The 72089-nt window shown below is 33.8% G+C and overlaps 5 protein-coding genes across 5 annotated transcripts in view; 3 read left to right on the top strand and 2 right to left on the bottom strand.

The window, feature by feature from the left end:
- LOC133194194 (sphingosine-1-phosphate phosphatase 2-like) overlaps positions 1 to 5077 on the bottom strand; it is a 9059-nt gene extending 3982 nt beyond the window's left edge. The window contains exons 1-2 of the mRNA XM_061330199.1: positions 4491 to 5077; positions 2396 to 2485 (exon numbers count right to left, since the gene is read on the bottom strand). Of these exons, the coding sequence (XP_061186183.1) occupies positions 2396 to 2485; positions 4491 to 4988 (588 nt within the window). The 5' untranslated portion in view covers positions 4989 to 5077. The remainder of the gene's footprint in view (positions 1 to 2395; positions 2486 to 4490) is intronic.
- Positions 5078 to 6989: 1912 nt separating this feature from the next.
- Positions 6990 to 26478, bottom strand: LOC133194191 (serine/threonine-protein kinase Nek10-like). Its single transcript, XM_061330195.1, has 26 exons — positions 26360 to 26478; positions 22300 to 22360; positions 20830 to 20951; positions 20191 to 20289; positions 19492 to 19618; positions 19027 to 19105; positions 18723 to 18879; positions 18503 to 18589; positions 18152 to 18373; positions 17678 to 17765; positions 16853 to 16892; positions 16385 to 16704; positions 15805 to 15978; positions 15328 to 15469; positions 14962 to 15083; positions 14465 to 14567; positions 13938 to 14016; positions 13005 to 13134; positions 12734 to 12804; positions 12178 to 12327; positions 11624 to 11820; positions 11168 to 11374; positions 10790 to 10981; positions 10304 to 10524; positions 9709 to 9820; positions 6990 to 9576 (listed from the first exon to the last, which is right to left on the bottom strand). Exons 1-26 carry the CDS (start codon positions 26398 to 26400, stop codon positions 9419 to 9421), a joined length of 3501 nt encoding a protein of 1166 aa, XP_061186179.1. The 5' UTR covers positions 26401 to 26478; the 3' UTR covers positions 6990 to 9418.
- A 6171-nt stretch (positions 26479 to 32649) lies between these two features.
- Positions 32650 to 39278, top strand: LOC133193578 (short-chain collagen C4-like). Its single transcript, XM_061329538.1, has 3 exons — positions 32650 to 32713; positions 33155 to 33223; positions 38887 to 39278. The coding sequence occupies exons 1-3, from the start codon at positions 32650 to 32652 to the stop codon at positions 39276 to 39278; spliced, it is 525 nt and encodes a 174-aa protein (XP_061185522.1).
- Positions 39279 to 57276: 17998 nt separating this feature from the next.
- LOC133193832 (collagen alpha-2(VIII) chain-like) lies at positions 57277 to 63131 on the top strand. The gene is made up of 4 exons (XM_061329762.1): positions 57277 to 57295; positions 61495 to 61578; positions 61914 to 61995; positions 62660 to 63131. The coding sequence occupies exons 2-4, from the start codon at positions 61507 to 61509 to the stop codon at positions 63052 to 63054; spliced, it is 549 nt and encodes a 182-aa protein (XP_061185746.1). The 5' UTR covers positions 57277 to 57295; positions 61495 to 61506; the 3' UTR covers positions 63055 to 63131.
- A 3916-nt stretch (positions 63132 to 67047) lies between these two features.
- LOC133193576 (atrial natriuretic peptide receptor 2-like) overlaps positions 67048 to 72089 on the top strand; it is a 25237-nt gene continuing 20195 nt past the window's right edge. The window contains exons 1-2 of the mRNA XM_061329537.1: positions 67048 to 67345; positions 71516 to 71676. Of these exons, the coding sequence (XP_061185521.1) occupies positions 67048 to 67345; positions 71516 to 71676 (459 nt within the window). The remainder of the gene's footprint in view (positions 67346 to 71515; positions 71677 to 72089) is intronic.

The following is a 72089-nucleotide window of genomic DNA, read 5'->3' as shown; positions in this document are numbered from 1 at the left end:
TCGTTCATCGTTTTTCTTACACACTTGTACATGTATGTATTTTATTTAAACATACGTCGATATCACAGTTGTGTAAATAATTTATTGAGATAATGTCTGAGGAGGCTTGACTGACTTTAAAGAAGCTGGAGAACCGTATACATACTTTCTGACTCAGTCTCCGATATGGGTCGATTATGTCTGTCTGTCTGTCATGTTTATTAAGGTCTTCCGTCTCCACGGAAGACCTTATAGTGATTCTATTGTTTCTTATTATTATTATTATTATTATTATTCTTTTTTTTTTAGACAAAATTTTGTGCACGCGATTTCTCGAAAACTATTCAATGAATTTCCTTGAAATTTTTAGGGATAAAAGGTCTTTATATGAATTTTATATAAAATTCCGTTTTTTGGTAAATTCGGTTCCAGTGCCAAGTTATGGACAATTTTCTGATTTTAAAATGAAATTTTGTCCGCGAGTGTTCTCAAGAATGGCTTAAGATATTAACTGGAGACTTGTTAGAGATGATAGAACATGATTTTTAGATTGGAGAGGGCACCTTTTCGTTCGTCGTCGGCACTTCCGGTCGCTTACGGAAGTGATCAAAGAAATCGTTAAATTTCAACTTTCCTTTTTTAAATCAATTCTTACATCACATTATTGCATCTCTTTTGTAGTTTTGAAATATGTTGGTCCCACCGGAAACAGAAACGCCAACTTCCGGTTATAAGAGAAAAACTACATAATTTGAGTATTTTTCTTTCCCATTAATATATTTTGTAGATAAAGTATTTGGAATGATTTTAAAATATGTTATTCAGACAGCAAATGTCTAGAGTAACCTTAAATATCTTTCAAAAATTCACTTCCGGTCGCCCGTTTTTCTGTCCTCAAAATGAAAAGTTGTCTGAGCAAGATCTCGGAAATGGTAAGAGATTAAGACACCAGACTTATATGAGCAACAGACCTTAAGATGTAGCCAAAATCACTTGGGTTCAGAGCGTCAGCCGTCACTTCCGGTTGTCACAGGAAGTGATCAAAGAAATCGAAAATTTCAACTTTTCTTTTTTTATTTAAAAATTGCATCACTTTATTGCATCTTTTTCGCAGATTCGAAAGATGTTAGTCCCACCGGAAACAAAAACGACAACTTCCGGTTATAAGAGAAAAACTACAAAATTTGAGAATTTTACTTTCCTATAAGTATTCTTTATAGATAACGTATTTGAAATGAATTTTAAATATGTTATTCAGACTGCAAAGGTCTAAAGTAACTTCAAATATCTTTCAAAAATTCACTTCCGGTCACGTGTTTTTCTGTCCTCAAAATGAATAATTGTCTGAACGAGATCTCAAAAACAGGTAAAAGATTAAAACACCAAATTTTTATGAGTAGCAGACCTTGAGGAGTAGGCAAAACCATTTTGGTTAAAAGCGTCCGTCGTAACTTCCGGTCGTCACAGGAAGTGATCAAAGAAATCAGAAAATTTAACTTTTCTTTTTTAAATTAAAGTTTGCATCACTTTATTGCATCTCTTTGCTGTTTTGAAATATGTTAGATTCCACCGGAATCAAAAACGTCAACTTCCGGTTTTAGGTGATAAACTACGTTATTTCGATATTTAACTTTCTCATAAATTTTGTTTATCGATAAAGTACTTGAAATGTTTTTATGCATTTTGTAGATACTGCAAATGTATAGAGAAACGCCAGAGATTTTTTTTTTTTATAAAATTAACTTCCAGTCACGTGTTTACCTGTCCTTAGAATTAGAATTTGTTCTCACAATATTCCTAGGCAACAGTAAATGACTGAAGTCTAAAGCTTTCAGAACTGATAGTCAGTCATCAGTGTATTTGAATCGCGAGGAAATCTTGTATCGCCGTTACATCCGGTCGTGACAGGAAGTGATGCAAAAAAGTGAATGGTTAATGGTTAGCACGTTGGATTTTCACGCTGACAACCAGGGTTAAATCTCCAGAGTGTCTGAATTTCTTTTATCACCTTTTCAGCTTGAATTTACGTTTTTATTTTCAAATTCGGACGGAAGACCTCTCATTGCTCGCAATGAGTTTCTAGTTATGTGTGTTTTTTTATTATAGGAAGATAACATAGTATATATAACTGCTTATTTCCAAACATTTTATTAATTATATAAATTCTTAGCTCTATACATTTCCTAAAACATCTTTTTTTTCCCTAATAGCACCCTGGATATTCTTTAACTTTCACCTTCCCTTAATTCTCATCTTCACCTTCTGGACCCCACTCCCCCCTCCCCCTTACTACATACCAGGACTGTATGAACTCTTCTGGACCCCCCTCCTCCCCCTGTCCCCCTTACTACATACCAGGACTGTATGAACTCCTCTGGACCCCCCTCCTGCCCCCCGTCCCCCTTACTATACATACCAGGACTGTATGAACTCCGAGATACAGACGGCTAAGACAAACCAGGGTACACCACAGAAAGGCAACGGGGAGGACTAAATATGGCGACATCTGAAAGAAATTACAAAACAATTTGTAAATTTACCGAAACTAAAAAAGACAGTTTAGAAGGTACATATTGTACAGAACTAGTCAACGGGAAAAGGGAATAAACAAGTTGCAAAAAAACCAAAAAAAAAAAAAAAAAAAAAAACCAAAAACAAAAAAAAAAAAAGCAAAACAAAACAAACAAACACAAAAAATTGTCAACATTTAACTCTTCTGCAATTCATCATGTGTAACTACAATTGCAACAGCACTGCAATGCATGGTGGATCGGATGGGGAGGGGGGTAGCCACTCCAAAAAATTCTGACTCAAGATTTTAAAAAAAAAGTGATAAACAGATCAACAAAGTACGTGTCAAACATGATAATTTTATTTTATTGGGGTGGGGGATTCACAAATCCCATGCTTTCCTGCACATTTATGACTATTTAGACCAGCATACTTGTGGCACGTTTTCAGTTGGGGGGGGTTCTTTCTTTGGTTAATTTGTTATAGAAATATAATACATGGAACTCTGAAAATCCAACAGGGCAGGAGGGCCCGAACCTTCCTGCGTGCCCCAACTAAATCCGCCTTTGCATCTGCATTTGTCGAATTCGCGGGCTTCTTCGACCGACGTATGCGAAATTTCCCCTGGCTGCTGGAAAAGCCCGAGAAATACCCAACCCCCCTTAAAAACTGAAAGGTAAACAGCTAAGAAATGGGTTATTAAATGCTAATTACTAATATTTTCGTTATACCCAGGTTTGCATGCGCAGATCTAGAGGTGAGGGCGGGGGGGGGGGGGGGCTTGGAATTTGCAGAGGTATTAAAAGTACATACTGAAGCAGATAAAAAAATGACTTTGGACCCCCCCCCCCCAGAAAACGTGGACCCCATCAACACCACCATGAAATAGGGGTTTTTCACGTTTGGAAAATGGATTTTACGTTGTTTTGTATGTGTGTGTGTGTGAGGGTGTGTGTGTGTGTGTTTTGTTTTGTTTTTGTTTTTGTTTTGTTTTGTTCTGTTCTGTTCTGTTTTGGTTTTTTTTTTCGTTTTTGTTTTTGTTTTTTTTTTTTTTGCTTGTCAAGAAATTTTCGGGTGTAGTACGTTTGGGAAGGGAATTAATTTTTTTTTTTTTTTTTTTTTTTTTTTTTTTTTTTTTTGCTTTCTGGATCCGCGTCTGGGTTTGTGATTTCTTTCATAAAATTTTGTTTTATTTTATTAATTTTTTTGAAAAACTTTTTGTTTGTGAAATAGATTGTGAAGAAGATGGATTACAGGTTTATACAATGTGATAATTAATCGACTACCATTAGGTATGCCACGTTCTATATCATGCAATCTTTGTGTAAGATTTGTCGAAAATTAAATATACATATCGAGATAATCTACAGAAATATATCCTAAATACCGACATAGCGTTTCTATTCAGTTTATTGATTGGTCTATACATTCTATTAAATTTTCATTATTCTATGACTGGGTTTTGAAGTTGTGTAGATTCTATATGTATACCAACTAATGAATAGTTCATTGTTAAAAATGATTTGAAGCAAGGTATTTAAATTCGGTTTAATTCTTCACTTCTCCATACAGAAGATCTACTAGCGATTGGAGAGATTTAAGATTTTAGTCAGGTACAGGGTTCATCAAGCGAGATATATCCGATACGACCAAAAAAAAAAAAAGGACTTCAAATTGGCTGTTCTTTCCAATGCAAAATTCAAAGTTTTAACACATTCATAAAAAATTGTTTACTTCAAATTTGTTTTAATGCTTAATGAATTATTCATAACTCGTTTAAAGCACGCTACAAATATGACAAATGCAGAAAATAACGTTTTCGCCCAAAAAAGGTACAGCTAGAGGGCTAATGAATTCGGGGGTGGGGATGGGTATATCGATTGTGGTTACTTGAGGATGAAGGTTATAGGGAGGGACGATGGGTATTGAGGGAGGGAGGGGGTGCTCATAGATGTTTCTTGAGATGTGAAAATTATATTTCTGGAAAAAAAAATACAAACCTCATATCTGGTTAGAAGATAATAAGCAAGCATAAAAGGGATGGCGGTGGCGGACGCAGCATGGGTGGACGGCATGGAGGATTCCTGGAGGAAATCAGTCTCTAGGCGGATCACAGGAGGAGAGGAGGGGCGTGGCCACCAGAAATAATCCTTGCCAGCCTGTCCGACATACATACACAAGCTCCACACGAGGGCAGTTCTTCGGATAAGAATGCTGTCCACATTCCACACACAATAAGGGTAAAAAAGCAAGTAAAATACCTCATTCCCGAGGGAGGAAGAGAACGAAAAGAGATAAAACAGTAGGGCGGATCCAAACTTTTCAGGCACCTTCACCCGGCATTTTGAACACCTGCTTGATTTTTGTAATTCCTGATTGTTATTTTCGTGATGTTTTCGGCATTCATCACAGTTTTGCACATTTCGGTAGGAAACTCCACAAAATTTTTGAAATCTGGCTGTTAAATTCGGGTTGTTTAATTTTTTCAGGACTTCCATGTTTGAAAATGCCTTAGCTGCTTAGTGCAAGGGTACGGATCGGCGTATTTGGCAATTTCCGACTTTATAAATATCGATGCTAATGTAAACAAAATCCACAACGTACGGCACGCTACGCTTGTATCACAGGTAAAACTTTAAATACCTGGTTTCCATTGAGAAAATAGAAATAAACAAACCGACAAATTGACGCATTTTCCACTCTACGATTATTTTAAATCCGCTCTCTCTCTCTCTCTCTCTCTCTCTCTGCCCCCAAAAAAGGTTTTTCAAAAAAATGAATCTGAAAAAGACATATGGAAAATTTTCCTTATGGGTCACATTTTTAACATGTACTCTTAGATATATAGAATGTGCATAGAAGTAATTCAGCAATAATCTATGGCATGAACTGTTTTAAGTTTTAAGAGCTTTTGTTAACAAATTACGTTTTACAATATGTTACATGTACAAAACATAAAGTAACCAAATTTGGAAACACGTAGATACATTCTGATTCATAAGGTTTCTGCATATGATAGCAGTTAGTAGTTATAGTTTTATTGACGGATCAATTTACAGGAGTCATTTTTCAAAGCATAAAATTCAAGTATGCAAATGTAAATTTTATGTCATATTGTCTCCTTTAAAATCACAAAGAACTTGGAGCCCCCAAACAAAGTTTGGGGAGGGGGTGGCTTTTTGCCTCTTTCCACTCATAAATAAATGGAAATTAAACGACCCATGAAATTTAAATGAAGTAAAAAAACAAGATTATTTTCTCTTCCTCTAAAAGAATCCCACGGCTTACAGGGCTCAAATCCGGACAGATCCCATTTGGAGGGGAAAAAGGGGGGTTCAGAACTTCAGAGTGTCTTCATTTCAATTTTGAGCGGAGCCCCCTTGTACTAAGATGTTCATTCAATTCGAAACATCGAAAATAGGCCATGGCAGTATTAATTTTTTTCAAAACAAACGAAGAGAATCCTGTTTTGGCATCTCAAGCTTTTACTTGGATCTGATTTGGGCCGTAAATTTTCTGGATCCGCCCCCGAGTTTAACCTGAGGAAACGAAGAGAGTCGGGTACATTAGATGTTATTACATTAAATTCCCTTTTTAATGAATTGTTGAAAATTATTCCCTTTGAATAACCTTTGAATAAATTTGTGTATGTCTTGGGGGAATGCGTTCTCTATGATTTAAATATTGTATAAAAAGAAACCAACACTAAAGTCCATATTAGGTTTAAAACAAATATAAAGACGTGTTACATGAAGCTTGATTAATAAACCTAGATTCTTAATCATTTGTACTTCCTTTTTGTGTGTGTTTTGTTATGTTTTTTTCTGCAGTAAAGTAAATAGTCAAATATACTGGCAGCTCCAGCTGTTCTGCATGTCATTGACATGTTCTCCGGAACCGAAGTAAGAAACATATTTCTAAATTTTCAGTAAATCACTTCTAACTGTTAAAAAAAATTAAAAGAATACGTGGTTTACTGAAGGTATACATCTTGTTTAACATACATGTATGTTCATTGTGAAAGTTAAGGCTGAAGGTCAAGGGCCCTTGAGTGAAGATCACAGACTTCGAGTGAAGGTCACAGACCCTCGAGTCATCTGAAAGGACACTGTGAGGGTTTATGCGTGTCAGATGAAAACAGGCATCCTAACTTAGTACCTTGTTCAAGGTATTCTGGCTGATACCCCCCCCCCCCCCACACACACACACATAAACATACACCTTCCTAGCAGATGACCAAGCACATCATCATGAAATCTATAAGAAAAAAGAAATGAAATCAGTAAGTTTGTATAATTTATTGACAAATGAAACTGTCATGTTTTCAAGATAAATATTCATGGACTCGTCAACAAAACATAGTATCAGTGGGAAAGCGATCTATTACATGCATAAATCATTTGCTTATACAACGTAAAATATAGAATATCTATGTTTATATTTATAAACATATGTAATAATTAAGTACATTCATCATCTTATGTAAATCTGTTCATAAATGACTGTGAAATTTGGGATTAAAATTGGACGGAAAAAATAAAAACACACAAAACAAGGGGTATAACTCATGTATGAATGAATTAACTATTAATGAATGAGACAATACTTAATAAATGATTTTTTTGAGAGAGAGAAATGAATGAATGAATGACAAAGAAAACAGAAATGACTTACCACTATACAATATGATTATGAAATTCATGAAAAGTTTTATAGATATTTTAAATGGAAAAAGAATGCACAATATCTTAATCTGACTTGAGTATGGAATCCCATGATAAAATATTTAGCACCCCCTCTTTTTCTCTGACACCATTTTCTTGTAAGTTTTATAGTTACTAATGGCAAATAATAAATAAATAAATTGCAACCTCAAATACTTGCATAAATTCAGAATATTACATAAAAAACCTCAACATAAATGCATGAAGTGTCATCACACATGCAGATCACTAACATAAAGAAATCTATATTATTTTGTCATAAGATAAAAACAATCAACAAAAATCAGTGAGAACTAAACCTGAACAGCAATATCAGTACATTATTTCATAATTAATAATTTTATTTTATATATATTAAACATATTAAATAATTTATTAATTTATCATAACATTATCAACAATAATTAAATTTCACAACATGCAACCTAGAAATAAAAATGGACGGTATATAAACCACAACAAAATAGGCAGGGAAAAATCCCAGGAACCAACACTGTTTACACCACACCGAGATTATAATTGTATACATAATAATAATTGTATACATAATCATTTAACAATGACCATTATATTATAAATACTAGGTATCTGCTGTGCATAAATATTTCTCTTTGAGAATCATTTGAATAAAACTAGGCAAATAGCCACCTCTACCTAAACTGCATCAATTTTTATTTTATAGAAATGGATACTTCACACTTCACACTAAATAATAGCTGGTCAATGTATATCCTATAGCACTTTTATGTGTGGGATTAAATTAGTCATGATAAACAATGTACACAATTAAAATAAATAATTTCAAACAAAAAGGTCTAAAATAAATTACCCTTCCCCTCCCCTCTTTCCCAATCCATGAATATTTCATGTGAATTTTTTTTTCTACTGAATTGTACAGAGACCCCTTGGTGAATTTTCAGTCAATTTAACACTAAACATACTTCCACAATTTCTTCTTGCTTGCCTAAAACTTAAATTATTTTTTATACTCATAATCAAAGTGGAAACAATTATGAAATCTCTTAATAGTACTGAAGAGATGAGATAAATACATGTAGATACTGGCAAACTCCAAACAAAATAAATACATCAAACATAGGGTGACCATGGACGGCTTACATGTAAAAATATAAATTTTGTGGAAAATAAATGAAATACAGATTTGGTTCAAAAATAAAAATGAATAAACATAAATAAGTGCCAATTTTTGGAGGGAATCATATAAAACGTAATGGAAAAAATATCAAAAACGATTTTTCATGAGGTGATTTTTTTCAAAATAAGGTGATGAAGCAATTGAATCCATTGATGGTGTACTATAAGATCTCAGCTCTGTTTGTGCCCTTCCAATAGCTACACCTGATATCTACGCAGAACTGAATGGAATGTGATTTTATAGGGAATAAAAATGTTCCCTGGAAATGCATGCTTTAACAAATCACCTTTGAGAAAAAAAATGGATGTAAATCACTAAATTCATAAAACATCAACAACATGTACATCGTCTTAAAAATGAAGACGTAAATTATTTCAACATAACTCCATAACAAATCTTAAACTTCTCTTTATAACTCAACAACTTCTGGAGGTTAAAATACCAACTATTTTGATTTGGTAATTATGAGAAAAACATTAATGCTGGTCAAAAGTTTTTTTTAAAAAAAACATTTTTGTTAATACAATCAAACATTTAAATCCAGAAGCTTGTGTTCCCCAGCAAATGATTACTGAAATGTATCCTTTACAATTGGTATACAGTTTATGTTAAATAATGTAAATTCTGTTCACCACTTCAGAAGGAAAAGATACAGATTACTGGTGTCTGGATTATTCAGGTTTGACTGTATATTGTTAATTTCACATTAAGTAGGAATTGGGGCAACATCTGTCCCTTTAGAACGACAAAATTCTCTTCTTTTTTTGTTTAATATGGCAGAATATGGAAGGAACTTCACTTGTATTAAACAATGGGTTGGAATGATCATGTAAATTCAAGGAATTCTTTAAAGGAATGATTTCTGAGGACTGATTCCTTGAGAAAGGAATAAAACAATGTAAAACATAACAACTCAATCCTCTCTGTTGATCTTCTAAGTAACAAAGGTCTAGGTATATTCCAACAATAACACAAAGATGAACTCCCACAGACAAAAGCTAAAACTAGCAGAATTTCTGATGCTCTCTCTGGCAACTTGATGAAAAGTTTATTTAGGTAATATTGGGCCCAAGGGTGGTGTTCTGCCCCGGGCACTGGGCAAACTGCTATAGTAGCCACAGTCACTAAGAATGCCTTCTATGTAGGTCTGCATTTGTTCATAAGTAATTCCTGCTTCTTTAAAATCAGGATCAAACTGATGGTTCACTGGGGAAAAAAAGGTGAAATAATTTTACTAAAAAACTAATTTACAACACAATTAACTTTAATGAAATTTGTTCAGGAATATGAGTGATAAAAGTAATTTTACAGTTATCTTTTAAAGAAATAAATATGTACCTGTATTATCGTCTGGAGTGGTCTCCCCTTCTACAGAGCTTGCAGAGCTAACTTGCTTACTCTCTACTGGCCCTAGGTTCATGTCAATTATCTCCCTTGATCCAGACATCAACTGTGAAAACATTTAAATATATCACAAGTTTGTTCATATTCCTGTAATTATCAATAATACATGTATGTCTTAAGAATATATCAGCTGCACTTGCATTTTAACATTTCCACAAATAATTCTATACATATATAAGTTAGATAATGAGTAGATTTTTCATAAATCTGACAGAAAAAAAACTCCCTATTTTTTAACATTTCAGAATACTGTAAAAATATATATTTTTGTGAGGTCAAAATTTTGAGGTTTGAGCAGAAATTATTGGTTTGTGGAAATTTGATTTTGTGGTTCCAGAAATGTTGTGTAGTTATGCATATGAAATTTTACATTTTGTGGTGGACATAAATTCATGGGTCTCTTCATACTCAAAACAATGAAAATTACCCCCCCCCCCCCCCCCAAAAAAAAAAAATGTGTTTTCATTGTAAGCAAAAAGATTAATGAAAATTTTACATTAAATTTGTTAATTATCCCCTGAACCATTACCTTTTTGACCTCTGTCTTCAGATTGAGGCTGTTGCTATCCGTAGCAAACAGTGCCCTTTTGAACTTCTCCACCAGTCTGCGTTTAGGGTGTGGATCCAGTGTGGGTGGAAGCTGACAGATATACAGGATTTTGTGGAGCTGATTCATCATCTGCTGAATCGGGTCGCTGATCTGACGGACTTTACGCTGGGATATTGTCACAGTCGGGGTGTTAGCACTGTCTGCAAAACACAAAATAAATTATAAAATAACATTGCTATATATTAATATATGCAATATGTATATTCTTTCTCTTTTGACAAATGAAGGTTTTTTTTTTTTGTAAATACATAAGATTCCCATTACTATCAACTTCCTTCTTCAATATACCACTCCCAGTTATTACTTGCTTCTACCCTATTTTCAAAAATCAGTTATGTTCTGAGACAAAGACTTCATTTCCAAAAGGCTGGCAATAGTATAAATTACTGTTATTAAAATACTTACTGGGTCTCTTGGTTTTCTTCTTGTTTCTGACCACAGATTGAGGGGCAGGCAGGCTGTTAGAGCGATGGTAGTCCCGAGCTGTCAAACTCTGCTCGTGGCCGTTGATGAGCAGATCAGAGGAACTCGAAGCCGATGTCAGATTACTAGGGGATGGATCTCCTGAACTGTATCCTGAGTCACGAATCGTCCGAGCTATAGAAAGAGAACAAAGAAGTCAAAAAAAATTCCTCAATGTAAAGTGTACATGTATCTTTATTAGTACTACTATGATTCAATGGATTTAAACTCAAACTGATATATTTTTTCAATGCAATATTTATTAGAAGATTTACATATACTTGAACATAAAAGATTAGATAAATCTGCTTCTGAACTCACAGTGGCCATTAGGAATGTCAAGACTGAGAGGTGACAGTGTGAACGTTGACCGCTTGGGTCTGCGCTCGGCCCGTCTTGTCTTCGGGGTGTGGGGAGGTCGAGGGATGGAGGGGAGGCGTCTGGTCCCCCGGGTACTGCCAGCACTGCTCTCCCTGCTCTCACACTCACTACTGGGGCAGCTTTCATCCTCCTCATCAGAAGACAGACCTGTAATACATGTATACACATTGTCAGTAAGGCTTTAAATGGCAGAGTGAAGTGAATAGAGCAAAAATTAAAGTTTGACAGCACTTAAGAAATTTCAGCAGCTTAACAGACCAAGTCCTGTAAAATTTCATTAGGACTCTCCCATGCAAAACTGGTTATTAAGAAAACTTCTTTTATTACAAGAATACACAGAATGGAATTCAGACAACAACATAAATTTTAGAAGTTTCCTTTTATAATTTTTCCTACCTCCTGAAGAGAGGGACTCAGACTGTAAGGCTCGTGTGAACTCAACCTCCACTAGACTGGGGTCAATAATGTCCCCGTCTTTCAAGGCCACCGCCCCGCCACTACCAGCCAGGTTGGCCAAGCGGTCATACTTCTCCTGGGAAATCTGGAAGAGCTGATGGTACTTCTGCATGTTTTGGTTGGCCTCAAAGTAATGTCTGGAAATCAGAGAGTTTGATCATGATTATAGTAAGTGGTACACGTATTTGGGCCAGTGTGTCTGAATTTACAGTAGTCAATTTGAAAGGCACACATTTTCATAATCAACATTTATATCATTATAGTTCTCTATTTTTCATCTACTACATTTTGAATTCCCTGTTCACCTGCTTAATTTCTCGAACCCTTGATGCAAAAATATAAAACGAAAATAAAAATTCTGTGAACTAGACTGAATTTAGTGTCATATGAATGAGCAGATAAATATATGGTTCCTGTAAACAGTATTTTAAGCTATGTGAATATTGCGAGCTATATGCTACGTGTATATTGGTCAGACTTAGTCTATATTTTACCTTTGTGATTTCTTTTGTTCCTTCTCTAGCTTTTTCTCAAGTGTGATCTGATTAATCCTGAGGTTGTCCACATGCACCAGGAGTTTGTCAGCGATCTGCGACGCCAGCTGAACTGTATCTGGACGATCATCCACAGATTTGCATATACAGCTGAAAAACACAGGACAGTAGGATGTAAAATAAAAATCAGCTTTCCTGTTTATATCGTTCTAATACAATGCACTTATTTTAGTGGTAATCATAGTTTTGCACCTTTCTCGTTGCTTGTTTTTGGCTAATTTAAGAATATGCTTATATATTATTAAATAATATACATGTACATAAAGAAAAATATACAAAAGAAGCTTGGCTCCAAATGCGTTCATCTATGATTGTATCGATCAATTGATAAGGAAGATTTGCCAAGCTTGAGTGCCCTAATTTATATACGATTACAGAATTGGGTTCCATAACTTTAAAACATGTATATTTTGTTAATACTGTATCTGTAATGCTGTACAATACTTTAGAACTACTTGACATATTTTTTTTTTGATTATTGATCTCTGATGTATACCTCCTGACAGTCTGGATGATTCTGTCTGAGTAAGCACCCTCTGGAATAGCTGTATATTCCGCATTCACAATCTGTAACACAAACATTTCTATTTCAATCTCCCCATAATACTTCTAACTTCATGATAATTTTTGACAATAATTTTGCACAGCATTACATAATGATTGTGTAGTAATTACTTGATACATCTTTAATTGCAGAATTGATGTGTTTTTTTATGCCTTTCTCTAAATGAAATCATATGGATATATTTCCTAAAGATGTCCCTCACCTTGTTAACAAGCACCAACATATTGTCACTGAAGAATGGGGGCTGTAGTGTACACATCTGATACAGAATACAGCCCAGGGCCCAGACGTCAGCCTTCTCTCCGTACGGGAAATTCTGTACTATCTCTGGACTGTGTCAATAGAAAAAAAAAAACAACTTTGTAATATAAGGGGCCATCAGAGCTCTCAGACAATCAAGTTTTAAATAGTTCTTGAAAGTTTAGGAGTCGAATCTTTCTCTAGGCCAAAAGTTTCCTATCTCTTACTAATAAATGTATCCATGCAGAACAAAAATATATCTACTAGATCATAAGTAAAACAGTTTTAATTACACCTATCCTGTATATTTGTAATAATTCTCATTTTACGGAATCTAAAATAATGTGAAGTCAGCAAAGGACAGTCCTTACCATCAATAGAGAATAATGCCTACTTCTTACCACCAATGAAAAATAGTGCTAAGTATTTACAACCAATAGAGAATGGTACTCAATATTTATCACCAATAGAGAATGGTGCCCACTACTTATGACTTATAGAGAATATGGTGCCTACTACTTACCACCAATAGAGAATGGTGCCCACTACTTATGACTAATAGAGAATATGGTGCCTACTACTTACCACCTATAGAGAATGGTGCCCACTACTTATGACTTATAGAGAATATGGTGCCTACTACTTACCACCAATAGAGAATGGTGCCCACTACTTATGACTTATAGAGAATATGGTGCCTACTACTTACCACCAATAGAGAATGGTGCCCACTACTTATGACTTATAGAGAATATGGTGCCTACTACTTACCACCAATAGAGAATGGTGCCCACTACTTATGACTTATAGAGAATATGGTGCCTACTACTTACCACCAATAGAGAATGGTGCCCACTACTTATGACTAATAGAGAATATGGTGCCCACTACTTACCACCAATAGAGAATGGTGCCCACTACTGACGTCATCTTACTGCAGTCACTTCTCTTCTGTTTGGCTAGGCCAAAATCAGCTGGAAATATAAAGTCCATTATTGGTACATTGTATCTCAACATTCACTAAAGCATTGCAAGATAATTCCTTATTGACTGTGATTTCTGTTTCTATGAAAAAGTTTTAAATGATTTAAATTTTCAGCTTTCAAGGTCAAAAAAAAAAAAACGATTAAGATTAAGAGTAATAAACCCCAGAGCAGGAGGAGATAACTCTGAATAAAGCCTAAACCAGATGGAGATAAAATTAAGTTGGATGAAATGTGAATAAAGCCTAGATCAGGAGGAGGTAACTCCTGACTTACTAGCTATCAGGAGGATGTAACTCCTGACTTACTATATACATCAGGAGGAGATATCTCCTGACTTACTATATATGAGGAGGAGGTAATGCCCCGACTCACTATTCATCAGGAGGATATAACTCCTGACTTACTATATATCAGGAGGAGATAACCGCTGACTTACTGATAGTGACTTTGTCATCCTCTCCTAACATGATGTTGTTAGGGGTCAGGTCTCTATGAAGGATCCCCTTCTCTTTATGTAGGTATCTCAGTGCCAGCACCAACTATCAAAAGTAGAACAAATAAAGATTGAAATTTAACCACCTGCCCTCATCTTTTAAAATTATTATACAATAGCATTTAATTTGTAGAGAAAGAAAATATTGATGGTTTTAGTCTTTGCTTTTAGATCTGAAAAAAATATTTATGGCTTCTTTTCAATAAAAAGAGCATATAATGCCATGGAGTTATTGTTTTGTGATTTTGTATTTTTTATAGTACTGGGAAACAACAAAATTTTGAGTACATGCATTACCAGAATTCTGCAATACTGCACTGTATTGAGACAAGCATGGTATTATTAGTTAATTTGTTAAAGTGAAAAATACAAAAAGACCCCCCCCCCCCCCCCCTTGTACATCTATATGAAATATATGTATCTTGTATTCAAACACTAACCTGCATAAAAATGTTCCATATCCTATCCTCTGGAAACTTCATGTTCTTTTCCTTCAGTGAATTGAAGTGTTCCCCTAATGGGGCCCCTTCTATCAGTTCCATCACAATATACAATTTTTCTTCTAAAAGAGGGAGAAAAAATATATAGAATAATAATAAATATATATTATATATATATATACCAATTAACAATATTTGGGATTTTTCTAGCATAAACCATTTATTTGTACAAGAAAACTGTACTTAAATATATCTGGTTTATTACTTCAAAAATTTATCCACCCCAAGATTGTATGTACAAGTTGTTTTTGTCAACTAAAGCTATGGTTACATATATATATATATATTATTTCAAATTTTTTTTACCTTGTACAAATGTTTTATAGTAACGGACGATATTAGGGTGTTTCATCTGTTTCCGAATTATGGCGATTTCATTGATTATCTCCCCTACACTTTGATTTCGTTCCTGTGAATTCCGACCAAAGGCAGGCGACTCATAATTTATCTGTAAAAACAATTTTACAAATTAAGCAGTCTTAAATTGTTACTTTTAAAAGTCAGCATAGCAGCTTAGATCCCTTCAACATACTTTAATTTGGAAACATTCAGCTTTTAGATTTTCTCCAATATTTTGGACATTAAATTAAGGTGTTTCAATTTGACAAATTAGCCAATATTGAAAATAGAAATGCTGCATTCACTGATTAAACCTAGAAATTGACCTTACTTAAGCTAAATGTACAGAATATACACGTATCATTTTTCTTCATTTGTAGTGAGATGATTTTCTTGGAGGTTGACTTGACCTACTTTAAGGTTACCCTAACTTTAAGTACTCACCTCTTTCATGGCTAAGAAGGTCTGACCAGCAGTCCCCTTACACACTTTATATACAGATCCAAAAGCACCTTTCCCTAACAATTCGAACACAGAGTAGTCTCCAATATGGCGAGTTGGAGATCGGTTTAGATTTGTTTCCTGGATGTTAACCAGAATTTCCTCCACCACCTCAGCCTGTCAATATTATCACATTTTTAAATAAAAATTAAACCATCAATGTAAAACATTGTCAAATGTAAGTAGAAGTTCACTTTTCTTCATTTTCTTGTAATTCATGAACAAGTCAAAGCAAATTTTATTACATGATCTTATGCTTGAAGGGTAAATTTATGTAAGCAATTGCGTTAAAGCTAACACTCATTTTGGGGACAAATTTTTGTGGTTTACATGGTTGATTATTTCTTGGGGATTTGATTTCATGGTTGAAGTGTTCATTTATAACAAAGCTGGAATTTTACATTTCAAATGAATTAGTGTGTTTCTGCATAACACAAAAACATCAAAAATTAAACCCCACACGAAATTTCGTGATTTCAAAGTACATTTTTACCAGTGAAAAATTTACAATCAAGAAACTTACAGTCAAGCCATTAATTTTTTCCACCAGTGGCTTGTATTCATTCAAATCTTGTTTATAGTGACCAATGTTAATAAACATTTCAAATAAATCCACAGGAAATAATCGCTTAAACAGACGTCGATTTCTCTCCATACTGAACAAAAAACGAAGAGCACGAAAACTGTATTTCTGCAGACTTTTACAAAGTTTTGTTTCTTCAGGTGAGCACTTTTCACACGGGGGTAAAATTAAACATCCCAGGGTATAAATCCCGTTTGACTGAACAATTTGTTGTGCATTAGCATCGTTCATGACAAGTTCTGTTAACGCCGTACAGCATGCTGTAAAAGAGGAAATTTCTCAAAATATACACTCTGTATGAGTCCCAGGTCAAACCAATTTATACAGTAGTAAAACAATGCCTGCGAAATTTTGACACTTGGTTTTTATACTTAGAGAAGAGATATTACACATAAGTATATCACATACCACATTTCACTTGATATTTTTGATCCATGAGTTCCTCAGCCTATTAAAAGAGAAAAAATTGTAAAATATTTTTGTCTGTGATTGAAATCAAAATTTGTCTATAATAATTAGGCTTGAAAGCGGCAGAATTATTATTATAATTACCTACATCCCTAAATTTAGAGGAAAATATATACATGTATTATAGAATGCTGAAAAAAATTACTTTTTTTCAACATTAATTCCAACAAGTTATAGGGAATACAATGTAACACCTTTCATTAAGTATAATAGTAATGATAGGTGAAAAACATAATTGCAGAGAAATGCAAACTGTCTGCAGAATCAATGAGATGGCTTGGTTATAAATGGTACCACCACAATTTCTCTTGAAACAGAGCCAGTGTACTGATCATTCAAAACCATGCAACACTCTAGAGGAGTTACAAATGTCATTGCTATGGAGATGCATGAAAGTGTTAGGAATGCAGAACAAAGAACTTTTATGAAGACATCACCATGAATGAGCTTTATTTTAATGGACTGAATGAATGGAAAGCAAAGTGATTAATGTTCGCTGGCAAAGTGTCATGCATGATTTTGATCACTGCAAAGCAGGCAAAAGGTCAAGGCTAAATTCACCTGTCTGCCTGATGATTTCTCATTGGCTGCCATAACATGATCGAATACTATCTGTCAGATTTCAGAAAAAAGATAACATGATATTTTTCTTCACTTACACAGCAAAGGGAGTTTTTTTTGTTTATTAATTTGTATTCAAGTAAATATTGAGTATTATCATTTCTTTTCAAATTGGTATAAAATATACTGGAGATAAATTCTTACATCTTCCATGGCTGATCTGCCATGTGGTCCAGCACTCGCTGCTCCACAACCATTCTCACTTCGCTCCGTCATGAAATTTCTGTCATTCCTATAATCAATGCAAATTTCCTTGATTTAAATCATAGAGATTTTCTACAGACTTTAAGAGTTATTTCCCTTATTCCTATAATGAATCAACATTTGCCATAATTCCTTTACATTTTCAAAATTCATACTACCATGCTTATAATCTAAAGGCAACTTCTTTTTTTCAATAAGCATGCAATCCCACTAAGATCTCTAATCTTATTTACAATCTGGATATCTTATGGATATTTTTGTAGTAAAATACCCACTTTCTGAATAGAGACTTTATCGTAGAAATCCCAATGAAATCTCTAACTTTATCTACAATATGGATATTCTTTTTAACCTCATCAACAGTATGGATATTAAATCCTAACCCCATTCACATATTTCCAGTATATGACTGACCTCAGTAGAGATAGAATTGTGGGTATCCCTCCCATTTGCCGAATCTCTTTATTGGCCTCGGGGTAAGTACACATGTGGATTAAACACTGGATAACAGGGAGGAGAAGATTCACATTATCAAAGTGTAACTGACTCAGAAGAATGGGGATGCCTTGGTGCTCCTGCACCAATTCCTGACACGAGCGTTCATGACAAAGTCTCTGAAGAAGCTTGGCCGCCAGTCTACAAAGTCAAACACATACTCTTGATGTATTTAGAAAATGTGAATTCTCAACTCAAATCATTTCGGAAAATCTTGAAATCAGAATCAAAAGATATATTACTGCTTTAAAACAAAATTTTGTGACCTACTTTTTGGACAAACTGTCATAGTCCTTTATAATTTCCAGCAAATCTTCAGCACAATTTCTCTCTGCAATCAGCTTCCTGGCTTCTGGGCTGTGAAACAACATCAAATTATTCCTTAAAGTCTGAATACCAGCTTTTCTTAAAGTTTAATGTTATTTCATAAACTTATGCTCCTTTGAAACATTCACACTGTGATTTTGATTTTTAAATCATGTAAAATTACCATTGAGCTAAGGCAAGAAGAGCATGTAGAGCACAGTGGAGTGCAATAAGGTCATCGCCATGGCCGCGTAGCAAAAGAAGGAGTCCCTCATGAACTTTACACTCAATCAGCCATTCTCTCTGTGTCTCATTCACAGCAGCAAACTTCTGGAAAATGTCTAAAAGCAGACAAGACCATAACTCAAGAGAAGTCAGCCAAATAAGAAAATGTTATGATTTGGTGTTGGGAGCATTGTATAAATATTTTGTAATTGGGAATTACATGTACCACAGATTATGAAGGACTTTTGAAATTGAGAACTTACTTGACATTTCCTTCAGTATATCCACTAGATAAGGTGAGTCTCCATAGAGTAGGTAGCTCTTGGTTGCTTTGGTGAACAGCTGAAACACGGAAATAAATAAAGTTAGTGAAACAAGCTACAGTTGTGCTAATATTACATCAAAGTCTGTAGCATAGTAAAAATTCCCAAGCAGAGGAAATTAAATGGCAATTGAAACCTCTAAGCAAAGAAAAAATGAAAAGGGAAATACTCAGGTCTAAGTATTAGTAAAATAATAATACTAAAAAACTTCAAATTGAAACAAAAAAAGATAAGACCGCAAATCATAAATGTAGTTTGGAAGATTGTAAGATTAGAAAGACAGAATTTCAAATAGGCCATTTTGGCTTTTAATGCCTTAAATTAAATAAGAAACTAATGGTGAAGACATACGTATGTTTATATACCTCTGTGGGAACTTGTAAAGTTTGTTTTATTTTTATATACCTCTGTGAGGACTTGAAGTCCACTTAGAGAGTAGAAGACCTTCTGGTATTCCGGATCTCTCATCAGGATCCGGAGGCAGGTCACCAATCGAAGGACATTCTCTGGAGGAGCAGAGGTGATCCAGTCCCTGAGAATTATAGAGATTAAATGTAATCCAGGTACAGTCATAAGGGTACCAAAAGTCTATTTATAAAGGTAATCCAGGTGCAGTCATAAAAGTACCACGAATCTATCTACATAGGTAATCCAGGTACAACAAATATACATTTCTAAAGGTGATCCACATACAGTCATATGGTACAACAAATCTATTCATACAGTTGAACCTCGCTATCTCGAATACTATGGATATGTGGGAGTGATTTTGAAGTCCTAAGTGCTTAATTCTTACGTGTTTTACCCTTGATATCTCAAAATTCTCAGATATCTCAAAGTATTTTCTTGATCCCGTAAAGTTCGAGATAACGAGATTTGACTGTATTTATGTACTCCACATACAGATATAAACACAATTTATCTATTATAAAAGTAATCCAGGTAAGGATATAATGGTACAACAGACATATTTAAATAGGTAATCCATGTACACATGTATACATGTACAACAGATCTACATATTTACCAGCACAGTTAATCTGTATGCTTAGCTTTTAGACTTGAGTACAATTTTCTTTTAAATGCAGGTATATGTGTACTTACACACAACATACTCTCTGTTTGATCAGTGCTGAGAAAACTTCTGAAAATTTTTCATGAAGGGGATGATTCACAAACTGTCTTTGGGACTGGTACTTTAAGCTAAAATAGAATTGTCATTGTTTTAAAAGGCCATTTTATAAAAGATAAAAAAAATTACTATAATTCAGCTCATGTTAAATTCAACTTAGATTTGAAGATTTTGCAGTATTTTTAAAAAGTTTTTCACTCACTGAAAGAATTTACACTCCAATAAAGTAGAATAGTACTTAACACGCACTGCAGATATAAGATTATTGTTTTGATTTTTTTTTGTTTCTGTTGACTTACTTGAACTTTTCTAGGACTAGACTTTCGGTTGACTGCTGTTGCTTAACTTAATCCTTGATCTTTTCTAGGACTAGACTCTCAGTTGAATGACGTTGTTCAACTTACTTGAACTTTTCTAAGACTAGACTTTCGGTTGACTGCTGTTGCTTAACTTACTTGAACTTTTCTAGGACTAGACTTTCGGTTGACTGCTGTTTCTTAACTTAATCCTTGATCTTTTCTAGGACTAGACTCTCAGTTGAATGACGTTGTTTAACTTACTTGAACTTTTCTAAGACTAGACTTTCGGTTGACTGCTGTTGCTTAACTTACTTGAACTTTTCTAGGACTAGACTTTCGGTTGACTGCTGCTGGTGTTGGACGCTCCTGCCCTGGGGACACGGCCATTGTTGATGGCCGACATTTACAGTTTTCTTTGAGGATATGGATGGAAGCTAAATAAATGAAACAAATAGCATGTTGAATAGCATGAAATATTAAGAAAAAAAATTCACATTGTTTTTTGTTTTTTTTATTCTCACATCTCATATACTTGCTCAAATAAATCAAAAAAAAAAAATTAAACACAATTAACTGCTTTTGTTGAAAAATATGAATGAACAAGTAGCTCTGGGTTTATGTGCATGAGTAAAATTTAAATAGGAACATGCACTGATGAACTGTAAATTTGTAGATATTGGGTTTTTTTCCCATTGTGTTTATTTTTTTATAAGCAGTAAATTGAGAGAAATTGTGAATTTAATATCTAAACTCTTTGTGGTGTAATGCTTGCACTTTTTGAACTAAAAAAAAATCAAATTGGTCAATCAACTTTAAATTCTGGGCCATAAAACTCATTCATCCCTTTTTCCATTGCAATGTCATTCTGACAAGTTAAGTCTTGAAAAGAAAAACTTGAAAAAGTTGTGCAATACTTAAAGCATTCAACCCATTTAGGAAATTCCCAGGTATACAAAAACTATTGAAAAAAAGTTTTGACAGTGAGATTGGCCCTAAGAAAAACAGACCTATGTTCACCTCGACACTTCAATTAAAGGGTTTAATCTCTCAGAGTACATACAGACACTGCTTTAACACTATCAGTCATAAAATCCTTCAGGGTCTTAGACATATACATTGTAAATACTTCCCACCTTGATTTATGATGTGGATATATCGATGACAAGACAGAAATATTGGGGTATCATATACAGAATATCAATACATGTATTGATCATCTTAGCTTCTTTAATGCACACACTGTGTTCAAATGAGAATTTAAGACTGGCAATTGAACATACATGTATTAATCTAGAAAAATTTGTATATTTTTTCACCCTTTCTTTGGTTAATAATAGAAAAAGGTTTGATAACTTATTCCCTAACTAGTACGTAGATACTCTTAAGCCTCCAGCTGTATATTTCAATCATCAGTCTGTCACATCCAGGGTATGCTTGGATAAGAGGTCCATTTATATACTGACAATTTAATGTAACTCACTAAAGCCTATATAAGTCATATGACAATTACTTCCACCTCTACACACTACTAATCTGTTTTTTTTTGTTTTTTTTTTTTTGGTAAAATGGAGCACTGAGAAGTGAAACACTGAGAGAATTAAGCATTAAAGCATTGAGGAGTTAGAATATTGAGTGGAGATTTAAGAAATTATGATACCGAGTGGATCGAGTACTGAGGAGATAGAATACTGAGGAAGCATTGAGGAGAATAAGTTAGAATACTGATGAAGCATTGAGGAGAATATGAAGCATTGAGGAGATTAAGTTAAATATCGTACTAACCTGTTGTTTGTTAAGTGGAGCATTTAGGAGTTGGAGAAGCTGTCTAAGTCTTTTGCAGTCACTGAAAAATATAATATATCCCAGTCATTTCTGGTCAATCATGGTTTAGAATTAAGTATGTAAATAATAATTATATATGTATAAGCTTAATAAAACCTCAACTCATCAACTTGTTTGAGGTATAGTAATTCAATCTGTATATGTATAATGCTTGAATATTTAAGGGGGAAGGGTATTATTGATATAGATATTTGGAATGCTACTAATTCATACTTTACATGAATTTCTGTTCAGGGTTTGTGTATTCCAAAGTGAAATACTGAGTTCAATAAATATATTCAACTGAAAATTTTGTTTCTATAATACTTCTTTCATAAACAGCTTGATATGACAAAAACTGGCTCTTTTTCAGCTCTCTCTACATCACAAACATAATTATATACACATTTTAAAAAAATATTGATCTATACCAGTTTTTTTTCTTCTGATGCCTAAAAGCAAGCTGTACATAAAAATTAAGCATCTCCCATTCAGAGAGTCAATTAATCACTTTGTAATCAGAGCCCCCCTGGTGAGAAATTCAACCGGATCTAAAAAAATCCCCACAATTAGCCATTGACACAGTCTACTTAAAGGGTATGTATATATACCACCCCCATATTGTGGGAGGGAGTAATTCTTTTATCTATTCAATTATGCCTCATTGTGCAAACAGGATTTTATCAAAATATTTAAATCCTCTATATAATATCTCACATACAAGTTCCAAATAAAAGTTTTAGGTTACAGCTGTTCCATCTACTTTTAATACAAAGTTATAAATAAGAAATAAAGCTATCTTTATGTCATTTGAATGCAAGTTCTTAGCTTGTGGAGAACTTTAAGGTCATTGAAATCTATTATTCTGAATATAATCATGAAAGTAAACGTAATTCTGTAGAGTGTATATATATAAGATCTAAACTTAAAAAAAAAGTTGAATTTATAATTAAAATAGACATCCATCATGATATTTTTAAAAAGTAAAATTCAAGGAAATTTTTTTCCGGACCAAGTTGTCTACAAAAACATTCATGCAGTCCCTTATTTCCTTTCCCGTTTTTCATTTAATTATCAGTATACACCTAACGATGGGAATGACCTCAGTTTACAACACCAAATCAGGCCGAACCTTTTTTTAATTAATCATTCACTCTCAACTCCTAATGAAAAGCTATCACACGGTTTCTAAATTCCAATCTTTACCAGCCTCAGCCAATTCCATGATAAATCAATTACCAACAATGGACTTCTCATTCAAAGAAAAAAACCTATAAATGGCTAACACATCCAGCATACAATATATACCCGTAACTGCATTAGTGGTTAGTCAATTAGTGATATTTCCCTTAATTGATTATTGATAAATGTCTGTCAGGACATATTTATAGGTAAAAACCTTAATGACTTTTGTATATCACTCCCATGCCTGGCTGCTAATCCAATCTCCTATATTGGTCAAGCCTGCATTTATAATTCATTGTGCCTACCTTGCCATAATATTAGCAGGTAATCAGAATGTGTGTACAAATATACCTGGTTTGTAAGCGCTGTAAGAAGATTACCAAAATTAGCTGTGAGCCTTTTCTGAACTGTTGTAAGAATGGTTCATAATTAAAGTTGCCTAATTCATAGCTTTATTAGCAGGTGTTTATATTCCAGTACATGTCGAAAATACAACACACGAGATTATATCTACATGTTTAATATATTAGAAGTATAAATTACCTACAACAATAGAGGGATTTTATATATGTAACTATAAGTTTATCTATTTATAAAATATTCCACCATCACTTTAATGAATGTACTGCATATTAAATAAATTAACACATGCAATGTGTTTAATCTCAATAGTTAATTCAAATTCTAGCAGAGAATTTGATTAAAAAAAAAATCTATTTGATCAGTTTTTTTTTATCATTTTATCAGCTTAAATTGTACAATATCAATAATCATGCAGTTTGTAAAGACAGCAGTTCATGTGTTTCATTTAATATTTATTACATTTCAAGATAATTAAGTTAAAATTATTGGTTACTAAAACATGCAATTTGTAAAAAGCACACAGAACAATACCTGCATGTATGTCATATATATGTTTCGAGATAAAAAAGCACACCAAGATTAGGTGTATACAGTGCACGATTCCAAATATACTGTACATACATGGACTGTCAACATGTGACAGTAAGCTCATAATCATTTTTTTTTTTGCATAGTAAAGAGAGAGGACTGACCAAGTTTGTAAATGCATAAAAAAATATAATTAATTTGTATGATTCTGAATTTAAATATGATTCTTACTTTAATCATACTTTAGTTAACCTTTACAATAAATTATGTTATAGGGCTAGTCTACATTTAGATGACATTTAGTCTTTTTAAAATTTACTCATTTGTAGCAATCAACAATCCTTTCATTTCATCAGATTACATAAATGCTAATTTGTAAATTAATGTAAAATTTATTTAAATACAATACTATTTTCAAAACATATTTGAGACGTCTATCTCTTGCTGTTAACGTTGAGTTTTATCTGAAATATTTTAATCCTATTTCGACATTTGACAATGTTTGAATTGGGCTCTGTACAAATACACTGAAACATACGATTCTAATCAGCTGTTCGGCCTATTGAATTTCAGTTCATGACCTTCTTGAAATGACTGTGTAAGTAAGTAACACAATATTTAAAAGAATTGATAATTAAGCACAATTGTTTGCACTCTGTTCATGCAGGGTGCAATGTATACTTCAAATGATCTGATATTTCTGCGCTACTCAATAGCTTTTCCAATTAAATTGATCAAAAAGGAGAAGTGTTCGTGACCAAAACTGTTTTAACTGTCCTCTTTGACTGGAACATTATACCAGGCTGATAAGAAAGTAAAGTCTATTTTAGGAAAAAATACATAAATGCAGTACTATTGAAAATATATTTGTGGTTACTACAAACGGATATATTGTACACAACACTATTTTCAGTTCAGGAAGTATTCCAAAAATAGTTCAGAATATAGAACTTCCATTTGTAGAGGATATTCTCTGTTGTTCATGCAGGGTCAAGATTGTTAGAATAATCTAACTGTGTCTCTTGAGTCGACAAGCCCTCACCAATGGGTCTGAAGGACAATATAATTTTAATGACAGAACATTCTATCTAGGGTCATGGATATAGGCAGGACTTAAACAATTCCTTTTAGTTGTAAATGACAATATTCAAAAAATTCACCAAACCAATGCTGACCAGGAAAAAAAAAATAAATGAATACTTTTACCTATTAAAGTTCTACCCTTTGACCTGTTATATTGACAAAGGTCATGACACACCACAAAATGATCAAGGTTTCATTTTTTTTTTATACCCTGATACAAAAGACCTGTAATTTCTAAAAATAAAACATGTTTGGAAATATCAACTGATCAAAGAGTTAAGTTTTGTCTGCCTACTTTAAACTTATCGATCTTCAAGCCTAAATTCCTTACCAAACTCTTACATATCCATATACAGTAAAAACTGTATAATCTGTCACCTGTGTAATCTAGATACAGTAAAAACTGTATAATCTGTCACCTGTGTAATTTAGATACAGTAAAAACTGTATAATCTGTCATCTGTGTAATCTAGATACAGTAAAAACTGTATAATCTGTCACCTGTGTAATCCGTTTTACTGTGAATTTTTACCTTCATTTTCATTCCATCTTAATTAACTATTTTCCGTGCAAGTTCTGCACACTTAGCTGTGCAGTCCTATACCCTGTCTATTCTGACCAAGTTTTGTCTCAGTGCATGTTGGATGATACAGGTTTCACTGTATTACACATTCCATGGGAGAAACTTATAGCTTTATTCAAACAGTTCAGACGACATTTAAAGAGTAGATTACAAGAAATTAAAATGCAAATCACACATAAATAAAATTTTGGAAGGCATTATGCAATTTATCAGGTGAGCACCCTAAAATTCTAAAAAAAAAAAAAAAAAGACGATATGAAGCTTCAAGTATTTACTCACTCATTAGAGGGTGGAGATCTCTTTCTTTCCTGGGTGGGCATGTTCTAATGGACGGATTAGAGTGATAAGGACCCACAACGGACCTCTCCTTTACATGGTGGAGTCTTCTTTGTCTAGCTACATCTAAAATGTACATTAACATGATAAATAATAGGCATGTATTCAAGTAATCTACCCTAAACATCTAGTACTCTGTGAACCTGTTTGAACTTTAAAATGCTGCATAAACAATATCATTGTTAGAAATCTTCATGCTTTTCCTTTATTATTAGGCATTAAGTGAATGAACCTTCAGTTTTTAATGGTACATGTAGAACACTGCTGTTATTGATGTACATTACATCAGAGACCAGTCATTATGGTTTCATATGAAAATTGAACTTTGTCCTTTGCTTAAATGTCTGACTACAATGCTGCTATTTGTATGTATTGTGACCAAGTATATGATTTTGACTTCAGTCAGATTTTTAAAATTAACTGTCTTTCTTAGAAAGTGATGTCCTCAACCATGACTATATTAATTACAAAAAAAAATAATAATAAAAAAATAAATAAATAAATAAAAAAAATCTAGGAAGAAGAGTTAAGATGAGAGAATACTAGCTACCTTCCTTGAGATGCATATAAATGTGATAAGTCACAAAATGTTTTCTTCAATATTACACTGTGATGCAAAAGAGTGATCAATTCCTTCCATTCAAAAGTAAATTCTGAATTTTGAAAAATATTCAATTTCAATTTAATACACTAAAATATTTTAAATCAATAGCTTGGGAAAACTTGGATATCAAAAGTGACATGCACTTCAGTTGTTAAAGTGCATTCATCAATTTTATGCAACATTGTAAAAACACAGGTGTAAATATCTCTTATCAAGTGACTCCCACACTCTTCTGGCAATACCTTTAGCTTGTTTGATATTAAGCTTTCGAAAAAAAATCACAATTCCTTCCAAAACCTTCGACAGGTACCACATTCCCCACTGAGAGTGTTAGTCAGGTCAGAGATTTCGAGTGTCAACATTTTACAGATTTATCTTTATCTTATGAAAGAGGATGCTTCTCTACAGCGGATGTGACTGTCAATATTACAAAAAAAACTCAGATAAATGGGTATAAGACCATCCAATATTGGGGGACTCTCTGATAAAAGTAAGATGTAGAGCTCTTGAAGACTTGACATGGGTTTTGGGGTTATCTCTAACCACTGACAATAGCTAGGGTATCTATCCCTGAGAATTTTAGAAATCAAACAAAAATTTTCAAAGTGACGGAATTATCAGAATTTATTATCTAATAATGATAGAGATTTCTAAAACTCTGGATTTTGTTGTGTTTTCTGAGCATTAACTGGAAAACAGTTTTTCTAGTTATAAGCAATGTCGTTATCTACATTAAAATCATCTCTCAGACAGACATTACAAAAAGGTATACCCTTTATATAATCACAGACCCCTATTTTTATGTGTATACTAGCTTTTATATCCAATCAACGCATTGCAAACGAAATCTGGCAGACCTACCTGATAATGAGAAGACAAAACTCACAAACTCCAAATCAAATTATTATTCAACTGTCATAAAACTGTATAACATGTCAAAGTCCCTGAGTTCAATCAGTCAGTGTCACAATGGAATATGTGCAGTGTTAAAAAAATTCAACATGTTTTTAAATGGATTCCTGATCATGTTCTGTCATGAAGGCATTTAAATCTGACGTCACATAGATCAAACAGAAAAAAAAAATAATCTATCGGTTAACGGTTCCTGGGTGGTAATCGGAGCGTGAAATATCTGTTCACTTTGACAGGTCCAAAATTAATCGGTTAATTGCTGACCCACTGTGCTGATTAGATATAAAACGAAATAATCCTCGTAGAATAAAACCAAAAACGGTGTTACTACTATTCAGAACTATTTAAAAGCATTTAACAACCATTTCTATAATGTTCATAATCAAATGTTTATGTCGAGAGAAATTTCGGGTAAGTCTAGTCGTCCGTTTTCATGATGGCTTTCAATGCAAAGCCAGAACTTATAAAAAAAAATCCTTCCATTGAAATTCTCTAAACATGAACCAGGAACTACACAGTTACTTCGAACACCTAATCGATGTGGTTCTGTCATTTTCAAAAGATCAGCGAGATTGAAAATTTGTAAACATTACACCACTTACGTTTTTCAGCATGGAGAGAAGGTTGAATGAATAAAAAACGCTCCGTCTATATGTTACGGGGTATAATCTTCCTAATTAAACAACTTCAAAATAGCTTACATAGACTGTAAAGATGAAAAACATATACACAATCTATGGTTTACCTGGCCAAATTTCGATGTGGAGGCCATTTTCTTCGATCAATAGTCTACCAATCAATACACAGGTAAAAGCGGCTTTGGCAACCAATGAAAATTGAGCTCTCAATAACACAAGAACGATAAGCTGAATCAACAAAAAGATCAAAAGTTTTTTGGCCATATAACGTTAGACTTACAGTGTAGATATGTGATATGTTTGATTTGGATAAACGCTGGATTGGGTGCCAGCACAACCTATCAGATTTAAAGAAAATAACTGAGAAATATCGAGTTCAGTTTAAGATGTATGATTTTTGTAACTTCTATCGACCAGTTGTATAATAATTAAAGAAGCTCGATTCTAAATGAAATGAAAACAGTTCCGAAAGATTCTCTAGCCGAATTTATCTATAGAATTCGAATTCAAATCCTTCATTAATATGCACCATTTTTTTTTTCATTCCAGGAATCATTTGTGTTCAGTACCGAGTCTGAAATTCGGAAATTTGACGAAAGTGACCCCCAAAATTCGGAAATTTGACGAAAGCGACCCCAAAAATTAAGGATCAGTATTTTTTAATAAACATATTTTTTGGCCATTTGACTCGATGTTACCGTATATGTATTATAATGATTGTACACCCCTTTGCTTTTTTCTTTCAAAATTTTCTGTCTAATTAGCTCTAGGTGTGTGGGAACGCACTTTGAAAAAAAAACTTCAAAGTGCGTTAAATTTGGGACAAAATTAACGCAGTAGGATTTTTTTTTCAAAGTGCGTTAAGAGTGTACATTCGCATTTTTTACCATGGAGACAATTAACGTACTTTGAAAAAATATGTATAAAACAATAATTCTGCATGGACTTAGATTAAATTAGTAATAGACAGCATTATTTTGTTATAGATCTATTTCTATCGAAAAACTGATCATAAAGAATTGATCTACCCTCATCTTAAATCTGGAACAAAATTGTTTATTGAGAGAGAGAGAGCGAGAGAGCTTTTAAATTAAGGAAGAAAGGCATGATCTACCTTCATCCTACATGTAAAGTTATGACTGAATACTTAACCAGTTTCTGCAGATGAATAAATAGTCTATCTAATGCATAAATGCATACCTCATGCAAATGTTGCGACATGAAGTACAACATCGATTTTGAAGCGGCGACACATTTGAACAAAGTTTAACATTATTTAAGAAATTCGCACATCTACAAATGTTTTGTACCGTGACGGTACAATCCTTACCAACATTGGCAAGGTATTATGTTATTTTAAAAAAAGGTATGGAGAAAATTGAAATGAAAATAAAAAGAAGAACTAGAGGTACTTTGCATGAGCACTGAGCTCACAAAATGATACCCCCGCTCACATATCATGTTTATAATGCTTTGCTATGGGAGACCCGAAATAAGTGTCCGATCAATACGTAAAATAGGAGGTGCCCAATGGCACTATATGTAACAAAGATTCTGTGAAAGTCTCATTAAATTTTATTCAATGGTATAAGAGGAGTTGCGGATAAGAGATGGGTACCCTTCAATACGACAGGAAGAAAAGCAGTGTTCTATGTTTTTCTACTGGAAGCCTAGAATATGTGTCCGATCAAAAAGTAAAATAGGAGGCGCCCAATAGCACTATGTAACAAAGATTCTGTGAATGTCTCGTTTAATTTTATTCAGTGGTATAAGAGGAGTTGCGGATAAGAGATGGGTACCCCAAAGCGTAACGACGGACGGACGTATACAGACAGACGGACGGACACCCCATCACTATACACCTCCAACTTTTCAAGCAGGGAGTATAAATATATAAAAAGAAGAAAAAAGAAACATGCAGAGTCTTTTGTAATCTCTGCCATCTGGTTTTCAATGAGAGGAGCTCGATTTTTCTAGTAGTTGATCGTAGCGACGGTATACATATTGTCGTTTTATACAAATTGTCGTTGGCGACAATGTGCACTATCCTCTCTGTACATGTTGTCGTCCATCTATACATATATTGTCGCCGGCTAAAAAAGTTACACATTTATACACGTTGTCGATGGCAGTCGTAACTCGTAAATTATAAAAGAATGAAAGATGATGAGTTTTCCTAGCTTGCGAAGATGTTTCCCTATATACACTGTACGTTTTAGCACATTAAGTTGATGAACTGCTTTCTTGCAGAGAATTAAGATTAAGACGGAAGTCAACAGTAAAACCAAAAAGTTTCACTCTTCACCACAGGCTAGAATTGTTCCATCTAGGTTAAAGGCTATGTTATTATCGCGCCTCTTTTTGCCGAGAGCGATTGTCTGAAATTTTCTGGTTCTGCTTCCATTTTGTTAGCCCAGAATACAACTTTTCTTTTCAAGACAGGATCTGAATATGATATGTTATCCGCGTAATTGTACAATTTTACAATCTGAATATTTAACAAAACAGAAAAATATCATTTATGAAAATATTAAAAAGAACAGGCCAGACTAGGGATCCTTGAGGCACTCCTTTAAAAAATTCGAGAAAAAAGTGCTTTACTAATTTTGACACGTTTTCTGGAAAATGATAGGTATAAATATGTGATATACCGCAGGTGGAGAAAGACATGTATTTTAGTTTAAGTAAGATAAGATCGTGAGGGGAGGTAGTCTAAGGCCCAGGGATAAATTCATTTAGGTGGTTACAAAATATTTTTCATCCAATGCTCTTTTCCAACCCGCAGTAAGTTTTAAAGGTGTACTGCAAACCAAAACCTGATCTAAGTGCCGCTTAAAAAGGGTGAGTAATTTCCTCAAAGTAAGTTGATAACTGAGCGTAGTGCATTTTCAAAGATCTTCGCTGGTAAAAAAATCACTGGTCTTTAATTTCCATTGTCCATTCTTGTGCACAAGGACTACCGGTGCTTTTTTCAAGGAGTCTGGAAAAACAAAGGATGTCAAGGACATAACTACAAGTTTGGTAAATGGAATTGAACGTGGAGATTGGATTACGACCTGTTATGTAAGACAGAATAGTAGAAAATGTTTTACAGGCTCACCTCTGTTAGGCAACTTCAAAAGACAGACACCACATTGCAACAATACCAGGTAAAGTAGAGCGAAGAAAAGGATAACAACTCATTCTCAGGATCATAGGAGCTTCATCTGAGGACTCTCGACAGATTTCTTATCTTAGACAACTCCAACATCTTTTTAGTGTTATAATAGCTTATAATGCATCCGACATACATTCACGACTGCATATTTTATGATAAGAACTAGTGCGAGGAAATAGGTAAAATGTTTGTTTGTTTGTTTGTATATTGTTTAACGTCCCTCTCGAGAATTTTTCACTCATATGGAGACGCCACCACTTGCCGGTGGAGAGCTGCAAATTTTGTCCTACGGCTATTGAGCAGTGAGGGATCTTTTTCGTGCCAGCACCTACTGCGACACGGGACCTCGGTTTATAGGTCTCATCCGAAGGACCGGTCTCCACGTCCCACAGTGGGATTCGAACCCGCGACGTAAGGATCAACTCCTTACTCCGCGACTCTAGAGCAGACGCTCTAACCACTGCGCCACGCGGGCGACAATAGGTAAAATGAAATATGGAGAAAACGAATAATAATCAAACTCAAAAGTCCATTGAAACAATACATATGAGGATGAGTCTTGGATACATTTCTTTTCGAAAGAATTATGAGCGACCCTCTCACAATTTTCAAAATTGAAATTTAGAGGAAAACATTTTGTACAAAACAATGAAAAAAATATTTCACTTCTCTAAAGTACATGTATAACAATATTATACTGTATATTATTGTTTTGGATTATACTGCAACAAACATTGAATACAGTTGTACGGTACTAATCTATAAACACATGTCTGTGTACACGAATGAAATAACAAGGACTTTTGATAAGAGACAAAAATTGTTCTGAAACAAAGGAGAATCTAAATGCATGGCGACCTTCAGTTCAGTAGTTATTTTCCATTCCGTATTATATAGTGTTATACATGTACATGGCAGGGACATGGAGAAGCGGTTTCTTATCAACAATGGGAGTCCCGAACATTCTCAATTTCAAGATTTACAAAGTAAACTGTTGGACTCACACACAAGTTCATGGCACAGGAATCCATCATTAACGAGCTGAAGTCAGAAGCTCTTATAGCAAAAAAAAAAAAAAAACGGTAACCAATCCAGAGCCATACATGACCTTGAGGCCAAAGTAAGAGCACAGGAGACCTTCATTCAGGACCTTACAATAAAATCTCGGACCCAGTCATCGACTTTAGCAGATCTCACTTTAAAATTACTCAGAGAAAGTAACAAAAACGACGACAATGCTTTGTTAATTCAATCCCTGTCTTCTAAATATCAATCAATGGCGACGACGAAATCAGGTTACCCTTTTTTTTTCTTTATCATTATGACTTTCTATTTCTATAACTACAACCTGGCGTTCCAGTTTACCAGTTTATCAACTAAAAACTTTTTTAAAATATCGAATCATAGTCATTTCTTCTTGTTTTCAGGTGGTGCACTGTTTATCCGATGGGGTAGAAAGACGTGTCCTGACAACACGACGGATCTTGTATACTCAGGTAAAAGGACAAGGTTTGGTGACATCTGAATTTGGCCCCTTATTGGATGTAAAAATCAAACCTACCTACCTACCTACTTAGTCAATGTTGCACCCGGAGGCACATAGGGCAAGGACTAGGGACTTCCATTCTTCTCTGTTCTTGGCTATCTTCTCCACCTCTCCCCAGGTTAGGTTCTTGTCCTTCAGTTCTTTTTTTTCCACTGTTCGCCTCCATGTTGTTTTTGGTCGGCCTTTCCTCCTTTTCCCTTCTGGGGTCCATCTTATTGCCACTCTGGTGATATAATTTGTTGGCTTTCTCAAGACATGGCCTATCCATCTCCACCTGTATTTTCTTAGTAAAGTTTTCATATCCGCTGTTTTCGTTGTTTCATATTAATTTTTGTTGGTAATTTTTGCTGGCCAAAATATCCTCAAGATTTCTCTGAGGCACCCATTATGGAAACTTGATAGTTTGTTTATGTCACTTTCTGTCATCCTCCATGCAGCATTCAGCACCATACATTAAGACAGATAGTATACACAGCTATTATACAGCTTGATCTTAGTGTGTCTGCTGATGCTGTTTGACTTCCATGTATCTTAAGCTTGACAAAGGATCCTCTGGCTTTGCCTAATCTTGCTATTATGTCCTTGTCAGCACCGCCATCTGATGTCACTACACTTCCCAGGTATGTAAAATATGATGTGTTTTTAATATCTCTTCCATTCAGTTGTATTTTGGGTGGGCTTTTTGTATTTAGGGACATTACTTCCGTTTTCTTTACGTTGATGTTTAAACCAATTTTGCTGGCATTTATTTGTAAATAAGATGTTTTTCTTTGCATTTGTGTTTCAAGATGAGATAGTAAAGCCAGGTAATCTGCATAATCTAAGTCATCTAGCTTGCTAAAAAGAGTCCACCTGATGCCCGTGTTGTCGTCACTGAGGGTTGATCTCATTACCCAGTCTACTGCTATGATGAATAATAGGGCTGAAATCACACATCCTTGTCTTACTCCTGATTTCACAAGAAAGCTTGTGTTTGAAGCGCTACCAATAGAGCATTTAAATTCTGTATAGAATGCCTTTATCAAATGCCTTATCAAAACACAGTTAAAATTGTGATAGTTTGTAGTTAAGAACTTTAAATGCTGCTTGTTTGAAAACCAGCAATAAATTTGATTCAAAGAGTACTGGGAGGCCACAAGAGGGTGCCGAAGTTGGACATTTTTCCAGAACTTCATCAATTCTGATGGAATTTTATCAAATTTGAGATACTTTTCACTTTGGGGAATAAAGAGCACAAGCTTGCTTTTCTGAGATTTCTAAACAAAAGAAGCATCTGTTACCTATGGTGTCCGGATAGGGCCATTTGCAAAAGTTCAACAGCGCGTTCAGAAAAACACGCCGTCGCGCTAACACACAACACGCCATCACGCTAACACAATTATACAAAACACGTCATCGCGCTTATACACAACACGCCGTCGCGCTAACGCGCTTACAAACAACACGCTATTGCGCTAACACAACTTTACACAACACACTGTCGCGTTGTCACACAGCTCGCTAACACAACTTTGTGATAGCGCTACGGCGAGTTGTGTGTTAGCGCGACGGCTTGTTGTGTGTTAGCGCGACGGTGTGTTGTGCGAACTTGTGTTATCGTGACGGCGTGTTGTTCGATGATGTGTTAGCGTGACGGCGTGTTGTGTGTTAGCGCGACGGCGTGTTTTTCTGAACGCGCTGCTGAGCTTTTGCAAATGGCCCTATCCGGACACCATAGTTACCAGTGCTTGAAATATATAAATTTGGCAGATAGGCAAGCTTGTGCTCTGAGAATTCTGAAACAAAATGTGCTATAAAATTGATGTAAATTTGTATAAAAATGAGAAAATTCAGAAATTGACCTTCGTATGACCTTTGTGTACCCCATAACTTAGAATCAATACTCATGCATTTTGTAAGTGGGATGACAACAGGTTTGTAATGATAGATATTGCATCGCTCCTGGAGAGACCACAAATCAGGGGCCAAAAATTTACCTCAAAATTAATGAAAGTAATCGAATATTTATAAATTCTAAAATGGCGTAAACATCAGTGTAGCCATGTATTTTTTATGATGTTTAATGCAAAAATCATTGAGAACAATTTTAAGAATATCGTATGGTAAAAAAGGACTCATTTAAATTTTTTTTCGAAAATCATGATAATATTCTTATACTTATGTGTAGAATAAGAATGTTGGTAAATTAATTTTGCGGACGACAATGAAATATGAAAATAACGAACAATGATCAAAATCAAAAGTCCATTTTGGTGCAGAGCAAACACGAAACAGGTGGGATTAGGTGCCATAAAGGAGTAAGCACCCCCTGTCGACCGGTCACAAGATCGGATAAACGGAAAAATCATAAACAATTCAGTGTGAAAATAATGACCTAACAATTTGTATAATTTGTATGAAAACGTCAGTCAACATTCAACTTATTGATAGATTGTATAAATTGCTGACAAGGTCATTGCATTCACCATAGAATTTGCGAAATGTTAACAAGGTATGAAAACTTTCGATTTTCATCTTTTAAAGAAATCGTCGGCTCAATATCATAGGGAGTGTTTCTTAAACATCAAACTTAGTACACTGGAACCCAAAAATAAAATCTCATAATCCCTGTGGATCTTGAGGTCTCAAGGTCAAAGGTCAAAATACTCTTGGAGTAGAAGGTTGTCCGTTCAATATATTGAAAACCCTTTGCTTGACAGACATCAGACTTTGTTCACTGGTATATTCATGTGCCTTCAAAGAAGTAGATGACTGCTATTGATATAAGGTCTAAAAGAGAAAGAACTTAGTGTTTCAGTTGTCCCTGGCTAGAAGATAAAAACGAGAATATCAGCAGTCTCGTTTAAAGTCATCATTTCGTAAGTTCTATGGTCGGTACAATGACCTTGTCAGCAAAAACAATTTATCATTGAGTCAAATTCTGACTGACGTTTTTCATACTAATTGTTAGGCCTTATTTACGCACTGAATTGTCGACGGATTATTCCGTTATTTCCCGATCATGACAAGGAGCACACGGCGGGTGTGACCGGTCGGCAGGGGATGCTCACTCCTCTATGGCACTTGATCCCACCTCTGATGTTTTGGAGGTCCGTGTTTGCTCTGCTCCTATTTTGTATTGTTTAATGGACTTTTGAGCTTGAAGACTGTTCGTTATCTCCATATATTTCACCATATTTTTCATTATCATTACAAAATTTATATAAACATTATAGTTGATCATTTCAATATTGCGGCAAGGGGGCATGTATGTTTTAAAAACTTTCTCTTGTTTAAATTTAAAGTTTCCCAACTATATACGTGCATTTTGTAAAATTTGAGCCCCGTTTTTAGTCCCACCCAAGACCCTTTCTAGCCAAAGTGGCTATGAATTGAAAAGATATGAATCTACACTAACCATTTTTTAGCTCACCTGAGCCAAAGGCTCAAGTGAGCTTTTCTGATCAAAATTTGTCCGTTGTCTGTCGTCGTCGTCGTCGTTGTTGGCGTCGTCGTAAACTTTTCACATTTTCATCTTCTTCTCAAGAACCACTGGGCCAAATTCAACCAAACTTGCCACAAAGCATCCTTGGGTAAAGGGGATTCAAGTTTGTTCAAATGAAGGGCCAAGCCCTCTTTCAAGGGGAGATAATTAGGAATTCGTGAAAAAATAATGGCATCATTTAAAAATCTTCTTCTCAAGAACCACTGGGCCAGGAAAGATGAAACTTATGTGGAAGCATCCTCAGGTAGTGTAGATTCAAGTTTGTTCAAATCATGACCCCCGGGGGTAGGGTGGGGCCACAATGAGGGATCCAAGTTTTACATAGAAATATATAGGAAAATATCTTTAAAAATCTTCTTCTTAAGAACAGTAAAGCCAAGATTGGTCATATTTATGTGGAAGCATCCTCAGGTAGTGTAGATTCAAGTTTGTTCAAATCATGACCCCCGGGGGTAGGGTGGGGCCACAATGAGGGATCCAAGTTTTACATAGAAATATATAGGAAAATATCTTTAAAAATCTTCTTCTTAAGAACAGTAAAGCCAAGATTGGTCATATTTATGTGGAAGCATCCTCAGGTAGTGTAGATTCAAGTTTGTTCAAATCATGACCCCCAGGGGTAGGGTGGGGCCACAAAGGGCGATCAAAGTTTTACATAGATATATATAGGAAAATATCTTTAAAAATCTTCTTCTTAAAAACAGTAAAGCCATGATTGGTCATATTTATATGGAAGCATCCTCAGGTAGTGAAGATTCAAATTTGTTCAAATCATAACCCCCAGGGGTAGGGTGGGGCCACAATGAGGGATCCAAGTTTTACATAGAAATATATAGGAAAATATCTCTAAAATCTTCTTCTTAAAAACAGTTAAGCCATGATTGGTCATATTTATATGGAAGCATCCTCAGGTAGTGAAGATTCAAATTTGTTCAAATCATAACCCTTAGGGGTAGGGTGGGGCCACAATGAGGGATCCAAGTTTTACATAGAAATATATAGGAAAATATCTCTAAAATCTTCTTCTTAAAAACAGTAAAGCCATGATTGGTCATATTTATATGGAAGCATCCTCAGGTAGTGAAGATTCAAATTTGTTCAAATAATAACCCCCGGGGGTAGGATGGGGCCACAATGAGGGATCCAAGTTTTACATAGAAATATATAGGAAAATATCGTTAAAAATCTTCTTCTTAAGAACAGTAAAGCCATGATTGGTCATATTTATATGGAAGCATCCTCAGATAGTGAAGATTCAAGTTTGTTCAAATCATGACCCCCGGGGGTAGGTTGGGGCCACAATGGGGGATCAAAGTTTACAGAGGAATATATAGGAAAAAGTCTTTTTCATAAGAACAGAAAATCCATGATTAGTCAAATTGATATGGAGGCATTTTTGGGTAGTGTAGAATGAAATTTGTTCAAATGAGGGCCCCCGGGGGTAGGGTGGGGCCACAATGGGGGATCAAATTTTTACAAATGAATATATGGGAAAAAAATCTGCTGCTCAAGAACAACAAAGCCATATGTTATATTGATATGAAAGCATCATCAGGTAGTTTAAAATTCAACACCCCCCCTCCCTGTAAACTTTTCAATACTGTACTGATTTTTGCTTTTTTCCCTAGCCAATGTGCTCAGGTGAGCGATGTGGCCCATGGGCCTCTTGTTTGAAGTAAATATCTGATCCCTTATTGTGTCCCAGTATAAATTCCAGGGCCATGTTTTAAATAATTTGAATCATCATCTGGGGATGCCTACCTAATGATATCTATATTGTAGCTGTGTTTGTAAAAAACGATTTTCAGAGATTTTCGAATCCCCTATATATTCAAATTTAAAATTCTAACCCAACCCTTCCTAGGGGTCAGGATTTGAAGAACTTAAATATGCACTATCTGTTCTTGAGGAAAAAAACTGTAAAAAGATTCATTACCTTTTCAAGCTTTAATTCCTTATTATAACCCTACTATATCCCATAATAGGAGCAAATTTGAACCTACAAATTTTCAGGAACCTTTTATATAAGTGATCCTTTATATATGTGTCAGTAATTGCATTACGTAATTTGTAAATTGCTTTATAGTGTAAATTAAATGTTGCAATATCACTGTGATTTTTCAATTCAGGATATGCTGGTTCGTCTGATTGCACCAAAACAGGTGGACCTGCTGATTTTCTTTGCTTGGTGCCAGATCCAGACATGGTCCCAGATGTCGGAAGTGGTCAGTATATCAAGGGCGTGGAATATGACCACGGAATTGCCGGATCGAAGGTTGGACAGGACGTTCCTTGTGCAGTGTGCAGAAGCAGGTCAGAGGAAACCTCCTTAATGCTTCCAGGGAAATCATCCTGCTACCCTGGATGGAAAATTCAATACAGAGGCTACTTAGCCTCTGGGAATGAAGCATTTAAGTCTTCCGCAAATTACATCTGCTTGGATGAACATTCAGAACAATCACGAGTTGGAGATAGCTTGATGGGAGACGGGAAGCTCCTTTATACTGTAAGAATTGCCTGAGGTTCTCTGCCATGTCCGCCATATCATAACGATAGGGATGCAACCTGTGTTGTTTGTACCAAATAGCCATTCAATAATTGAATAAACATAATACAGAACTGTAGAGTGTTTGATGGTATAGATCCTTAATTTCTACATCAGTTGGTCAATAACATATATCCACTTCACAACACTGCGTATTATTTATTAATCAAGAAAAAAAATCTAGTCGATGAAATGCGCATGCGGGACCGAACGTAAATGCGTATATAAACTACAAGTGAAAATATAAGAGGAAATGATTAATCTAATGAACCATAGCGTGGTATCATAAACCAATATATTAGGTAATAGAAACGGGCTAAAAGAGAAAAGGAGACGATTGAGGGATATAAATGCAAATACAATAATTATTGCTTGAAGATGTCTACGTTCTCTCCTCGGGTTACGATATTTGGGCTACTAGATTTCTTACTATCTTGCTTAGCTCTGACTTTCTCTCGATCTCAATAAATACCAATGGCAAAGCACAAGTGGGTCAAGAACAATGGGCGAGGCTTAAGATCCCATTTGTCATACTTACCTTGCCATTGGTCATTTGCAAAATTATTTTGTTAAAAAACATTCTGATTGTACATATAAGTACTCTGAAGTAGATATTAAAAAGATGCTTGAGTTTCTGATTGACAATATCTATGAAGTTTTTGGAGACCAGGTCTTCCAACAATCTGTTGAAATTCAGCAGAACTATTTTTTTTTTATTCTTATGAAGCAGAATTTATTCAAAATCTTACACATGAGAAAAAGAAATCTCTTGCTGTGGCCTTCAACTCGACATTAAGATATATCGACGACGAATTATCAATTAACAATAGTTATTTCCATTCATATGTCGACTCGATATATCCCAGTGAACTTGAAATAAAAGATCCACAGACACATCTGACACATCTCTTTCATATTTGGATGTTTTACTAGAAAAAGACGTTATTGGTAATCTAACAACAAAGCTTTATGATAAACGTGATGACTTCAATTTTTCAATCGTCATTTTCCCTTACTTATGCAGCAATATACCCTTCTCACCTGCATATGGGGTTTATATCTCTCAGTTGACTCGATACGCAAGAACATGCTCTACGTATGAACAATTTCTAAAACGAGGTAAGTTATTGACAAGTTGATGAAATAAGAATATCAAAGTCTTATTTAAAGTCATCATTTTGTAAGTTCTATGTCGATACAATAACTTTGTCAGCAAATACAATCTATCATTAAGTCATATGCTGATTGATGTTTTTCATACTAATTGTTAAGCCATTATTTACACACTGAATCGTCAACGGATTTTTTCTTTTTTCCCCGATCATAACAAGGAGGACACGGTGGGTGTGACCGGTCGGCAGGGGATGATATCTCCTCCATGGCACCTGATCCCACCTCTGATGTTTGTGGAGGTCCGTGTTTGCTCTGCTCCCGATTTGTATTGTTTTAATGAACTTTGAGCCTGAATACTGTTCGTTATTTCCATATTTCATTCAATATCTTGTCCTTGATTAATAATTTCGATTAATGTGACTCGATTAATAATAGGCTTTATTGTTACAAATAGTACGAGGTACACGTGTATCTGTTCATTAAACACCTTTCTGCATCCTTCGCTGTCAAGCATTTTCCAGGGTAAAGTGGTAATTTAGAAAATGACCACTTCTTCATTAAACTCTTGTAACATTCATTAAATTGATTAAGAGCAATTAGTACAACTAGATACATTTTTGTTTTCTTTGATCATCAGTCGTTTCCTTCCATGTTCTTGCAATCTGAAGGAAACATTAAACAGAGTTACTTTTCTTAACATAGTAAAACTTTTTTTTCTGCCAAAATCATTTTAGATTACCACTCATAAAGCATGACTCGAAATCTCAAAGAAAACTGGGGGTCAGTGTGCATCTTACTGAGCAACGGTACAATTTACTTGACTTTTTGCACTTAAATGCAGAGAATATTGCTTGGTACAAAAAGAAGTAAGAGTCGGTATAGTCCTCTAACCTATAAACATCATGGAGGTATAGGCATGCATGTAAATTTCACGACAGTATTCCAAACAGAACTCTATATAAAGTCTACATGTGAAATCAAACACTTGACTTATTTGACTTGACTTAAGCCATGAATAGGTCCGCTCTACTTCGGTCTGTCTTTGCATGGTTTTTACAGCAACTTCACTCCACAATCTGAATCCTAGTTTTTTTTCATTCCTTTTCTACAAGTTCTTCTTCATGTTTCCTTCTGTCTTCCATGTTTCCTTCTATTTTTCATGTTTCCTTCTGTTTCCATGTTTCATTCTTACTATACCGGTTTCCGCGCTAAGGTTGTCCCGACATGGTTATCTGCTCTCGTTCTTAGCACATCCATACCTATCCATTCCTGGTTCTTTTGATGTTACTTATGTTCTTTATGTTTGATAAGTCGGTAAGTCTCTAATTCTTTCATTTTGGATCTATACTGGCCAAATATTTTCAAATCTTTCTCAATCATTTTTAGAGGAGGGTGTTGAGTTTCCAGGTTTCTGCGCCGCATAACAAAAGGTTTGATTTAAAGATCCTCAAGTTTGCCCTTTTTGAAAGTTGCTTGCTTGACTATATCTTGAAAAACCTGTTGAATATGCTAGTATAGCATGACCCACTACGTAGAATAAGCTTTCTCCTCTTAACAATAACGGGCTCTAGTTTAGGATTTCACCCCGGAAAACCGGCTCTAGTTTTTTTGGTGACATGCTACAGACTTCATTTTGACAGATTTTGATGCTTTCTCTGCCTCCCCTGTTAGCTCATTTATCCATGCTCGCTTGTCCTTTATCATACTCCTTTTCACATCTTTGTCTTTCTTATCGTACTCCATCTTTACTCTTTCCTTACTCTTTTCGATCTTACAGAGTTAAGTTTCACCCTTCTATCTTTCCCCGGCTCTCACTTCTTATCCATTTCTAAATAAATGTTCTTTCTGATCTGGTCCTAGGACAGTCATAGCACTTTCATTACGGGCAGTTTTAAAAGTTTCCAACTGACTTTCTATACCGCTGTTTGTTGTTCTGTTCCTCAAGGATGCTAAAAATATTTCTGAACTCTAACCCGAGTTTGTCTTGATTTCAAATTACTTTCCATGCTTTGGATCTAGTGCAGTTTATGATTTAAGTTTGGCCTTGACGACTACCAAAATATACTCACTTCCGTTTAAGAATAAATAACTCAAACTTGTTTTTTTTTTTTTAAATTGTTTCAAAAATCAGCAATATTTTAATATAAAATAGATTTACATTCAAAAAGGTAACCTGAATATTGTTTGGCAGGTGAAGTGGGAGAATTTGGTAAGATTTTGTCACAATGTTAAAAATGTGTGCAAAATTTTGTTAAGAATTACATAGAAAACGACACAAAGTCGCATATTTGAGCACCAAAGAAAACTTGCGGTTTATTTTTGTTTTAGGGATTTATTATTTATATCATTTCCATTCGAAATAAGTCAAAAATATATATCAATCCGTGCATCAATTTTTTTGTTTCTGTTATGTATCCCTAGGATCTTTATGTTTGAAGTAGTAGTCACTGTCAAGTAATAGTAGCAAAAAGAGAGGAGAATCGTTTCTTTTACATTCAATCCCGTGTAATCAATCTAAATAAAGTAACCTGATAAAAATAAAAAATAGTTACATGTTGCAAACGAAACACTCTTCAGTTCGATAGAGTATTAAAATATCTTGAATATATATATATTAGTTTTAGAGCTTTGTAATTAACAAAATGTGGATTTAGAAACATTATGATCTATTGGTTATGTAGTACTAAGTGAAATTTTATGTTTATTACACTTGTAAAGTTGCTGAAATTAATGGTGATCACCACATAAATCAAGCATAAATTGAAGTTGTCATTGTAGATTTCATTGATTCACTTATAGTAAGCTTAGATATTAGTCAGTGTACGTTAATGTTACCTGTAGGAATACTGATGCATTACGATGTCACTGGAATGTATACAATGTTCATCTTTATAAAGAAGTAGTTACTATTATGGCTTTATTATACCCTAAAAATTTGGGTTTTTTTTAAATAAAAGCTTTTAAAGTTGCTTAAATGTGATTGAAAATATGAAATTAAGTGATCAGCAAAGATTATTGAATAAAGGAAATATGATATCATTTATTATATTAAATTTCTATGTTAAAAGAAAAAAAGCCTCAAAATGACTTGTTTAAGGGGTTATTTTCCTTAGCAAAATAGTGTCCACGGCCGTCACTAACTTCAAGTTTTAAATATGTTGTGTAAAAAAAAAAAATTGACAAATCACATATCTTCAAGTTATATCTTTGTGGGCGACGAATGTGTCTATATTGTCTGAACGAAAATTCCATTGAAAATTGGAGTCATGTGCAAATTTTTAAGAAAATTCGAGAAAATGCATGGCGTCAAAATTGACATTTTGGAGGTCATTTCAGAAAAGACAATTTGTATGACCTGACTGCATGGAATTTGAACAATTCAGATAGCATGAGTTTTAACTTCTCACAACAATTGCATATCTTATTTTTAAAAAAAAAATTGAGACATGGCCAGATTTGTATTGAAACCATATCTTCTTTTACGTTCTTAAAGAAAAATTTGGAAAATTTGTTCTGATTTTATATGCAATCTATGTATTAGAACAGGATGGGTCGAACTAGTGGTGAAACAACGCGGATGTGGATAATTAGGTTCTCGGCTTTTTACATTCAACTTGGCTGGACGATCTACGTAAGGTGTTCCTTGAAGAAATTTGCAACTGAAAATAAATTGAGACACCTTCCCTGTGGAAATTTTCTGCACATTGACAATCGAAACAGAAATAATGCAAATCTATCGTCCCTTTTTAAAGCGGAGGTGGTATTCTAATGAACACAATGAAAAGCTCCCTGTGGGTAAGATCATAATTTGTATAACCTTAATATTCTGTCGAAATCATTCATATAACTGTTGGTTCCATTACTTTTAAATATTTTTAATGTTTTCGAATCTTGTTCAAAATAATGCATTTAAGAACAGCGACACATATGGAATGATAACACTTTAAAATGTTTTGTTTGCTCTGTAATTTTTTTTATTATACAAATTTGGATACGTTTATATTATTCTCCTAAAGTGACCGTTTTGCACACAAATTAAACAACAGATATTATCGATTTCTACACAATCCATTTAGACACCTTTCGCTCAATTTCTTCTCAATTAGAATTATTGATAGTGCATTTGTATTCTCTTCGGTGTTAGTAACATCTAGTGTCCCAATAGGTCAATGTTTACAGATTTGTGAAAATAAAGTAATTGATAAAAGGGACAGAAATTGTGAAATCAGATGCATTAGATTCTCTCACTTAACGTCTGCATATAGGAGAGATATAAAGCCACTTGTCTGCCTCCAACCTTTTTTGGTTTTGGGGTTTGGACGGAAAATTGTTAGTTATAACCCAAAAATGAAAAAGTTGATTGGAATATTTCCACATTTTCTTTCCATGTTAATGATACATGGTTTTTCGGAATACATGGTAGCCGATGTAAAGCTGGACAACTTCCGGTTTGACGTTGAACTTATTCAGACATTTGTCCAGAACGATATTGTTGACTGTTCCCTCCAATGTCTAGATATGAACGATTGTCTGTCTGTACAGTATCGAAAAACTACAGGAGGTTGTCGTCTTTATAAAACAGTGTTTTTGTCTATAGATGGAGCGTCTTCTGAGGACAATTGGAGATATTATCAGAAAACTGGGGGTAAGTGTCAAAACTATCATGTTTGAATTTAAAAATCATATGTTTGATGATTTGGTTTATGTTAATATTAAATCATGGAATGAACAAATAAAAATTAATTGTGAGTAAACAAGAGAGATTTATTGTGGGAAAAATTTCAAATATTATCCCTGTTTTTGGAGAGTCGAATGGTATTTAAGAAGTGATTACAAAAATTTAGTGAAACAATTAAATTGATATCTTCTACGAAAAAGTCATAGCTTTTCATCTTTGAAGACAACAGTTTTACATTTCATGTCATTGACTTGGCATACAAAATCTGTAGTATATATAAAATCATAACTAAGTTAAAAAAAATAAATTGAACATGTGTTTTGCAACAACTAAGATTATATATCACGGCCATGGCAGGTTTTTAAGCATTTAAAAGTAATTATAATACAAAATGTCAACTATTTTATCATTCTTCTATCTTTTAAACACTAAATCATATACAGCTCAAACAACTTTTAACCCAAAATCCTTTTTTTGAATATTTAAATGTATGTACTATTAAACAGAAACAAAAGATATTATGAATATTGCATTTTATGATATTTTTATATTTGGAATTGATACCTTACTCATTTGAAGCTACCCTTTTTGCAAGAATAACAGATTTTAATTAAGGTGAAACCATACTCGTTTGTCTTTTTATTGTAAACCCGAATTGCTACTATTTTGCGCAGTTTACTTTACCCCAAATGTTACTATATTTTCTAACATGGTACATGTGTATTGCTTTTAAGATTTCAATGTAAAATTGAAAAAAAAATTCCCCCAAATTGATTGAAAAAGACTACTTTTTAAATATGATGATAAAACTGGCTATTTGTTTAGAATTGGGCAGATTTTTACATATCTTGAATAGTTTATTAATAAATTTCGATCTGAGTAAAATGCTTTATTGTCTTCTTAGCCAAACGTCTTTGGAAATCTTGATGTTTGTAAAACAAGAGACCCACGGGCCTTACTGGTCACCTGAGTATAATACAACATTGTGAAGGATCCACTGAAGTATGAAATAAAACAAAATAATCTGAGAGATGAAGATATGTTGCCCCAAAGCAAGAGAAATGGGATAATCAGGGATCAATAAAATAGTTACAATGTAGTTTAGTTCTCAGTAATAAAACATAGAGATATTTACTTAATGCCAGTACTTATATACTACATGGCCATTAAAATCTATGTTAGTACTTTTACGTATTATACATTAAAGATTCTTTCTTAATTTTGTATCAAATTTGACCTATCAATTACGTAATTTATTTACAGTAATTAATTATCATAAGTAAATAACACAGGGGAATCCTTCTCTCAGTAGAGTACAAATTTCCCCACGATACACTGTATCAATAGAGCCCTGCCCAGCACTAGAACACTTGTGATCTAGTGGTAAAAAAAATCACAAATCTTGTAAAAACTCTCTTCTTCATTACAACTAAGATTTTCAAAGAATTTATGCATCTACACTAAATAAACAATAGAGCCCTGCCCTAACATCAGGCATCCTTGCATAACATGACCATGCTTTTAGTTTATCTGCTATATACCCATGCAGGAGAAGAGAAGAATTTTTTCAAAGAAATAATGCATTTTCACTATAGTATCAACACGGTCCCCCCTCCCAAGACCCCGAGGACATGAGTTTCACAATTTAAGAAGAAGCATCCTTGGTCAACATAACCATGCATTTATTTGGTTTGCGAAATACCAAGGGACAGAGAAAATAAGATTTTTAAGGAATATATGCATTTTTACTATACAATCAATAGAGCTCAGCACTAACACCAGAACCCCTGACCCAGGGGCCATGAGTTTCACAATTTTGCCAGAGATATCCTTGCTTATCATAATTATGCACTTACTTTGATAACTTAATACCAAGGGGCATAGAAAAAGTTTTTTTAAAGAATTTATACTTTTTTAATATATATAATCAATACAACCTCGCCCTACATGTAACACCAGAACCCCTGACCCAGGGGCCATGAATTTTGGAAGAAACATCCTTGCTTATCATAATCATGCACTTAGTTTGTGCTTAATACCCAGAGCAGAGAAGAAGATTTTCAAAGAAATAATGCATCTTCACTTTATTATCAATCCCCCCCCCCCCCCAACAGAGACCAGAACCCCTGACCCTGGGGCAATGAGTTTCACAATTTTGGAAGAGGCATCCTTACTCAATATAACCATGTTCCTGAGTGACTCAGTTGACCTAAAGATAGACATATGCATTGAAAATTGATTTTTTTCCCTTCAATTTTTGTTCTTGTAAATACCATTCTTTCAAAATATGAGTCTTGGTGCAAAAAAAAGTCAAATTTCTATAAAGTCTCATAAATTTTCAAACAAACAGCGATTACATTTAATTTTTTTCTTAATGACAATGAGGATATTTGTATATTCAATAACACATTCTTTCCCATTTTGGATTTTTTTCTCAGACATTTGTCCAAATATTTCAAGTTAAACATTTATATGTATGAAAGTTGCTATACAGGAATCTACAACTAGGATATATTACATCATTAGTGCAGTGAATAAACTTTAAAAGAAATCGACCCCCCCCCCCAAAAAAAAATTAATTTAAATTAATGTAATTAATATTTAAGTCAAATTATTTATATGCCCTATGTATTGATCAAGTAGACGGAACATTCCATAGTCAATTTTAGTATAAAAACAAAGGTCTAACAATTGGTAGGAAACAAGTCAACGAAAATACGATTATTTTTGCTAAGAAGGTCATTATAACGACCATAGAATTTACGGAATGCAGACTTTAAACGAGGTTGTTGAAATCCCTGTAACATCAACTTATGTATGAGTAGCCTTCCTCGATGCTAAATAATTAATAGAAATCGTTTGAAATACTAAACAAGTATACCTGGAACTAACAGCTTTCAGTAATTCCTTCTCAACAAGAGATGCTTTTTCAAACTCGATCCAGTTTATACATTTCTGTGATTTAACAATATAACTACCCCCGATTTTAACTCAATGAACACATCTATTTGGGATCAAAAACACGCCAACAGCTAAAAAAGAAGCCAATGACAAATCGCGTTTGAAGCTTAATTCATAGCATACCTTGTCACACTAAGGATTAAAAAAAAACTACCAAAAAATTGCGAAATTCATCAAATCTTTTGTTTTTGTCTTTTTTAAATAAACATAAATTTCTTTCCAAGATGTGTATTTAATTTGCTCAAAAAAGCTAGTAAGGTTAATCGTTTTTGAGCTGTATATTGCCTACGTTATCTATTTTAAAGTGAAAACAATCAGCAACCGCTGACGGAAATTAATCCCCTAAAAGTTCTTGAATATAAAAAGGAATTTAGAAAAAAAAAACAAATTGTAGGATCTTGTCCTCCATACTTTACCCGCTACGGAAGAAATGGACTTTGTTTTCACTATGCTGGGGAATTGCCAAGGGGAGCAGGGATAGCATACTGTTCAAAAATGGAATCAGGTCTTATTCTTGTTACATCGGCGAGGGTTGAGGATTTCATCGAATCACTACTAGGTAGGTCGCTGATTTCAAACATATTCTAATAGATCCTCATCATAAATTGTACAATTCAGCTTATATTGAGTGTAAAATAGGTGTCTATGAACTTAAATTTTACAAACGTATTATACAATTATAAAAAAAACCCTCTTATTTTAAACAAAATAATTTTTAGATTATATAATTTATAGATTGTATACTTTGTAGATTAGAAAACTTAAAACTTGATTAATTTTTAGATTAGGTTAATTTTAGATAAGATTATTTTCAGATTAGAATTATTTTAAATTAGATATTTTTATTAGAATATTTTTATTTTAACTTATTGATTAGATAATTTGTAGATTAGATAGAGAGCTACAGCTGCACATCTTTATTATATGACATGTTCTGATTTAAGCATTTCATAATTAAGTGCACTTGTATTTTATTTTGTTTGCTTGCTTTACATCTCCTCAACCCCCCCCCCCCCCTCCATTTTTGGTTGCCACCACCTGCTAGTAGAAGGCTGCAAATTAATATTTTTATTCGGCACTAACTATATCTTTTTGTGCCAGTATCTACTGCGACATGATAACTATTCAAACAAGTAAATATATATATGAATTTCTTTTAAATAAACTACCCATACAGTATTATTACACGCTTTACAGAGAGGAAAACCCCTAGCTATGGGGCTGAAAAGTCTGCATACATCCAAGGGAGATGGAATACTACGCATTGGATTGATAATCAAGGGGGAGAACTGCAGTATACGAAATGGAAAGCTGGCCTTATTGTACCCACTGCAAATAAAAAGAACATTAAAATTGTACGAACGAATGGTGGATATTTCTGGTCACATGCTGCAAGTGGGAGAAATGCCAGAAGCATTTTTTGTGGAATGATAATTAAGTAGAACATGAAATAAATTCATTGTACGGAATACAATTTTCAAATAAGATTTATTTTGATTGAAAAGGTAACACAAATATATATTATTTTTAAGCGTAGCCTTTAAGAACTGTTTATTTTTACAATTAAGTGTATTTTAAAAAGTTTTATATCAATGGTAAATTTGTCTATAATACTGTCAACCATTAATAACAATAATATATACATGCATTGTATATTCTGATAGTCGAGACCCAATTTGCATTTGAAACTCTTACGATATCTTTTGTCTAAATGCCGTACTTAAGATTCTATTTTTAAGTTTTCATTTATTAATATTAACTATACATGTGCACTTTTCAAGAATGGAACGTAAAATATTAAAAATAGTGTGTAGATTACGATAATTTGTAGGTTTGGTTATTTGTCGATTAGATACTTTTCTAGATTAGATAATTTGTAGATTAGATACTTTTCTAGATTAGAAAATTTGTAGAGTAGATAATTTGTATTTATTAGATAATGAAACTATTATATGAGTTCTTATTTTACCGTATTCTATATTTAGTAACTTGTGTCGTAGACTAACATGGTCTAACACTGTCTTTTCTAACATTCATCACACCTCAGAAAATTTAACATATTTCAGTGACGATCCTTTTGATAGATAGGTTTAATTAGTATAACATTTTTTTCTTGTCTTAATTTTACCCCTGTGCCACAATGTTGACGGTCAACCTTTTGGCTTTACCTTTTAATTAATCAAATTAAAACTGACATGTTTGGCAGGAATAAATGGGAAAATTATAAATTATGAAAATTATTACATGTAGGAGATTTTCACATTTGTCTATTCTTCAGAAAATCAATGTTTTCTAGACTCAATTACATGTTTGACAAGTTAAAATTGGCTAAATAAGGAAGAAATTTAAGCTACTTGATATCTTATATGGAGGCCAAAATAACTTCCGATAAATTACTATCTGTAGACATCGTGCAGAGCTTATATATATTATTATCGGTAAAATAAACTACCCATACAGTATTACTTGCTTTACAGAGAGGACAAGTCCTAGCTATTGGGCTGAAAAGTCTGCATACATTCAAGGAAGATGGAATACTACACATTGGATTGATAATCAGGGGAGAGAACTGCAGTATACGAAATGGAAAGCTGGCCTTAACGTACATGCCCCTCCTGCAAACAAATGGCACATTAAAATATCACGAGTAAATGATAAATATTTTTGGACATACGCTGCAAGTGGGAAAAATACTAGGAACATTTTTTGTGGACTGATAATCCAGTAGAGTATAGAAAAATTTCGTAGTACAAAATAAAAATGTTCAAATATTAATGGTTACTGAAAAAAGAATACACAAAGATCGGAGTTTATTATCAAGCGCAACATTTTTTTCATCAAGAATGTTTTTATTTTGTTTTTTGTGGTATTGAAAACATTAACATTTATTTCAATCAATGTTAAATATGTTTTATTATAATCTTGGCAACCCGGCAGTAATTATGATAAATAATTGAGAATTTCTTGTGATAGACCAAAACTTTTATGCGTTCAATTTTCTTAGGGCATTTATTGCCTTTATGACTTTTTTCACCATCCATTCAGTATTAAAATTACTTAACAATTCAAGAATAGAACAACAGATTATCAAAATGTTTTCAAGTGTACGATCGACTGTTGATGTGTTGTTGTTTTTTTCTGATTACTTGACAAATTTTGATTTTTTTAATGAATTCGAACATTTTGAATAAAAGATACTCTGGAACAACCTAATCTACACAAATTATTTAAATATAAATAAATACCAACTTGAAACGGAAAAAATAATATTCATTTTAATTCTTGCGTTGATTCGATATATCCCTTTAAATTCGAAATAAAAGACACCACAGAATCTATCACATCTGTTGCATATTTGGATATTTTGCAGGAAAAACAAGTTAATGGTGACTAACAACTAAACTGTATGATAAATGAAATACATTGAACTTTTCAACATTTTCCCTTATTTACGAGGGGTTATCAAAAAGTTCGTGGACTATCGCCATAAAATTAAAACCGCTTTAGGTACATCAATGAATTTTAATACGTTCAGTTAGCATCATCTTTTCTATCGATAGAATAAACCATAAATCATAAGTTTTATTTTTTAATAAATTGTTATTGTTTTTGTAAGCAATGGTATGTCCAAGCGGCGCATCCTCAAATATGACGTTTTTTCTACCTGAGTGTAACTGAGAAAAACTCTTTTGATATGAGCATTTGTCGTCAAAAAATCCGGATAATCCAGGCATGTGGTACAACACAATTGCTCCGTAAAATTTGCAATTTTTACCCCATTCTGTAAATTCTATGAAATTTTATCGTAAATTTATTTGGAGTTTACAAAAAATTAAGGGCTCAAAAATGACGTCAAAAGGGTGAGGGGTTTCTGTTTCCAACATTCTTTAAAGTTTCGCACCTGGAAAAACTGGTATATACCTAAGGAATGTTTAAACGGGCAACAGAAAAAAAAAACACATCCAGAGTACTCGTTTTAAATAGCCAAAAAGATTCAGAGAGATGAAAGATGCACAGTTAAAGTCAATTTGTAGTAAGGATGTCAAAAATCAGTCACGTCGAAAAGTGACGTTGATCATGTGTGTTAGAAATTGAACTCCATCAAGCTAAGTATTCTGGTATAATCACGTGAGGATCTTTCCTTATGTATAGATACATTTACAATATTATATGCATTGAAAGCAGCTGTTCATGACATTGTAAAGTCACATAAACAAGACGGACTTAAGTCCTTACTTAACTCCAGGTAATCACATCAAGATAAGTGTGTAAGGTAGACGGAGTGGACATTGAGAAACAATGACGCTGTCGGACGTCATGAAACTAAAGGGCGACCGCGCCGGGTGATCATATAATGTCCTTTTTAATTTAGAATAATTTGGCAGATTATCAACGTATCAAGTTAAAATTTTCAACATTTCTTAAACTTTTGTTGATTTATGTTTTTCGTAAATTTTGTAAGCACAGACTACATAGTATTAATTTTATCGCATCAGTCCACGAACTTTTTGATAACCCCTCGTATTTAGCAATATATCATTATCATGCATAAAATGCATGTGAAGTTGTCTCCCAGTTGATTTAATACGCAAGGGCATGCTCTACATACAAACAATTTCTAAAATGGGGCAAATTATTGATATAGAAGTTGATAGTATAAGGATATCAACTGTCTCGTTTTAAGTCAATATTTTGCACTTGAAATTCCATGGTCGATACATACGAACTTGTCAGCAATACAATATGTCGTTAAATTGAATGTTGATTGACGTTTTTCATACAAATTGTTAGGCCATTATATCAAAAGATTTATCCGTTTGCCCGATCATGACAATGAGCACATGGTGGGTGTTACCAGTGGACAAAGGATGCTTGCTCCTCCATGGCACCCGATCTCATCTCTGAATTTTTTATGTGTCCGTATTTGCTCTGCTCATTATTTGTATGATTTCAACTGACTCCATTACTGTTCGTTATCTTCATATATCATTCTTTACGATCAAGTTAAATCCAGGCTTTTTTGACATCATAGACAGCTGTTTTTTCAATAAAATGGAACTCGTAAGTTTACTTACCTTGTCATTAGTCATTAGCAAAATTATTTTCATAAAAACATTCTGATTGTGCACACAAGTACTCTGAGGTACTATTATAGTAGATTTTATAAAGATGCTTAAGTTTCTGATTGACAATTTCTATGTAGTTTTTTGGAGATCAGGTCTTCAAACAATCTGTCGGAATTTCCATGGGTACCAATTGCGCCCCGTTATTAGCTGACATATTTCTGTATTCATATAGAGAGAATTTATTCAAGAACTTATACATGAGAAGAAAAAGACACTTGCTGTGGCCTTCAACTCGACATTATATATCGACGACGTATTATCAATTAATAATAGTTACTTCCATTCATATGTCGATTCGATATATCCTAGTGAGCTTGAAATAAAAGATATCACAGAATCTGACACCTCTGTTTCATATTTGGATATTTTACTAGAAAAAGACGTTTATGGTAACCTAAGAACAAACTTTATGATACACGTGATGACTTCAACTTTTCAATCGTCAACTTCCCTTACTAATGTAGCAATACACCCTTATCACCTGCATATGGGATTTATACCTCCCAGCTGGTTCGATACGCAAAAGCATGCTCCACGTACGAACAATTTTTAAAACGAGGTAAGCTATTGACAAACAAGTTGAAGAAACAAGTCTATCAACAGTCTCGTTTAAAGTCATCATTTGACAAGGCTATTATTTAAACACTGAATTGTCTACGGATTTTTCTGTTTGCCCGATCATGACAATGGGCACACGGCTGGTGTGACCAGTCGACTGGGGATGCTTACTCCTCCATGGCACCTGATCCCACCTCGTTTGCTCTGTTCACTATTTGTATTGTTTCAATGGTCTTCTGAGATTTATTAATGTTCGTTATCTCCATATTTCCATGAAAACTCTAGAAATTTCTTATGCTAATTTGCAAGACTGCAATGTCTCTTTTGAAATTAGATATACTGTCTAAAAGAATAAAAGTACATGTCTCAGTCAACCACTTTTCCTTCAACCATTACCACCACTTTCGATCAGGTTGAACAGGAAATAGCACAAAATCGAACCATTTTATCCCCATCTTTAGGTCACCTGAGTAACTCAGGTGACCTATTGTTATCTCTTTTCGTCCGTCGCCGTGCGTTGTTCGTCGGTCGTAAACTTTTGAACATTTTCAGCTTCTCTGGAACCAGTGAACCAATTTCAACCAATTTCAACATTTAGCAACTATGGGTGAAGGGGAACAAAAATGTGAATTTGTTGCCCTGTCCCCCTGGGGCCCGAGGGATGGGACCAAAACCATCAAAATTAATAGTCTTTAAAAATCTTCTTCTTTACTCCTGGACATCAAGCAGTCAAACTGTTAGCATGATTGTAATAAGCATTGAGACCTCTACCTAAATTTGAAATTCACGGCCCCAGGATCAGGGGTTCTGGTGCTAGGGCGGGGTTCTATTGATTATATAGTGAAAATTCAATATATTGAAAATCTTTTTCTCTGCTCCTGGGTATTAAACAAACTAACTGAGTACATACATGTAGTTATTATGAGCAAGGATGCCAAAATTGTGAATTTTATGGTCCCTGGGTCAGGGGCTCTGGTGTTAGGGCGGGGCTCTATTGATTATATAGTGAAAATTCAATAATTCTTTGAAAATCTTCTTCCCTGCTCCTGGGTATTAAATAAACTGAGTACATACTTATGATGATCAAGGGTGCCTCTTCCATAAAGTTGTGAATTTCATGGCCCCTGGGTCAGGGGTTCTGGTGAGGGCGGGATTCTATTGATTATATAGTGAAAATGCATTCTTTGAAAATCTTCTCTGCCCCTGGACATTATTGAAGCAAACTAAGTGCATGATTGTGATAGGCAAGGGTGCCTCTTCCAAAATTGCGAAATATAAGGCCCAAGGTTAGGGGTTCTGGTGGTGGAAGGGCATGGGGCTCTATTGATTATATAGTGAAAAAACATATCTTTGAAAATATCTTTTTCTGCTTTTGGTTATAAATCAAAGAAACTAAGTGTATAGTTATGATGAGCAAGCGTGCTTCTTCCAGAATTGTGAGTTTCATGGCCTCTGGGTCAGATGTTCTGGTGTACGGGAGGTGGCTATTGATAATATAGTTTTTGAAGTGCATGTTATGATGATGAGGGTAACTCTTCCAATTTTGTAAATTCCTTGACCCTGGGTCGGGGGTTCTGGTGTTAGGGTAGGGCTGTGCGGAATTTGTAGTGAAAATGCATTGTACCTGAAAAACTTTTCCGCTTCTGGGCATATCGTAGGCATACTTAATAAAAGTTTTAATAAGCAAGGGTATTTTTACCAGATTTTTGAACATCTGGACCATTTGGCCAAGCGTTCTGGTCCTGGGCAGAGCTCAATTAATTTGTATTCTATTGAGAGATGTTATTCCCCCTTTCCATTCACCTTTGATAATTAATCACTGTAAATAATGTATTTGAAAGGTTAATAGAATAAGAGAATTATGCAAGATGTTTTATTGTTTAATACAAAAAGAACTTTTTTAGATTTAATGATCAGGTAGACCTGAAAATACTAGATAAATAAAAATGAGACCACAATAACTTATCTTATTAAATGTTCTTCAAAGACCAAGAGAGGTCAAAGTGAGAGGTTGTAATATTAGACAGGGTTAAAAATAGTACAGAAGCTAAAGACTAATAGTTTGTTAATAGTCTGCATGGTGATAGTGATAAGTGGGGGACAGATTAGAACTTAATATATGAGTTGTTACTGAATATTGAACTAATTTTTTGTTGATTCTGATCTACCTACTTCTCTTGCTTTTGGGCAACAAAGCTTCATCTATCAGTTTATTTTATACTCTGTGAATCCTTTAAATTGTTGCATTATACTCAGGTGACTGTTAAGGCCCTTGGGCCTCTTGTTTTTTAACAGTTAAAATATATCTTCATCAAGCCTATTTTAAGGGTCTGCAAGAAGCTTTTGAAACCAACCTTGGTAGCAGTCGATTTTTACTACATAATACCTTATTCATGTACAATGTTTTGAAATAGCCCTGGTATAAAATAATTCGAACCTAGATGGGTCTGAAAGTCTAAGTAATGGCCTTACCAATGGTTTTGTCAATAAATCTCTATATGTTATATGCACCTACTGGAATCACGTTAATATACACGTAATGATATGCTATTTCTGTCCTAATCCTAGTGGAAGGTCCAACGTAATCCGTCCAGATATCAGCTAAAGAAGCGGTTCTTCACTTTGAAAATATTCATTTTGTTGATGTGTTTTAGATGCAATATTATTTATTCATAAATGTGAGAGAAAAATTAATGTGTTTCTTTCGGAATGTCTTCTACCTATTTCTTATCAAAAGAATTATTGAAGGAGAAATATTGTCTTTGTCTTTGACGATTCTTGATCGTTTCTTGATTCAGGAATATTTGCTTTTTAATGTTTGAAGAAAAGGAAGTATTTAAAATTTTGATAATGATTGTCCTTCCCTGTGTTCATATAAATATCAGATTATAATTCAAAATGACAAAGAAAAAGTATGAATGCCATATAAATCCAAAAATTGTGTATATAAACACATGTCATCATTGCTTTGTCTTTATGAAAGAAGAACAGGCCTTATTTAGTCTAATTTATAAAATTGTTAGCATCATTATTATTTATAGAGATAAAACAACATGTTACTTATATAGACGATACAGAAGAGTTTTAATAAACATCATTATTACTTGATAAAACTCTTCTATGTAAGTAACATGTTGTTTTAGCCCTCTAAGTTAAAAAAAGAAATACGACTCAAACGTTTGATACAGTTTTAGTCGATACTTCTTTTATTCAAATGAAGATGAAACAGGTTGTTTCGAAACAAACATTTCATATCAAAATCATTAAACACACGAATATTATTTTATTCCAATTAACAATATCTTTTATTTCATTTGCACAAGTAACAGGTGGGTATTTTAACAAAATAAACAATAATTGAAAAAGTATCAAATTTGATATCTAGAAAATATGCTTTTTTATAATTATGAATTAAAATATATTCGTCAATTTGTGTTGCACGAAAGAGAACAAAGATGTAATTCAGGGTAATATTGATGATGAAACAGCAGGTGGCAGAAGAAAATGTATAAAAAGTGGTCTCTGTTTTTATGAGAAGCTGACCAAGGAAGAAACTGGTAAATATGATATTATTCAACCTTTTCAGTATTTTTTCTTGATGTTTTTTTTAATTGATTGTGAGTAGAACTTATCAAATGTGAACCTTAAGTTGCTTCTTATTCTAGTTCTCATCTCATGACCTTGTTGTTTCATCTCATTGTTCCAATATTATCCATTATTTGAATCATATGTTTTTCTTTGATCGAGATATATTTCGCTAACAACATTTACTATAGTTAACTATAGTTTATTATAGATAACTATAGTAAATACTTTGATTTACTATGAAACTTTACTTTAGAACTTTTTTGAAGATTTAGAGCCTTAATACATGTACTTCCTAAAATACACATTATATATATAAATTTTATATATACAGATAAACTTCGGTATCTCGACATCGGATATGTCGACAACCTGGGATATGTCAACATCCTTCCGCGGTCCCGGCAGTATTTACTATATAAATGATTTGCAAATACTCTGATATGTCGACCTTGGTATTGTCGACAACCCGGGTTATCTCGACGTATATTCACAGTCCCAAGAGCAAAATTTACCTGGTATATGTCGACATCGGCAATTTTCTGCTCTACTGAACCTAACTGTTTGTCTGATAGGGTCGCTCGTCACGCACGGACGACTCCGGGTATCTCGACGTCATCAAAGTTTCACACCTTTCACACCCATGTTTTGACTGCACGCTGCTTAATTAATTCTATAGACTGTGTTTGTAGGTGAATCCCAAGCCCCTTCGGCGTCTTTGATAAGTTAATTGAGCTTGGGTAATATCATTGCTAAATCTACATGATTCTGCGTAGATGTACAGACTGTTATTTATATCGAAACCTAACTATTAAATTTGAAAAAGATAACTAAATTACAATGAATAACAAACACACTGAATAATTCAAACTAAGGAATTAAAAAAAATGTTTTAATGATAAAATGTATTCAACAGGAAATAATCCAATTAATGACACGATTGACCGAATCAGCGTAATTCGTGTATCTGTAACATTACTACGTTAGTTTAGATACTCAAATCTTTTTAAAAAAATTAATTTTAATGTACACTAGAAAAAAATAATCGGCATTTAATTTTTTTTTACCGTATATCGGATGTCGACTTTATACGGTTCGAAGTTTATAGAGCGCATTTCGTATCCTGTTCTGACGAAAAGGCAAGTTACATCCAAATGCAGCTCAATGCTGTAACTTTGTACTGAAACTTTGTGAATTTGGAAAGATTTCGATAAAGAACACGTTTTATAATAACTTCTTAGATTTTTAATAAAAATAGAGGGAATTCTGAAATATGATGAGCTACAGTCTATATTAAAGTCATGTACATATAATGAGCTTGTCTGTTTTGGTATGCAATGAAATCTTAGATGTCAAGTCTCAATTCTGATATCTCGACACCTCGGATATCTCGACATTTTCCGATGGTCCCGTCGATGTCGAGATAACGAAGTTTACCTGTATATAAATTTTTGAAACAATATATAATTATACATGAAATATTTCCTTTTAATATCAGAAAATTGCTTTAGGAATTTAAAAAAATAAAATATAACGACCTGAAATTCATAGTAAAAATACTTTAATTAGCTATAGTAAAAACTTTGATTTACTATACTGAAAATTTTGATACTATAGTTAACTATAGTTTACTATAATTCTTTTTTGTTAGGATGACGGATAACGCTATCAATGCGCATTTATGAAAACAAAAAACGTGATCAAAGAAAAACATTATAAGATTTATTTCTGATCATTGAATATTTGTCTTTCAGTGATGAGATTTGACATGAGTATGAGTATGTATGTATTTCGAATTTTCCTCGGTAAGCTGATTCTATGAAGGTTCGTAAATGTAAAAGGAAGCTACTCCAAAAACACTGACAACTCTTTCTTGGTCACCGAATTTTTTTTTCTCATCTCTATATCTGAATTCTAAACCACCTCAAACATTTTCAGTATTACACCCTGTCCATGCAAGACATCTGGCAGTAAATTCAGTTAGAGATTCTTGTTGATTGTTAACACTCATATAGGCCTATAGTATGTCCACATAAGAAATTGTATAACAGCAACAAAAAATCATTACACCGAAATAAACTCTACCGGTTTCATTTTCAGTTCAGGAGTTTGACAATATATTGCTTAGTTACACACATACAAAAATCAACATTGTCACTATGACATCAAAAGGGCTAAAATTTAGTTACGCTTTGAGAAGTTTTTTCCCGAGATTAATTGAAAACTTTTAAAAGCAAAGTAGTTTGGAAAGTCTTCAATAATCTTCGAAAACAATTTCATGAATTTTGATGAAATTATTCGCAGATTAAATTTAGACACGGCCATTGGAGTCAAAGTTGCACCAACTTATGCTACACTAAATAAATAACAAGTCTAAAAACTTCACTGGGAAATGGAGTGGGTCGGTCACGTGATCAAATCCTGTGAAGGCCGAAGGCCTTCTCAGAAGATTTGATCACGTACCGACCCACTTCATTTCCTAGTAAAGTTTTTAAACTTGTTAGTTATTTAGTGTATCGTTTGTAAGAAGCGATATAAAAGAATGCAAAGTGTAGCGTTTGTAAGAAGCGATATAAAAGAATGTAAAGTGCAATAAAATCAGGCACTAGCTCAGAAAAGAAATAGATGAATTGTGAAAGTGTGAACAGAAAAAACTCGAAAAATATTGTTGGGTTTCTTTCAAGGAAAAATTGAATGTAAAGGAAAAATTCCCTGGGCAAGAATTGTGGCAAATATCTAAATTCTCTTACATAGTAAGAAGTATTAAGAAAGAACGCAGGTACGTTAAGGCTTCCCAGAGAATATCGCAGTGTCCTCTGTGCCTTCACTTCTCTGAACTACAAATATATGACGTCATAATTGAAAATGACGTCAAATAACTGCAAACTTGAGAATGTCATAAACTTTACACCTTATTTCAATCTGCATATAAAGTGTCAGAAAGGTAGTGTAAAACAAACGTGTTTTTATCTCTTTTAAAAATCTGATATTATACAATAATGGACTCTTTCGGTGGTGAATTTGGTTTGTTATTCACCAGAAAAATATCAATATTGACCGAGGCGAAGCCTCAAAATGAATTAAAACACGCAATTTCATTGCTCTTGCTGGAAATTCTCAAAATAAAGGTAAAGGAGAGTTGCAGATGCAAATATGCACTACATAACGACTCATCAGGCTCATGCGTTTCATAAGCATGAATGACAGTTCTTTGACCGGAAGTCCAAGGGTTACTACACTACGCCAGGTTAGAGAAAATTCGACCTCAGTATCTGAAAAACAGGCACTTAAAATGCTTAAGAATATTTTTTTTTCGTTCAGATGAAGAGACCGATAAACCTAATGCATCGTAGAAATCGAGCTGCAATTGTTGTACACGGCGGACTAGCACACTGTAATTGAATGGTCGGAAGGGGGATGATTTAAGAGTTGTTATGTGTTACTTTCTAAGGTTTAAAGAAGAAGTTGAAGAACTTTTTAAGTACAAAGTTATAACCTGAATATAATTCCCCCCCCCCCCCTAAAATTAGGATGTTGCGTTTCTTTTGCGTTTCAGTATATATTCAGCGGGTGCAAAAAGTAAATTCCTGTTATGGGAAACTACATGGAAACCACAGAGAAACATAATGTTTACATCCTGTTTCCCGTTGGTTTCCATAGCGGATGCTGAGTTATTCTGCAGATGGAAACTACAACGCTGCGATTCCATTGAGTTGCCCAAACCTGATGTGTCCAAGTCTCCATGAAGTTTCCTATGAGAAATCTGAAGATTCCACTGATTTTCATACATTGGGCAACCACATGGAATCAGAGCATGTGGTAGTTTCCGTGTCATAGAAACTTGAAGGGAATCCCTAAGTCTCCTACGATGGGAAACTACTTGGGATTGTCAGAATTCTACTAATTTCCGAAAGTTGGGGAACAATATGGCATAAGAACGTAATAGTTTCCTTTCTTTAAAAAAAACTTGAAGGGAATCCTCCAGTTTCAAACAAAGAGTAACTACATGTACTAGGAAACATCGGGATTCTTCTAGTTTTTTTTCTGAAAGAGAAAACATCATTGAGTTGTTACATAGTTGTTTCCATACAGTGGACACTTGGGAGAATCTTGAGCATTCCCATTTTGGAAAAAAATGACTGATATGCATAATGTGACATTCTTATTTCAGGTATCCAACATAATGTTTGTTAGAGTGTCTTACCTGTGTCTGATCAGTTTGGTTTTGTTCGTGGCTTTGGAGACTGTTCGTTCGGTAAGAAGGAAAGAAAAAGAAATGGATTGAGGGATGTTTAGAGAGAGAGAGGGAGGGAGAGAGGGAGAATTTTGCTCTGTATTTGTTTTAAAAGCTCATTTCAGAAAATGTTTAGGTACCTACGTGTTTGAGAAACTTGAATCATATAGGACAACTTTTACATACTTAGATATTCTGCATGATCGCTGTCGTAATACACTTGGCAACAAATATCCAGTATTGTTAAAGTCAGAATGGAGAAAATAACATCGATTCTGTAATTGATAACAATCTTTCACAGCAGTTTTAAGATTCATCTTGTCTCCGACATTTTTTTCTTTAATGTATTCTTACAGGAAGATGAAAATATCAGGAGTCCTGAGACCAGGGCAATAAATAAAAGAGGATGGTGGAGGAAATCACATCGTCACTGGAGAGGTGATTTCAGCATGATTTTATCAATGTTCAGCATGATTTTATCAATGTTAAGTAAAAAAGAATACCAATAACAGAATATTAGAGTGTAACTATGTGTCGACTGTTTAAAAGATAATTTAAAGAGTTAATGTTCCTGGCAGAGAAACAATATCCTTATTTGAAGATATTGTTGAAGTATGCTTAAAAAGAACATTCTCTGTAAAATTCAAATTTAAGCTGTAACATATTAAGGTGTCAAGCAATAAACGATGTTGGCAATCAAAGATGTTTATGATCAAGAGATCTTGATGGCTATACAAAACAACCTTACAGCGAAGAGGTGAAACTTTGTGAACGATTATGTTTTTGTCTCTCATGAATTCGGCTTTAAATTCTATTAAACAAGGTCGTTGTAAACGATGCTCTGATCATTTTTGTACCTTATTTTAGATAGAAATACATTTTTTAGACTATTTTTTCTCTTTCGTATACTTACTTTTCTTTTTTCTTTAAAAAAAAAAAAAAAGAAAAAAAAAAGAATATTGTAATAATCGTAACCAGCATAACTTGGCTTTTAAAGGAAATATGCATTTTTTTTTTTTTACAATCTTTGCTATCAACTTATATGCAAATTTATAGACCACGGAATTTTTGTTTTTATTAAAATATTATGTGTTTGTTACAGGACGAAAGGTGGCCTTCACTGCATATCTCGGTAATCAGAAAATATATCGCGCTAAGCAGGTTATAAGGTACTCTCGTGTGACATACAACTTAGGGAGAGCGTACAGACGGGGTATTTTCCGCGCCCCCTCAAGCGGAGTATACGTCTTCTTCTTCACGTCCATGCCACAACGAGGCAAAGGAGATGCTCTTTGGTTGGTGAAAAATGGAAGATTAGTAGTCGAGTCTGTGTCTGGAAGAGTATCCTCGGCTTACAACATGGGGAGTAATATGGCAATCTTGTCCCTTAGAAGAGGCAACAAGGTTTGGGTCCAAACTTCCCCGAAATGGAAATCCTCAAGGAGATACAGATACAAGTTCTCAGCCAATTCATTTTCCGGCTTTCGGTTGTATTAGTCAGTCGTCTGACAAACAGCTTTTGCAAAATAGATTGAAATATTGATCATTAAAAAATAAATCGTTTTGACACTTCATTTTTTGTTTTAATTGTTATTTGGTACGAAAATCTTTGCATTGTAAATGCCCCCCCCCCCCCCCATCTCTAAGATCTGATAGTTTTTATATTTTCATTACAGAATTTATGTAAAGCAGACATATTATAACTTAAAAGAAGAACAATTTGTTATTTATGTTATTCTTATATAAAATGATATCGATCATGCTTTAATGTTAAGTTTGAAAAAAAAAAAAAGTTGCTTCAATATATTACCTTCAGTGCTGATTCTTGGTCCAATCTTTGCAAAGAAAACTTAATCAGAGGGGCATGAGATTTTTAATTTTAGGACAAAGGCCTATATACTTCGGGAAGACAAAGTTGTATATTTTATGATCTATTCACTTTCTAGGTTCTTATTTATAACATTCTTAATAAAGCCATCCATTGGAACCGATTAGAAAACAATTTTTTCCTTTTTTTTTTTAAAAAAAAAGAACTTACAAAAAAGCACACCAAAGTTTGAAAACTTGATTTTAATTCATTGCTCTTTATTTTTCTTCTATTCTAAAATTATGTTCTTTTTTAAAATTAACAATCACAACAAATTTACACTATGTACTTTTTTGCTAATTTCAGTAAAAATCCAAGTTAATAAAAAGGGAAAAAAAGGCGTAAGATTGAAATTGCATGGACTTATTTTCTATATGATACCCATATGTAGTTAGGTGGGCAAGTTGAAAACTGAAATTATAACTCTTACCATATAAAGTTTGAAATCCAATGTACAGTATTCAACAAAAGGTCTTTGTTTTTATACTGAGTTTGACTATGGAACGTTCAGTCTACCTTATTAATACAAAGGGCTCACGGCGGGTGTGACCGGTCAACAGGGAATGTTTACTCCTCCTAGGCACCTGATCCTACGTCTGTTATTTCCAGGGGTCCATGTTTTATATCCTCCTCACAGATTTATGTTGTTTGTTAATATTTTTTGAGATCGATCACTGTTTGATGTTTTCACCTTTTTTTCATTTTTCAACAGATTCACTCAAATTCAATCAATGATTATTGTCTGGTGTCAGACAGTGCTAGATCTAGTCTAGTTGGCCAGTGGTATTCCTGTGATAACTTCTCTTTGAAAATAGAATCATTACTTTTACATCAGATAGCATAAAAAGAGAGAGTGTATGTCTATTATTCAAAGCAATAAGTTAAAAATGTTATGATTAGATTGTTCAGACTAGATTAGCAGATACGTGTGAACCGTTTTGCTCATCCAGGCTTTGTTTAATGACCCAAAGTTCTTAAAAAGAAAAAAAATCATTTTAAATCCATTGTTTTTATAAAGTTTTAAAAATTGTTATTGTCAAACTTAAATGTATATTTTCATGACAAGGGTCGTTCAATAAAAATAATGCAAAAGTTCATCTAATAAGAAAAGTACGTAATACAATTCTTAACATTTTCAATCCCTCAAGGTATTCCCTGTAACCCTACTCATATATCTTAAGTCTTTTTATTTATGACCAGAAAACCTCAGCAAACTCATCTTTAGGGAAGCATCAAAGACACTGATGAATTTCATTTTCTATGGCATATCTAATATTGTACAATCTTCTTTTTTAATTGTTTTCATGCGTTTGCATATCTATATTTTCACATTCCTTTTTTTACTTTTGAATTTCTGAATGCATCTAAAAACGATACAGCGTTAAAGACTATTCTTTCCACATATAAAAAATCATATCTTTAATATGAAGTCTTCGGCGATTTATGTAATAAAGGACATTTTTACATAGTCGCTCATTTTATCAGTTTGACAGAGGTCAGTTTTTAAACACTTTTCAGCTCATTATGGTGACGATGCTTACTTTGAAAGTGAATTCCTTTGCGAGGACAGTAGGGAAAAAGCATGCGATTTTCCTTCTTTAATAGACCTTTTCAACCGTAAAAAATTAAATTAGATCAGTTCAACATTTACTGTGATATACTGTATTTTGCATTATTTATTGAACGACCCTTGTATATCTTGACAACGAACATAATTGCATTCATTAATAGCAGGTACTTAAGTCTTAGGAAGTTTAGTTTCAAAAAGACTGTATAAAAAATGTAATCAATTTACAGAAGAAGCATTGCAGAAGAATCTAACATTGAATAATGTATTAAAATTTCGAATAGAACCACAGTTCTTCATATTATTCTTCGTAGTATTATGGAAATTTAAAGCTATAAAAACTATATTAAACAGAACGTGATTGCAATAAAAAAAAAAAATAGCCGAGAAAAAGACGGTTCATGTTGGGTCACGTTAAAATTTTCCGAGTAGAATGAAACCACAGTACAATGAAAACACGTGTCACGTAAAAACTGAAAACTAGGATATATAAGCATAGATATCTCTAAAGCCATTTACATAATGAGAGTAAATTTGATATCCTCACTGGTTCACAACTTACGTCATTATGTGCTGAATATGACCTTAGGCTAGTTCATGTAAACAATAGTGTTTGTTTGTTGTTTTAGTCCCTTTCTAGAATCTTTCACTCCTGTGGAGACGCCACCACTTGCCAGTTGAAGACTGCAAATTTATAAGTATGCTAGGCATTCAGAGACAATGAGCAGTGAGGGATCTACTGCGACACGGAACCTCGATTTATACAGTCCGGTCACCATGTCCCGCATTGGATTCGAACCCACGACCTAAGGTTCAACTCCTTACACCGCAACTCCATAGCAAACGCGCCGATAACTTTTGCGCCACGGGGGCGGAAGAGACAGTGGAGTGGATTAATGTATTTCAAAACTCATCTATTAACATTAACGTAAAAACTCTATTTAGATATTGAACACAATAACAATGATTTGTTTTAGAATACACAAGCATTGGTGATTTTAAAAATACTTTGCATCTGAAAAAGCAAAACCTATGAAGCAGGCCAATGGAAAAATGTGATCAAGTAAACGTTTCATCCTGAAATTCATCTTAAGACGATATTAGAAATGGCAAGTAATAAATAAAGGTTAAAACATTATGCTTCTTTAGTTTTAATGTTTATTTAAGTTTGAAAACATGGAATATTTCCAAAACTTAAATAAATTCTAGAGCCATAGGTTCATAAATAGTTGTCAACGTCAACCTTAAAACGTTAAGGATTCACACATTTTTGTAGACAACAGTATATTTAAGAAATGAATTTAAATTCTGAGAATTCACGACGCTTCACGCCGGCATATTTCATGAAGCGCGTTGTAGTTCATGTACCTCATGAATTCTCAAAAATAAGATTCATATTTTATATTTACATTATTTTCTAATAGCTTGCCACATTTTTTTGTCATTCAACGATCATTTTTGGAGAAAAAAAAGTTTGCATTTTTTTTCAATCACATCACGATGGAAATATTCCTACTCATCCCATGGTAGTTCATGAGAACGTGAACTTTTTCTACTTTGCAGAGAATCTCGAGGGAAAATATTTGGAAATGTAAATAAATATATATCTTTTGATCCTCTGATTTAGCTTATTAAAAGGCATTATAAGATGTATTGATCTTCATTTTATTTTCACGTAAATATATGGTAATAAAGTGATGAAATAGACCTTAATTGCTAAAGACATGCCAGTGAAGCAAAGTCAGTAACGATCTTCTTGAAAGAACTATTAATTAGGTCACCTTGATATTATAGTATCACAATATCCGACAGTGTTTTTGATTTACATTACTTAATGATATCATGAAGTCGTTCAATTTTAAGTTTAGAGTACTAAGATGTATCCCCTAATAAGGACATAACTCGATTATGACTGGGGTATGGGTATCAAATTGATCATTAGAGTATCATCTCAAAGAGTAAAATGGCAAACAAGTGGAACTTATTTAAGAACAAAAGATTTTCCTTCTAGATTTTAGTTGGGATTTGTCTGTCTTTGGGTTAAGCAGATGCATTGATGATGCTAGTTATTTACATTCTCCTGCAATTTAGTCTACTTGTAACATCGCAAAAGAGCAAAGTTATCATCGGACTATTCATTGGTGATGAAACGTTACCATTTGGAATTCATCGTGCTGGACCAGCGATAGAGCTAGGGATTAAGAGACTGAATGAAACTGTTGGAGATAAACTTGACGTTGAAGTGATTCGGCATATTTCTGGATCTGAGTGTGTTCCAGAACTCATTGGGATTTTTGCAACAGCTGCAGCTAGGATGTACCATGAAGGAAAAATAAATGCAATTATTGGACCAAGTACGTATAAAACAGATATTGGACATCGTGTAAAAAAAATTTAAATGGACCTAAAGCATCAGCGATAATCTGATTTAGGCTCAATATACCTATTTATAATAATGTAATTTCAAATTATATAAATATTTCTCAGAATATGTGCGTGTGGCCATAATATTTGATATAGTAAGCTAGGACTTAAAATTACTATACGTATATTCGATGAGTATCTATTCATATTGATTACAGAATTGAACAGATATGCAACTCATATCTTTCTTCTAAACACATTGAATAGTTTTTTTCCGGAAATATCTCTAATTAGAAAGTGATTGATTGATTGTATGTTGTTTTACGTCCCGTTCGAGAATTTTCACTCATATAGAGACTTCACCATATACCGGTGAAAAGCTTCAAATTTGGACCTTTACTCGGCACTCAGGCCATTGAGCAGTGAGGGATCTTTATCGTGCCAACGCCTACTGTGACACGGGGTCTCGGTTGTTAAGGTCTCTTTCGAATGACCCGCAACTTTCACTTCAAAGTGCCGAGCGCTTTGCGAAGGAACAGTTGCTACCTATTTTCTTTTATCGACTTAGGTCAGTCGTGGCCGTGATTCGAACAGACGACATTCCGGTCACGGAGCGAGCGCTATACTGACAGAGCTACCGTGACGGTTATTAGACAGTGAGATTTTATATTGAGAATTGGAACACCTACTCATGAAAGAGATGTAGATAACTTTTGAGTTTTACTGTATCTAATAATATTTACATGTACTTATTAGGTTTTTAAATGATTCGGCATATTTCCAAATCTGAGTGTGCTCCAGAACTCATAGAGATTGTTGCATTTAGTGCAACAACATGGTACACTTTCCACCAAACTGCATCAGAAATTGTGTGTGGGGGTGAGGGTGGGGAGTTGTTTAAATGATATACAATAGCGTCTACAGCAAAACTCTATTCTTGAAACAGTAGGAATGCATTCCCAAACCCCGTAGTACAATGGGCCTACAAGAATTAATCACGATGATTGAATAAAACATATTTGAATTCAAAATTTTGGTGTCCCCAGAAACCGCAAAGGAATGGAGTCAATAAAACATGATCGTGCAGATATCCATATTTCGTCCTCAAACTGCAATTATAATCCATGTACCATCTTTGATTTTCATTCCTGCTTTCCTTTATCAGAGGAATGATAAATCCTAAAGAGGAAACATCAAATCTGTTTGAACAAATATATATTTCGCTAAGTTGTCAAAGCAAATACCAAGTTCTTCTGGAAAATTCAAAATCGATGTAATCTACTTTCTTCTAAGTGTATTTAATTTGTGCGAAGGAAGAACTTATTTGTCAACCCAAATATGTAGTTCGTCCGAACGAAAAACAAACTTGTCAGAATCATAACCTTATTTGTCTGTACATTTTTTCCAAAAAATTATATATATTTTTTTCTTTGCTTGTACGGCACCATACAACTGAATTATATTCCGTATTTATAAAAGTTATAGCTTTCATGGATTTCTGTTAAAATTTGTTAGATTCTAAAATAACAAAATGTATAACCTTGTAAAATTAAAAAAAAAAAATGAAAAAATAAATGTATTTGCTTACAAAATCATTAAAATAACCAAGAAATTTTCGAAATGCTGACTTTGATTGAAACTGTTGAAAGCCCTGATACATCATCTTATTTGTCGGTATCTTGCCTGTTTAAAAGTTGACCGTATTCAGAGCATGTTCTAGTGTACCGAATAAGTTCGAAACTTACACACCATATGCAGGTGATTGTAGAATTTTACTACATAAATTCATGTAAGAAGTGACCGATTGATAGTCGTGCCGTTTGTCAATAGTCTAATTGTTAGTGGGCAATAAACGTTTATAATCAGCAAAATATCAAAATATGAATCGGATGAAAGAGAAAGATTAAGATAACAGTTTTAATCAATATGCACTGTGACATGCCTATCGTGCGAATTTTATTAAGTGTTAAAAACTCAATAGGTGGAATCTGAAGATAACGACCAGAAATCGGGTTCAAATGTCCATCTGAACATTATATTGGGGAAGAGCAAACATGGAGCTTTTAAGAAGAGGTGGAATCAGGTGCCATGGAGGAGTAAGCATCCCTTGTCGATCGGTCACACCCGCTGTTGCTCATTTGAATGATCGGGCAAACGAAAAATCCGTAGACAATTCAGTGTGAAAATCATGACCTGACAATTTGTATAAAAACGTTAGTCAATATTCGACTTAACGATAGATTATATATACTAACAAGGTTATTGTGTCGACCATAAAATTTGCGAATTGCTGACAAAACGAGACTGTTGATATCCTTGTATTATCAATTTTTTGTCAATAGCTTGCTTTGTTTTAGAAATTGTTAATAAGTAGAAATGCTCTCGTGTATCGAATCAACTGGGAGACATAAACTCCATATGCAGGTGATAATGGTATATTGCTACATAAATAAGGGAAATGTACGATAAAATTGTAGAAGTCATCACGTTTATCATAATTTTTTGCTAGTTTGCCATTAGATAGTGTCTGTCTCTAATTAAATATCCAAATATGTATAATAGATTTAAACACATATATCATCTTTTATTACATTTTTATTGCATGTTCTTCCAACGTTCGTCAGAAAAACGCAAGAGAATTAAACGTTAAGAATCCAATCTTGTTATCAATCACCTTTTCTTTATATAAACTTTGTATCACTCAGTTGTGATGGAAGTCATATTTCAACGGGGGTCATTTTTTATAGGTTGCACATGTAGAGAATTGACCCCTAGGGTTCGTTTTCTACACAACTTACATTTCTCTACGGCTGTGTGGTACTTTTTCAACGTTTTCAACCTTGAAAAATGACTCTCGTTCATTATTTTACGGGTTTATTACTCGTCTTTACACCAGCAGTCCCGTGTCGCATTTCAACTAATGAATGTGTTACATTTCAATCTTCGTTTTGATATCCCTTTATTGGTAGGAGTTAATATTCTGCGTTCTTCTGCATGTTGCAGAGAAAACCAATTTTTAAAATCTTAAATATTTTCATCCTTAATACAGATCTTGATAAGGAATAAACAAGCAGATAGGCAACATGTTCTTGAATGTATTTACAAGCAATACTGAGATACTGGATAAGCATGACTGCAGTACTATGCTTAGCCGATTTCAATTTCAAAATTCAGTTACAGGAATTTCAAACCTGTTTTGAACAGAATGGCCTAGATTTCTTGTATAAATGTAAAAAAAAATTTAGGTATACCGATGTTTGAAGCAGACTACACTAGACAAAATTGCTAATGCACCATTCAGTATTTTAATCTGCCTCATCGACACGAGTAAATTTATATTGCCGTCTTGCCTACTGCAGTCAAATTTTTCGATGTCTTTATTTGAAAAAAAAACCCACAAAGGAGTGACCCTTTTGTGCTCTAATTTCCCAAAGCCGATTGTGCATCTATTCTCTCAAACGATATCAAGCAGATCTACTAACATGTCGCCTAGTAGTCACTTAAGCTTTGGCATCTGTACCGGCCGGGTTATCATGCTCACTTATTTTATTTTTATTCATATATATTAACAAAGAAAATATATTTATTCGTACAGATCTCTACTAATATTTATCAGTAAAAAAAACTGACTAAAGAGATTTCAGTTCTTACAGCTACATAAACAACGAAATAATTAATATTTCTAGCCTGCAGCGAACCAATGGAGTTCATAGGAAGAATGGCCTCTTACTGGAAAATCCCTGTATTTGGAGCAAGTGCAGCCTCAGAAGTATTAGACAACAAAGAAATCTACAACACAGTGACTAGAATGGCGTACAGTTTTGGTCATCTTGGTAACGTATACATAAATTTATTCGGACGTTTCAACTGGACTGATATAGCAATTCTCTATGATGCAGGAAAACGCCTTGTTCATACTGTTTACCATTTGAATTGGATCATAGCGAATCATGTAAACACACAGCTTATAGACGCCGGACTGACTTCTACCATTCTTAAGTTTTCCTCAGATAAACGACAAGGATACAAAGACATACTCATCGAAGCCAACAAAACCTCAAGGGGTATACATGGATCTGAATTTGATTATGTGTTCGATCAGTCGAGCAATGGAAAGAAAGAGACACACAAACTTTTTTTTTACTTTTTTTTTTTTACAGTTTTTATCATCACCAGTGACAGTGTGGCTCTCAGAAATTTGATGTTGATGGCACATTCAATGGGCATGACTGATGGAGATTACGTTTTCCTGTATTTCTATGCCTTTCATGGGTTTGTAACTGGGGATATTGCTTGGAACAAGAACGACGAAAACGACGAGGTTAATTTTATAATACTTACTAGTAAATCACAATCTGATTAAAATCAGATCCTTGATCCGCTCCTTTATTTTTTTATTGTCGCTACACAAAGCGACAATAAAAAAAAAAAAGGAGCGGATCAAGGATCTGATTTTAAGTAAATCATATATTTCTACATGTAACCACCCTAATTAATTTGGAATTCATTTTTGATATAGACAATAATTTTTACATACGTGTAAGTTGAAATTATAATAAAATCAAGGTATGCTTAAGAATTTCAAAGAAATTTTTATTTACTGCGGAATCATTTTAATTCGTTGGAGTCAATGTTCGTGAGTAATCGAAATTTTAGTTTCGTACATACGAGTGGACGCAATTTCGTTGGTTTTCGGTAATACTAAATTCAATTAATTGATAGTTGGAGAAGTCA

This window comes from Saccostrea echinata, unplaced genomic scaffold (genome assembly GCF_033153115.1).
Source record: "Saccostrea echinata isolate AGI-Se365-2 ecotype Australia unplaced genomic scaffold, CSIRO_AGI_Sech_v1 ptg000028l, whole genome shotgun sequence".
In the NCBI taxonomy this organism is placed as follows: domain Eukaryota; kingdom Metazoa; phylum Mollusca; class Bivalvia; order Ostreida; family Ostreidae; genus Saccostrea; species Saccostrea echinata.
This window is presented reverse-complemented; position numbering and strand designations above follow the sequence as displayed.

Bases quoted from the DNA above. Each gene is read 5' to 3' on its own strand.
- LOC133194191 (XM_061330195.1), bottom strand. From the start codon at position 26,400: ATGCCCACCCAGGAAAGAAAGAGATCTCCACCCTCTAATGA. The intron at 19,106-19,491 runs GTATATAAAAAT...TCCGTGTTTCAG, and splicing joins GACTTCAAGTCCTCACAGAG to CTGTTCACCAAAGCAACCAA. The intron at 17,766-18,151 runs GTCAGTCATATA...CATTGATTATAG, and splicing joins ACAATTCTATCTCTACTGAG to GAATGACAGAAATTTCATGA.
- LOC133193578 (XM_061329538.1), top strand. From the start codon at position 32,650: ATGGAGAAGCGGTTTCTTATCAACAATGGGAGTCCCGAACATTCTCAA. The intron at 32,714-33,154 runs GTAAACTGTTGG...TCTTGTTTTCAG, and splicing joins TCAATTTCAAGATTTACAAA to GTGGTGCACTGTTTATCCGA. The intron at 33,224-38,886 runs GTAAAAGGACAA...TTTTCAATTCAG, and splicing joins GACGGATCTTGTATACTCAG to GATATGCTGGTTCGTCTGAT.
- LOC133193832 (XM_061329762.1), top strand. From the start codon at position 61,507: ATGTTTGTTAGAGTGTCTTACCTGTGTCTGATCAGTTTGGTTTTGTTC. The intron at 61,579-61,913 runs GTAAGAAGGAAA...GTATTCTTACAG, and splicing joins CTTTGGAGACTGTTCGTTCG to GAAGATGAAAATATCAGGAG. The intron at 61,996-62,659 runs GTGATTTCAGCA...TGTTTGTTACAG, and splicing joins ATCACATCGTCACTGGAGAG to GACGAAAGGTGGCCTTCACT.